We start from the raw sequence: 71430 nt of genomic DNA, 5'->3' as shown, positions 1-71430 counted from the left end.
CTGGACAGTATTTCCACTGAGGTAGAAGAGCCAGCCATGTGGGGTTCCTATGAGTATTCATCCGCATCTACACAGAGGCCCTTCGCCATCCCGGACTCAGGGATGAGGTCCTGGGCCTGCCTGGGGAGCAAATGGATCCAGACAACTCTGCAATAAGAACTTGAGGTGGGCGTCACCCACTCCCTTAGAGCAGGGGAATTTATGCCTATGACTATTTTCCAAAAAGGGATGTACACACACACACACACACACACACACACACCCTAGGCACTCATTCAGGACTAGGGGCCACACTAAGGATCATCAACTTCTAGGGCACTAACCCAGGGTCAGCTTTACCCTGGCCTAACAGATCCTTCACTGAGATGAACAGAACCACTGCCTAATTCCTAGACCTGCAAGGCACAGGCAAAGCACAGCAGCCAGCCAGCTCTGACCTGAGAAGCAACTCCCAGTAAGAGGACCTGGTTGGCAAGGAAGCCTATCTCCCACGGGAGGCCTGTCCTCTCTCCAGGACCCCGGAGCTGCTAAGGTAAGGACTGATCCCAGGCTACCTGTCCCACAACTGGCTGACCCTCCAAAGGGAGCCGCCAGGCTGTGCCACTTGGAGGCCTTAGGATCTAGGCTGGAGGCCTCATGGAGGGCCCTGGGAAAGGGAGAACTGGAAGCCTGGGCTTTTTTTTTCCCCCTATTCCAACAAGGGCAGACCTCTTCATGGGCCCTACCACAGGCTGACACTGAAGGTCAGAAGCTGCTAGTGTCCTGGGCTGCCTAAGCTCCTAGCCCACCAGGAAGGAACCTCCCAGGATCCTTCAACAGTCTCAGCCTCCTCTTGCTGGAAGCTCTCCACCGAGCATTCGCTCCTTCTAGCCAGCTGTGGAAGACCCATCTCTCCAGAACCCTCTCCCCCGCCTCCACTCTAGCTTAGCAAAGGACGCAGAGGCTCTGTGTAGTCATTATGCCTTAAGGTCTCTGGACCCACTTCCTAGTACTCCAGGTACGGTGCCAACGCTGGACAAAGAGTGGGGTGCTCATCCCAGATGGGAGCCCGTTCCCTACTTGCCTCGGTCCCTACTGGAATGCTCCCTGCAGAGTTAGAGTGTTCTGGTCAGCAGCCCTGCGCCCCTTGCCTGCCTGTTTGCCTGGTAAAGCTGCAGCCAGTCCCCCAGGACAGCTCAGGGGCTGGCATGGGCTGTACCAAGTGCAGCTGTGAGCGGGGGAGACCCTGAGATGGCCACAAGTAGGGGGCTGGGAGAGTTCAGGGGAGTTCAGAAATCCAGAGAAGGAACAGGAAGGCGTTGAGAGATGAGAACTCTAACCGGGCCGTAACCTCTTCCATGCCAGTGAGGCCACCCAGATCTGGGGTCTCAACAGGGAAAAACAAGACAAGCTAATGTGGCCAAGGCAGCCTGGCAGGGGAGGGGCCAAGTCTCCTTAAAACCACAGCCCTAGGGGACAGAAAGTGGACACAGCCTGGCTGGCCAAAGGGTAGGAGGAGAGACACAGAGGGAGACCAGAAATCCTCCAGAGCCCTGCAGCCTCAGGCCAGCTTCCTCTGCCCCACACTGTCTTCCCAGCCCTGACTATAGACTTTCCAAGAGAAAGGAGGTCTTTGCTACACAGGAGCTAGCTGGTAGTTGGACCACTGGTCTCGTGGATAGGAGCTAGTTACGGAGTTCTGTTCAGAAAGAGCACCTCGGAACATGGGAACCGCATTTGGAAGACACACAGGACTCTGCTTTTGTTTACTTGCTTGTCTTAACCTCTGGACACAGGCTATCAGTGGGTGAGAAGTGGCCTTGTCCTACCTGGCCGCAGCCCCAGGACTCACAGGGGAATGTCCTGAAAGCGGTTTATAAGGCTTAGGTTAGAGCCCTAAGCCCAAGGAACTGCAATCAGGAATTCCTGGGACCCTCTAAACACTTCCCACATAGAGAGCCTTCAGTGAAGGTGAGAGGGTCTCTGAATCCAGTGCAGGGTCGGGGCTGATAAGAGTAAAAGGGCACCGAGGAGAAAGGAACTCTGTAGGGATGATGAGGTGATGCTACTTCTCCCGTGCAAGAGAGCAGAATAGGAGGAAGAAGCAAAGATCAACACCTACTCACCCAACCCAGGGTTCAGATCCTAGGCTGGGCGGTGGTGGCACAAACCTTTAATCCCAGCACTCAGGAGGCAGAGGCAGGGGCAGGTGGATCTCTGGGAGTTCCAGGCCAGCCTGGTCTACAGAGTGAGTTCCAGGACACCTACGGCTACATGGAGAAACCCTGTCTCAAAAACTGAACAAACAAAAAGGAGCCCAGAGCTTTCTTAAGCACAGGTCCAGACCGTTGAGGGCTTTGCTTCTGTCTTGGCTTTACTGGGACCACGCCTGAGGTCTTGTGTAAGCTTGGGAAGTCCTCCTCCACTGGGCTATAGCCTCATCCTTTCCTAATTTTACTTCCAGGCAGGATCTTACTAAGTGTCTAAGCATGCCTGGAACTCATGATCCTCCTGCCTCAGCGTCCCAAATAGCTAAGTACAGGTGTTTATCACTACACCATGCCACCAATCACTCTTAAAGTCCCTGAAGGCAGACCACAGAGCTGCAGAAATGAAGACAAAGCCCTCATTGTAAACCGTTTCCTATCAGATAGCCCTGGACCTAGGCGGAAGAGCTAGGTGAGTAGGAAGGGTTCCAGCATCCAGTCATCCTCCTAGTTGGCCACATGACTGTAAAAGACTGCTAGGGACTCACCAGAGGTGTGGCGAAGGCAATAACTTCCACTCTCCCAGGCCAGGGTCCATATCTCCCAGGCCCTGCGCCAAAACTTGGCATCTACGGTACCACGTATACACACCTACAGGCAAAAGCCAAAGGAGGACCACTCCAGCTCCAGAGTCTGGTGCTTAGTCAATCATCTTGATTCAGAGCCTCTTCACTCATTATTAAGACTGCCTTACTAGGCCTTGACCCCAAATACAAGATGCTCTCCTAGTATAAGCACCTAAGGGTCTCTGGCTCAGCAACAGAGTAACCAGCTGGCCCTAGTAACAGAGCCAGCCCCAGGGCATACACCTAGAAGACATATCTGAGCACAGAGACTATCTCAGAAAGCCTAGACAGGCATATTCAGCAGTATAAGAATAGGCCAGAGGAAGCCACTCAGGATGTAAATAGAGGCAGCTATAAGGGGTTAATAACACCCAATCAATTACCAAAAGGTCTTTCTTTAGCCATTAGACTTGAGAGCTATAGACACTCACATCTCCGGAAGCACAAACTCTAGTAGCTAAGTCCTCACCAGGATGGACCACACGACTAGCTGTAAATAGTGCAGAGATGCCCTCTTAGGCCCATTAGAAAGCCAAACCAAAAGATGAAGCATACACAGCCCACCAGCCATCTCAAGGACTCCCCACTCTCCTGAAGAGACTCACAACACAGATCAGGAACAAGCAAACAGGAAAGATACTGGCAACAGAGCCCTAGCTCTGGTGTGTGTGCTAACAATGCATGACCCCATGTCAAACCCCACCACCCCCACTCACCAGGGAGGGAGTTCTAGATCTAGGGTCCTGGAAAGAATTAAGGAAAGACAAGTACAGCCTGCGTCTGCCTGGTATAGGCACAGGCACCAATCAGAGTAACCAGTCCGCAGTCAGTCGCACACCCTCCCCACTCCATTCACATACACTTCACGCGCAGTCTTAGCATCTGCACAAGGAGACACGTGTGCATATACACCTCTTCTGCACCCACATTCACACCCACTCCTTGTTACGGAGGGCAGCATCCCTGACATGGAAACCTCAGGCACCCCCTCCCACCTTCCTCCCCGCGCCACCAAGCCAGCCGCCAGTCAGCCCTGGAACCGAGGTCGAGAGGCATCATTGCAGAGAAGGTGCTGCAGAAAGGAGCCCTTCTCAGAGGCACTCAGTGGCCTGGACGGGAGGAGGGGGAGCCCATGCCAGAAGCCAAGAACTCTCACCTGGAGCGGCAGCGGAAGCTTGCAGGCTGGCCCGCTTCTTAAAGGGATATTTGGCCTTGGGCTTGCCTGGGCCAGGATAGGATGCCATGGCTGGGGCCAAGGCGACAGCGGAGGAACCTCACCGGCTGGGGCCAAGCTCTCCCACATCCAACCCCTTCCTCCGCCCCGCCCCCAGCGGGAGTGACTGATGCAGGAAGCAGCGCCCCGCAGGCGGAAGAGGCCCTGGCCACGATTTCTGTGTTGTCTAGGCAACCTCGGGGAGTGGGGCCTCCATCCTGCCCCTTATCCCTCCCTTCCCACTCCAGTCTCTAGAGTGCCGAGTCTGACGGTGGCTAGGACTGGGGTAGGGTGCAGAGAAAACAGATAGAGCTGCACCAGCTCTCAGCTCTTTAGCAAGCTCACCCCACCTCGGGAACCCTCATCGCTTGCCAAAGCTTCAAGGCAAAGAAGCCAAAGGCAAAGAAGCCAAAGTCCAGGCTAGGCTGGTCCAGCCAGCCAGAGAGAAAAATAATAGGCAAGGACAGCACCTGAGCCTCTCCAAGCTCAAAACCCATTTCCTCCAGGGACGGAGCAAGCGTACTCATGGAAACCCAGAGCCACTGGGGCAGAGCCCCCCTCTTTTCTCCATCTGACCCCAGCTCTAGGGACAGCCCAGCTCAGGGAGGAGGAGAAAGAACTGAGAATTCGAGCCCGGGAGGGAGGGCCCTGTCTTGGGAAAATTCCACTGACCGGCAGCCGCTGCCTCTAGGAAGACAGGAAGAGCAGGAGGCAGGGTCTCGTCTGAGGTCGGTGGGAAGGACCCCAGCCTAGTGTGACCTGTCGCTCTGCCTGCGCACTCACGGTCTGCTTCCCTGGACCCTTCTAGGGGTTCGCATCCCCTAGGTCTTGCAGGCATTGCCAAGACCCCCACCCTCTTATCACGCGACCAGGGCACCTCTGCCCTGGAGTCCCTTTGTCGCCCCCACACGCGCCACACACTTACCTGAGGCCATACTGCCCGAGTCCCGAGTGGCACCAGGAAGGCAGCTTACGAAAGTCTGCACCGCGAGGAAGCGCGGCTGAGGAGGGGAGAGGGCCCCCACCGGGGCGAAGTCGCGCCACTGGCCCCTGCACCCGCACCGAGAAGCGGGAAGGAAGGCAGTTTTTCAAAATGGCCAGCTGGCCGGGGGCGGACTCCCGCCGACTTCAGCGGCCAGACTGACCTCAGGAGACCCCGGAGTCGCGACCCCAAGCCCGCACTCAAGAGGAAGCAGGCCACGTGCTCCCCAGAAAACCGGACCCGGAATTCGCCTAGGGTTCTTTCACCACTTTCTGGGTATCCATTAGGGGCTCTCGGGGCCGGGCTACGGGGGAGTCACGCAACAGGTGCGACCCCGCCGAAACCTTCCGGGCTGCGCGCCAATCTCGCCTACCCCAGGCCCCGCCAAGTCCGCTGCCACGCCCCGTTCGGGCACGCCTTCGGCCTCCTGGCCACGCCCCCACCATTTTCCTGGTTCCCTTACGCCACGTGGGCAGCCTCCCGACCAGGGTTGGCCTTGGCTTGGCCCTTTGGTCTTGGGTGATTTCTGTGTGTCAGCATCCTCATCAGTAAGATGGGATGAGGTAATGAAAACACCTCACCCAAAGGAGTTACTAAGGACTGAAGGTAAATCACCCTTTGCACAATGCCTGGCAGAAAATCAGGTGGCTATTATTAGGGTCCCAGAATCCGTTTTAAGCAGAAGCCCTGCCCCTGAATTCTCCGCATTCCCACCTGAGTCAATTTCCTTCTTTGAGACATTGGTAGGCAGGGTGTGCCCTTCAAAGCTGGTTCACCATCCCACATTAGTTTCTGTGTTGAGGTTAGACTAGCCCGAATGCCTAGGTTCAAATTCAGACATCTCCACCTACTTCCTGACTGATGGTGAACTTCCCTCTGGGTTTTACAGGTTAACTTTGGCTCTTAAACCTGCTCTGATGAAGATAAATGAGATAATTATAAGTGCTTAGAATGGTGCCTGGCCTGTAAGTTAATACCCAATCAGTGTTCATGTAAGATTGCTTTGGCCTGGGATCACTATTGCCAACTCATTGATTCTCCTTGTGGGTTAAATGAAATTGGGCTGTTTGAATAGGGCCTCGGACAGCCTCTCAAACAAGCATCCCCCGTCTCCAAGGGGCAGTCGTTCCTAAGGAACCCTGTAAAGGAAAGTCTCCTCACTGAAAGTGATTGCCTTTAGGAGCAGCAGCGGTCATTTCCTATCCTCTCCCTCGGGGGAGTCTCTGCCTCCTCACCCAGCTGCTCTAAAGCTGTCTATGCAGCTGCTTGCAGGTTGCCCCCCTCTCCCTGCCAGGAGCTCGAGTCCTGATCCCCATTCTCTATCTGCATCTGATGTGGCCTCCAGGAAGTCTCCTGACTACTCTACTAAAACAAACTTCTAAAACTATTGCCTTAGGCTGGGGCTGTGGGCTCAGTGGCAGTATCCCTCTGCCTTACATGTGAAGGCAGACCCCAGAATTGGAAAAAAAAAAAGATGAAAATGCAAATTAAAAAACCTTACAAGTGGCCTCCATAAATTTGGGAACAGTGGGGTGGAAGGGATCCAACTCACAGAGAACCAGACTAAAATAGAACAAGGAGATGCCTTATTCTTAAAGCGTTGTATTTAAATATCAAAACAGGAACCACTAAAAGCATCCAATACAGGTGAGGGTGGACTGAACTGGGACTTACATTCTGTGATCGTAAATACTAATATAATTTAAGAACTGTTTAGCAAAATATAATCAAGAATCTCAATAAGTTTCACTGTTTGACCAATAATCCACTTCTAACGAGTTGGGGTTTTTTTATTTGTTTGTTTGTTTTTTGTTTTTAACTCCAAAGTAATTTTACTAGAGTTTAAATGAAAAACTATTTACTAGAGTTTAAATAAAAGTTTAAAGTGTAAAAGTTGTAATTCTCAGCTTCCTGGAAGAATTGAAGAGAGGGAAATACACGCTGAAAGAAAGAGAAAGAAAAAAGAAAAGGTTCTATCTTTCTGAATTGTCTCAGGAAGGTAGGGGGACCCAGAAAACCTCATGGTGGCCTATAGGGATCTCCTCAGGGTGTGGGAATCACAAATCTGTTCTTAATAAAAGGGTTGTCAGAAAAATGCCTACAACATTGTTCAACATTGCAATGTTTACCACAGAAAATTTGGAAACATAAAGGCCCAACAACAGGGGAATGCTAATGAATGAACGCAATGAATTACAACCATTAACACTGTTCTTGGAGAATTTCTTTAATTGTATGAAAACCTCTACAACATAAAGTTAGATGAAAGAATGGATTCGAAGAACTACACAAACAGGATGGTCCTGATCATGTGATGTGTATGATATACACGCAGAGTCATCGTAGAAACCAACAAGCATCCAGCAGAGCTCACTAATCACCTGCAGTCTCCCTCAGACTCAGAAACTGGGCTGTTCTGAATACAGCCCTTAAACCTTGTAAGATTGTTGGCTTCCAAGAATGAGCAAAATAAATCCCAAATTTAACAATCAAGTAACATGTGACCATATAGATGCTCATTTACATTCTGGTAAGATGCAGATTTCGACATAATTTTAAAGGGCCACAGCCTTATACTGGTTTGCCAGGCCTATGTGGATCCCCTAATTCAGATCTACCCAGCCAATGGGTAGCAATTCTGTTCTCCACCCAGGCCAGGCAAACCAGTTCATGAGAGCCTTCACTTTGAAGTCCCACCAGCAACACCTTCAGTCTATAACCTTCCCCACCCCGATATTTCCAGGTCACATGGCTGCCAGTGGTTTGTCACATGGCCTGCCCTGCTTCCAGCTAAGCATCAATCCCCCACCCACTCCACACAGCCAAGCCCCCTGGGGTTTCATGGTCTGTGCAGAGCCAAGCTTGGGGACTTCAGGCCTGAGCCGTCCTGTGGCGTTCGACTTCCTGGTACTGAAGCCTTAATGCTGGAGTCTTCCCTCCAAACACAGCTTCTTCCACCATCGTTTCTCAGCAGGACCTTCCTGAACCCCTCCCAAAGTCAGCACACACCTGTTTTTTCTTAAGAACAGCTTCCCTGATTTCCTGATCTTCATTTCCCTGGTGATGTCAGCCTGGCTAGGTCTATGAGCAGATACAAGACTTGGGAGAAAGCATCAAAAGCTTCCACTTGCCCAGCGCAATATCCCAAGCCCCTTCCTATTCCCAGACTGTTCTAGAATCAAGCTTGACCCAGCAGCTAACTCCTCTTAGTCCCTCACCCAGCCACTGACCACTGTCTGTGCATGTTTGCCAGTCAGGCACCCAGTGATTTTCAACCAAATCCTTTAAGCTGTCATCCAAGGCCCTTCACTAGCTGGCCTCAGTTTCCCTCCTTTCCCACACTCCCACCCTGTCATGTCTTGTCACATCAAATTTCCAGTCTCTCTAAGCCCACATTTACTTCAACCCTTTTCTTGTTCATCCCCTCCTTTCCCCAGACTCACATCCTCCATTTCTGGCTCCCTGTGGAAAGTCTGTACCCCTCACAACCACCCCGTTATTTCAAACAGTTGTGAACTCAGGATTCTGCTGCATCAACCTCCTGCAAGCTCTGTTTAGAGTATGAGCTGCTGGCTCACACACACACACACACACACACACACACACACACTTTTTAAAATCATAATAGATGTGTATATAATTGCCTCTCCTACCAGGAGATAGAAGCAAGGCTTCTGACAGTTCTGAATCCCCCATATTAGCACCAACCCTTTCATTGTTACTCCGTTTTCCCCAGCCTCCTCCTGTGGACTACAAGTTCCCAAAGGCAGCTCTTCCTGTGTCAATGTCCCACACTCCATCTGGGGCACTTCACTGAATGTAAGGCAGATCCTGAAATCTCCTTCGTTTAGGAAACATGCCCAAATTCCTCAGGAAGCAATAACTGCTTTCACTCTGTGAATCGAACACCCGAGGAGCTGGCCGCACCCCCTCATGCAGAGGGGTTCACTACTCTGTGCTTCTCTCAACTCTAGAACAGGCTCTGTACTTGCCATGCCCTGACCTCTTCACCAGAACACTGTCCCTAAATGTAATAATCAAATGTGACAACCAGAGGGAAGGCGTGCTGTACCCTCGGCAGCTAGGGAAGGGCCGAGACCCCTCAACTTGAGCGTGAGGATGGAGTGCTTACAGCAGCAGCTACAGACCAAGCTCAAAACAGCACCAGAGACTTTCGGGAAAACATGCCCCGCCCCCAGACGCCCCCGCCCCGCCCCCAGACACCCCCCGCCCCGCCCCCGCCCCTGCCCCCAATGTGAATCAAGCTAGCAGCTTCTCTGATAGCGCAGGCCCACGAGCTGTCCAGTTTCCTCATTTGCTCAGCTGTTCTCTTTCTCGCCTGTGGGATGGAGTTGGGGACAGGAAGATCACTTCTATTTACTAAGCTATGTGGCCTGAAATGAGCTGCAGAGCTACCTGCAGCAAGGACGCAGGCCCAGCAGCCCTTTGCTGCCAGGTCCCTTTTCAACAGGGCACCGTTCAGCCCCGCTCTGGCCTTGGAGTAAGCTGCCAGTGCTGTTGGCAGGGCAGGGTGGAGCTGGTGGTGAGGTATAATTACTGGAACCTCCTAGCCAAGACTCCAAACAGTCACAGTTTCAAAAAGACTCTTGTTCTCCCTTAAGTCACTAAGCACTTGCCAATCTGGGATGGGGAAAACAGGATTGCTGTGGCCGCAGCTATTTCTCATGGTCTCAAAAGCCTGGTCTCCCAGATACTCACCGAAAGCAGGACAAAGGAAGACGCTAAGCCAGGCTCCATAGTCTGGTTCGTGGGCACCTAGCTTCTCCTCCATTTCCCACCCAACTGTGACACAATTTTGGCTCTAAAAGGCGCCAGTATGTTTACCTTTAGGGTTCTTTTCCACTTTGGCTGTACCTGGGAATCGCCTGGGAAGAAATTTAAATCTGATACCTGGACTGCAGTCCAGATCAATTAAATCAACCTTTAAAAACAAACAAACAAATAAACAAAAAGGTGGTTAGTTACAGCACTTGGGAGGCAGAGGCAGGAAGATCTCTGAGTTCCAGGCCAGCCTGGTCTACAGAGTGAGGACCAGGAGAAGCTGTCTCGTACACACACGGGCATATATGGCTACAGGGCATATAACTGTAATCGCAGTACTGGAAAAGTGGAAGCAGGAGGATCAGACTTTCGAGCTCATCCTTCATTATACAAGCCCAAACCTATGCTAGGCTACTTGGACATAGCTAAAAAACAAAAACCTTTCTAGTAATTGCCAATGTATACACAGCAAATTGTATTTTTGTAGGGCAGACTTTCAAACTTGCCAGATGATAGTAATCGTTTATATTAGCCTTATTTCAGACTCCAGAATTAACACAGTGAATGAAATGTACAGATTCTAAAACATGCCCTTTACAAGTATTTTAAAGTATTAACATTGTTGAAAAGTATGTGATCTTCCAGCCATAGTTTAGGAAACAGATATAGGAAGTCGGCAAGTTTGGGGAGAAACAGTTCCTTAAGGCAGTTCTTCCCACCTTGAATGCCCTGTGGGTTAACTGAGGGATTGTTAAAATGTAGATTATTTATTGGACTTTTTGAGCTGAGGTCTGCGAGTGTGTTTCTAACAAAACTCCAGGGCATGTGAAGCAGCTGGTCCTTGCATTACATATGGGTTAGCAACATTGTAAAGCAGTGGTTTTCAACCTGTGGATGGAGACCCTGTCACAGAGGTCACATATCAGATATCCTGCCTATCACATATTTACAATAAGATTCAGAACAGTAGCAAAATAGGAGTCATCAGAACATGAGGAAATGTATTAGAGTCCAGCACCAGGAAGGTTGAGAACCCCTAAGCTAAAGTACTCTAGGTGAGGGGGCTGCCCTGGAGAGACTCATTTAAATGAAACTACAGACTCAAAGAACTGACCAATGAGGTGTGTTCAGCATCTGTGAGGCAACTCCTCCTTACTCCCACAATAAAGCCACTGAGATGAGGGTGAGGGGCAGAGCGAACCCAGCCTCTAAGTAGGCAGAGTCTAGTGTCCAGCTGCCCAAGGAAGAAGTTTTCTGTGCCCTGATGTCCACATACACAAAATGCCAGTGAAGTCCACGTTGTCCGAGTAAAGCTGGTACCGAGCGAGAAGCAGCACACACAGTCTCCACGCACACTCTGGCCTTCGCTTCTTCAATTACCAGAGATGTGATGAGGACCTACTAGTAAACCACAAATCCAGAGGTAAATCCGATGTGATGCCTGAGAGGAAGAAATGTACAGTGGAAAATGAATGAGGAAAACAACGGATCTAAGTTCGAGGTCAGCCTAGTCTGAGCAAGCCAGGGATACACAGTTAAGACCCTGTCTCAAACACACACACACACACACACACACACACACAGTGCTAAGGACAGGAGAGACATCCTGAGAGGTGAGTCAGCCAAAGGAACAGTAGTAGTTCCTGGAGCAGCTCATGTCTTTTGCCAGGACTATTGCTCTGGCCTCTTAAGGCCAAGACCTTGTCATCTGAAGACTCAACTTGGGCTGTACCCTTAACCTTCAGCTCAGGTCTCCAATGCAAGTGAGTCCACAGGACCAGAGGCTTTTAGATGAGCTTTTCGGAAGGGAGGAGGTGGCCCCTTCCTCCTGGAGCTCCAAAACCTGCATTCTTCCCTGCTGTGTCAGAACCCAGATCCTGTCCCTCATTAAAAACAAAATGAAACAAACAAACAAGTCTTTGCCCTTTATCTGACTGGCAAAGCTTTTAATTGGCTTGATCTGTCATACTGCTAGACATAAAGGGGACAATCCCTGGATTAAGAAGTAGTTCTCCAGCTGGGGTAGGGAGTCTCAAGCCAAGGTAGGCAGGGTACAGGCACCACCAGTCCCCACTCTCACCCAGCTTTTAAGGCAGCAAGGGAATGCTACTCTATCCTAACCTGCTTTTCCCTTTTCTCTATCTCACAGATAAGAAAAGTTTCAGAGCCAGAGAAAAAAGGTCCCTTCTCTGAGGAGACGGCCGAGATGGGAAGTGGCATCAGTGCTGAGGACAAGGAACTTGCCAAGAGGTCCAGGGAGCTGGAGAAGAGGCTGCAGGAGGATGCCGACAAGGAAGCCAGGACCGTCAAGCTGCTGTTGCTCGGTGAGTGACATGCGCAGATGAACCGGCGCGGCTGTGTTCCTCGCACTCGGTTCAGCCCCAAACTAAGAAACCAAGCAGAGCTTCGAGCTAGCAAAGTCACTCTGGAGCCTGCCGTCACTGCAAGGAGACCCAAAATGTCAGGGTGACCAGAACTGTTTTACTTTCCCTTGAACTATAATTAGTGCCAAGAGGAGGCTGGGCCACCCAACTGCAACAACACCTTCTCTTGGTTCAACAACTCCCAAGAAGCCCTGGTCATGCAGGCACACACCAGATCTGTAGTCAGAAACCTGTGCTGTAAGGTCAGTACATGGGACCGTCCCTCACCAATGGATTCATGAAGCACAGCTACAGAATCCCAACAGTCTCAAGGATAAGCCGACTGGCTCTTGCCAAGCAGACTGGATCCTGGCTTGCTTTCAAGATAAATGTTGGAAGCAGAGGGAACCTGGTTGGGAGGGGAGGGACATGGGGAAGGAGGAGTCTTTAACAACAGAAACTCCCCCCACCCTAGCTTTCTATTAAGTACTTGCTCTAAAGCTCCTGACATCTGGCAGCTGCGGCAGTTTGATCCCTGGCTGGTGCGGATGATTAAATCACCCCAGTGAGTTGGTCGGTCAGGGAAACTGATGGCCCATGGTTTCAAAGCGGAAAATTAGAAACTAACACCTGGCTTACAAAAAAACAAAAGGAACAAAACCAGTAATGTTCCTTCTGAAGTATGAGCCACTGGCTCTATGTAGCAGCAAGCTGGCTTCCTGGGCCGAGAACCTGGGGAACTGGAGCAGCAGAGCCCGAGGACACACTGTAGCGGCCTATGTGAGCTGGACCCAGGCTCTAAGGAATCCAAGAGTTACACACAGGGAGCGGAGACTGCAGGCAGATCTTTTAAGCCTAAGCAGATTGTCTAGGTTCAGGATAAGCAGCTTAGAGGAGACTGAGGGAGGGATCAGGTCGGTCAGTCGGTAGAGAGGCCTGGAAGACCATGAGTTCTTGATGGGCAAGGGGGCAGCCTGACTGAGGACATTAGAATGTTTTAGCCAGTAACAGATACCATCAAGATTGGAGGGGGAAAGTACTCAACGAAGAGGCCCAGCTCTTCCCAGCCCTGCCCAAGAGTCAAAAATAGGCAGTGTGAATATTTTAAAGGAATTTCTATGAGTCTGTCAGTGGTTCCCAGTGGGGAGATGATGAGTCCCAGGGGCTACTAGATATGTCTGGAGATACTTGGTTGTTACAAAGAGTAGGATCCTAGTGGCCTCTAGTGGATAGAGCCCAGGGACAGTTCTAAACATCTTACCATGGACAGCCATATTAAATATCTTACCATGGGCAGCCATATTAAACATCTTACCATGGGCAGCCATATTAAATATCTTACCATGGGCAGCCATATTAAAAAACAATCCCCATAGCTGCAGTGGTGGTGCACTCCTTTAATCATAGCGCTCAGAAAGCAGAGGCAAGCAGATCTTTGAGTTTGAGACCAGCCTGGGCTGCAGAATGAGTTGCAGAATAGCCAGGGCTACACAGAGAAACCCTGTCTCAACCTCTCCTCAACCCCGCAATAAATAAATAAATAAATACATATATACATACATACATACATAATAGCACAATGGAGATAGCACTAAAGGGAGAAACTGCTCTAAAGCCAGACTGAATGGCCTGAGCTCAGGGTGTCTCCCAGAAAGCCCTGTTTTCGCACCATCTTCTGTACCGCTGGTGGAAACTGAGAGTGTGAACATTTCCCTTATAGGTGCTGGCGAGTCAGGGAAGAGCACTATCGTCAAACAGATGAAGTGAGCAGAAACATTGCCCCAGGAGGACTGAGGTGGTGGGAGCCAGGGGCCAGTGTTGGCGCTGAACAGAAGGGTTCTTAGCTCCAAGGGACCCTGGACCAGACGACATACTTTCCAATGTCCTTTCCCTCACCCTGCACTTGGGGATGGCAGTAGGAATACAGGTGGTTTCCTATGATCCTGATATCCCCCCAATCCCCCTCCCCGGGGATGGGGGCTGGGGTCCCAACCCCTTAGCTCTGGTTCCTCGCATCCAGCAAAAAGCTTAGTGTCTGTTCCTTGAAGGATCATTCACCAGGATGGCTACTCACCCGAAGAATGCCTAGAGTTCAAGTCTGTCATCTACGGGAACGTGCTGCAGTCCATCCTGGCTATCATCAGAGCCATGTCCACCCTAGGCATTGACTATGCAGAACCAAGCTGTGCGGTACGTGGTTAGTGTTAGCTGGTTCAGGGTGAAAGCAGGAACAGTAGACCAGAGACTGACAAACCACAAGGAAAGTCAGGGAAGAAGAAGTTCTGTGTAACTCAAATGGCATCTGCAGAACTTCCAATCATCATAGTCCTAGAAGAGTAAGCAACTCCTACCTTTATAGCAAATGTTTACAGAACCAACTCCAGCATCTTTTTGCCTTTTTATCTTAATTTATCGCTAAAATATTCTCCTTGGGGTTTTGCCCATTTTGCCGGAGCTACAGGACTTTTATAAGTTAATACGCCAGCCTTTTCCTGGGTTGTGTATTTCAGGGCCAATAGCTTTAAATTTCCAGTCCCTGCAGCAAAGGATCTATATCTTCTAGAAATCTACTTTCAGGGTTATCTGAAGTCATTCTGAAGACCTGCAGGAAGCACCTAGGACTATCCTCTAGGCATCCCAGAGCCGGCTACATCTGGAGAGCTTGGAGTAAATTAGCATGCTTCCTTAAACTGCACCCTCATTGAGACAGGTCTATCTTAGGCATTTGGAGCAATGCAAAATGCTTTGCACTTAGTAAGTTCTGGCAAGTCCCCTGGAAAGCCACTTACTTCTTCCTAGCTCATTCTCAGCCAGATTTCTGGATTACACAGGATGCCGGGAGACAGCTCAACAACCTGGCTGACTCCACCGAAGAGGGGACCATGCCTCCTGAGCTGGTGGAGGTCATCAGAAAGCTGTGGAAGGACAGTGGAGTTCAAGCCTGCTTTGACAGAGCTGCAGAGTTCCAGCTCAATGACTCGGCGTCTTAGTAAGACTCTGGGGGAGACGGTGGGGTAATGCTCAGAAGAAACCTTACCCAGCCTTAAGTTCCAGGCAGTGGGAGCTGCAGCCCCACAAACTGAACTTAAGCCTATGGAGACATTTGCCAGTCCCTACTATTTTAAATTCCTTTACAATGATTCCCTTTGGCCTAAGAAGCTGAAGACACAATATTCAAACCAGGGGCTCTGTTTAGCAGCCCATGGCCCTATCTTAAGAGGCAAACCAAAGAAAGATGGTTAGACACCAAGAGACTATCAACTTTGCAAAGCTGGTTCCAAAAAAAGATAAGGGACAAGAGTTATCAACCACCAACAGTACAGTATCAGAAGTGGGCATGAGCGGTGGGACCCAGCTGCCGGGTCACCTTGTCTTGAAATAATGTTATTTAGTTCCTGGAATCCTCCCTTACTAAGTTTCTGACCCTGCTAGGTACGTGACATACACCATGTCTCAGGGCTTTTATCTGTTTGTACACTAGCCTTCAAGGTATATCAGCTCCATTTTCTAGTAGAAAACCTGCAGTCCAGGGATGTCAGTTAACTCGGCCAAGGGGCATGAGTAGCAGAGGAGTACTGGAGTCCAGGTTCGAATGACTACAGCTGAGGTTTTACAGTATGCCACAGGTTCCCTTGTTTTGGATTGTGACCATCTTACTTTGTAGCCAAAGCTAGAGTGAAACTCAGTCCTCCTGTCTCAGTCTCCCAAGTAATTCCTGTGAAGTTTTCCTGTATTTATAAAGGGGGCACATGAATCTCAAATCTTCTAACATTTGGTGAGAACGTTAATGTTTAAATGCACAGAGTACATGAGACATTGAGTTAATTTTCCTTCCCTCTCCATATAGCCATTTTATTTCACATCTGCCCTCTTTCTGCCCTTCCTAAACTTTCTTGAGTTCTTACAGAAACTTCCAAACATACAAAGGTGAGATACAGCAAACCGTCTGGTTTGCGGCTGATTCACGGCCATCTTGAGTTCACTTTACACCCCTCCCACTGGATAGTCTGCAGCTATCACTTCATCCTAAGAATTTCATTATGTACTTAAAGCATAAAGAAGAAGTCACATCATCACACCTAAATACTTAATGCCTCAGTATCTCCAACTCTCAAAATGTGCTCTCATCCCCCAGCCTGACTCGGGATAAGGTCCACATATTATTGTCTTGATGTCTCCTGTCTTCAAAGTTTCCGTAGTTCTCTTTCCTGTCTAGAAAGGCAGAGTCAGGGGGACGGAGCACTTGCCTCATCAGGGTGTGGCCCTCAACCCTCACCTTTCCTAAGCACACAAGCCTTGGCAGAATCCTAAATTCAGTGCTGTGGACTCTAGTCCTGCACCGTGTTAGCACAGTAGACTTACGGGGAGACCGCTTGCCTCCTTCAGTCTTTGGACGGTAGCATCACCGATGCCACCTTCTCTTTGACAGCTACCTGAACCAGCTGGACCGGATTACAGACCCTGACTACCTCCCTAATGAACAAGACGTGCTTCGATCCAGAGTCAAGACAACGGGCATCATCGAGACCAAGTTTTCTGTTAAAGATTTGAATTTCAGGTCAGCACTGGGCTCCCTGGGGCATCTCAGGTCTCACAGCATGTTTTCTTGGCCGTTGCTGATGCCCCATCTTAACTACTGTCCTTGCCCTCCTCCTGCCACTCTGATTTTTGACTTGCTACTAACTGGCCCCAAGTGGCCACCCCTCAGGGTAAATACCTAAGGCAACTGAGTCATGTGCTGGCCACACCCGTGAGAGCGGCTGTTTCTTCCCTTAGGATGTTTGACGTGGGAGGGCAGAGATCAGAGAGGAAAAAATGGATCCACTGCTTCGAGGGAGTCACCTGCATCATTTTCTGTGCGGCTCTCAGTGCCTACGACATGGTGCTGGTGGAGGATGACGAAGTGGTGAGTGGCCTTTAGTTTCAGTGGGATTGGTTTTCCTCAAGAGCCTCCTCTAAACTGTGTCATTCCACTGCCCCAGCTAGCGAACGCGGGCAGCCTAGTCATCTCCTAGCAGAGCGAGCGATCTGTCTCTCGCTCTTATTAGTGACCACAGAAAACCCCCTTTCTGCTGTAGGTTCTAGGTTAGTATTGCCAAGTTTCAAGTTTACTGAGCATGAGTTTGGTCTGAGATTAGAAATCTAAGTATTATAGGCTGTCACAAAGCCAGAGGAAATGATGCTAAGTGGACGGAGACGATGGACAGACAGTGCAGGGAGGACTTACACTGTCCACCTTCATGCCAGTTCCCTTTTCTTCAGTTCGAGATAAAAAGTCAAAGATGTGAAAACACTAATTGCACATAAATGTGTATTCCATGATGGCCAGCTGCCCAACAGAAAACACAGCTTCTCTCTTCCTGCACTCTAGCTTTGGTCTATCCTCCTGTCACTCCAGCTTTGGTCTATCCTCTTATCATTCCAGCTTTGGTCTATCCTCCTGTCACTCCAACTCTGGTCTATCCTCCTGCACTCCAGCTCTGGTCTATCCTTCTGCATTCCAGCTCTGGTCTATCCTTCTGCACTCCAGCTCTGGTCTATCCTTCTGCACTCCAACTCTGGTCTATCCTTCTGCACTCCAGTTCTGGTCTATCCTACTGTCATTCTAGCTTTGGTCTATCCTCCTGTCAGTCCAGTTCTGGTCTGTCCTACTGACATTCCAGCTTTGGTTGTCATTCCTTCTCTGTAACCAGTAGGGTTCACAGTAGAGTACTCTGTACCTGTTAGCCAAACTGGCCTCAATAGATTATTCACGCTACAAGATCTCTTCCATTTTACTGAGTTCACAAGGTATTGAAGTATCAACAGCAGGAGCATCACCCGTGAGGAACACCTCCCCTCACTCTCATCTACTCAGTTTTCCCTGCTTAGTTGACAGGAATGAGTTCAAGTCAGCTGGTGACACCCTCAGCACCCACAGGCCTATCCCGCACTGGCTGACTCTGGATGCTGCAGACATGTAGCAGGTCTCTCTTCCTCTGTCACAGCAGTTAGGAGAGGAGAATAAGAAGAGTTGGTGGTATGGCGCTGGGAAATCCTCCAGCCCTTACCTGTGGCACAGGGGCCAAAGAATCCATGTCACAGTCTTCCCTCTGCTGAAACTTGGGATCTCCTGACAGGAGCCCAGCAAAATCATCTTGGAGATGCAGGTAACAAAGAGCTAATGTGGACCTGGCTACAGCCTAGCAGTGGCACTAGACAGCTAACCAACTCCACATTTAGGTATCCCTGTGGCCAGCTACAGGTCCTCACGTAGCTTTCCTACCTCTTGAAGGAAACTGAGACTCCGAGATGTTCATAATCTCACCCAAATCAGAGCTATCGAAATGACAGACAGGAAATTCCAGTGAAAACCGAATGTTTGGTTCTACCTCACCACACTAAAAACACGGTCTGTTCCCTTGACGTCTGAGCAATGCTCTGTTTGGTCGGAACAGGAATAAATAGGTGTTCACCCCACAAGTTGATCTGATATTTCCCACAATGCCTCCTTTCCAGAATCGCATGCATGAGTCTTTGCATCTATTCAACAGCATCTGTAACCACAAGTTCTTCGCGGCTACGTCCATCGTTCTCTTTCTCAATAAGAAGGACCTCTTTGAGGAAAAAATTAAGAAAGTCCACCTCAGTATCTGTTTTCCGGAGTATGACGGTAAGCACCAGCAAGAGTAACATAGTGATGGGCAAGTCCACAGGCCAAGTCCACAGGCCAAGACACACAAAGGAGCTTGCCTGAAGACATGGATGGTTACAAGGTTCAAGTCCTGGTGTGTCTGGAAAAGAGCAGACAGATACGCCAGAGCCACTGACTGTTCCAAGGGCACCTACCAGAAAGTCTAACCCAGTAGTTCTCAACCTTTCTAATGCTGCAATCCTTTAATACAGTTCCTCATGTTGTGGTGACCCCCCCAACCAAAATATTATTTCACTGCTACTTCATAATTATAATTTTCTACTGGATCAGAAAGTAAATATTTGGTACACTGCATTCCCTGTGAAGGGATCAGGACCCACAGGTTGAGAAACACTGGCCTAACACACTACTCAAAGGATCAAATCAGTCACCTAAAAACTGAACATTTATATGTTAATTTATTCTACATTACCTTTTTTTTTTTTTTAACTAGGAAACAATTCCTATGAGGATGCTGGGAATTATATCAAGAGTCAGTTCCTTGACCTCAACATGAGAAAAGATGTCAAAGAAATCTACAGTCACATGACCTGTGCTACGGACACACAGAACGTCAAGTTTGTGTTCGATGCAGTTACAGACATTATCATCAAAGAAAACCTCAAGGACTGTGGGCTCTTTTAATGCTCAGTCCCTCGAATACACATTCTATAAGCAAGCTTAGAATGTGAGGCTTCATGTAGAAAATTAGTCAACACGTACCAGAACCTGTCAAATAGGAATAGGCCCATTCTGTTGGTGCTGGAGAAGGCACGTGTTAGCAGTATGGCCAGTACACTTTAAAGAAGGCACGGCCAACGATCCTAAAGCCCAGGTGCTTAGCACAAGAACAGAAATGCTTCATTTCTCTGATGCAAGTCCCTGTCTGTATCATTCTGAAGAGCAGACTTAAGTGAAGGGAAGCGCAGGACAGCTGCTGTGTTTGCCACAGAAAGCAGCCATGACAGCTGCAGTTGATGGGCTGCCATACTTGGTAGTCAGAAGGAACTAGCCCAGAGCCGAACAGCAAACCTTCCTTACACGATAGAGTAAATCGTGTAAGGAAGATAAAGTATCTCGTGTAGAGCGATAAAGTATTAAAAATTAAACCTGCCCGTGTTTTTACTGGCGTATGTATATGCCTCAGCTCAGAGACCCAGATTACGTGAGAAAAGACGTGAGCCTGCTTATTTCTAAGGCTCTGGGATAAAAATGATCGTTATTAAAAAATGATCTTTATTAAACACATTTTCCCTTTCCTGCATCCTGGGTTCCCAAACAATTTCCTTTGTCTGTGTAAACAACTGCTTAGCGTTCAAGAGTGTCTGACTGAACTTGAGGACAATACCCTCCCACTTAGGCCTTTCCGGCTGCCACTTGTGCATCACAGGATTTGAACAAGTGAGCAATCTGAATTCTCATTCCAATTGCTCCATGTTTCACAGGAACAAAGATGATTGCTGAGCGTGCCTAAGGCACTGGAAATGTTTGCAGCTGGGTCCACGTGAAGCAGGCTGCAGACATCTTCCCAAACAAACCAGGGATAAATTATTCCTTTGAACTCCCCAGAGGGGGAAATGAACCTTGCATTTATCTTGACAGGAGGTGGTGAAGCCATGTATAGATTTAGCATTTACAATCACTAGTGAGGAACACACTTGGCATCCATGGTTTAGGAAATAAAAGAAAGTGTCAATTAAAATGAAAGTCTGCTCCTTGCCAGAAACACCCATTCACACTTAGCTGCTTCCAGCAATATTACGAGAGCCAGCCAGCCTCATGAGCCTGAAATGCAAGAACCTGGGACCACGGAAATGGGATTCACCTAAGTCTGAACATACACACATGCACATACACGTGAGTACACACATGCATACACACAAGTACATATATATATATACACCCCCCCACACACACACACCATCTCGCCAGAATCGCCACAGGAACTGCTCTAGAGACGACCATTAACAATTAAAAAAAAAAAAAAACTAAATACAAAACCAAATAAAAAAACAAACCCCACCTGGGCAAAGCATCTTTCAAAGGGGAAGTGACGACAACGACTATTACTACTACTACGTTGAACAGCACGCCCCAGCCACCACCACTCTAGCTCAGCATTTTATGACTCGGACTGTTGTAAATCACGAACCCTCCCGCAGGATGAAGGCTATGATCTCTTTTCAGATTAATGCTGTTTGGTTTTCTGTTTTTATGAGATGAGGTCTCAATGTATTGTCAAAACTATTTTAAAAAAAAAGATTTATTTATTATATGTGGGTACACTGTAGCTGTCTTCAGATACTCCAGAAGAGGGTGTCAGATCTATTTATGGATGGTTGTGAGCCACCATGTGGTTGCTGAGATTTGAACTTAGGACCTTCAGAAGAGCAGTCAGTGCTCTTAACCACTGAGCCATCTCTCCAGCCCCCAGCCAAAACTGTTCTTGAACAGTTCATGAGATCCATCTGTCCAGTCTGATGAACAGCCAGGACTACAGATGTGCACCAGCAACCCATCTCAGAATGTGCTTCTTAAAAATGATCCATTTTTTATAGGTGTTTTGCCTTCATGTATGTCTGTGCACCCTGTGCATGCCAGGTGCCAGCTGAGGTCAGAGGAGGGTATCAGACCCCTGGAGTTAGAGTTACCATAGTTGTGAGCTACCATGTGGGTGCTTGAGAATAGAACCCAGGTCCTCTGGAAGAGCAGCCGGAGTTTCTAAACCACTGGGCCAGCACTCTGCTCCTTCAGAATGCATTAAAATGTGTAAGATAAAATCCAGTGTCACAAAGGAAACAATTTTATCTGTAGACTCTGGAGCTTAAGACTGAGAAATAGCCAAGAGCACTGCCACACAGTTTTAATTCCAGAACTGTGCTCAGGAGGCAGAGGCGGGTTCTAGGCCAGTTCAGGTAATATAATGAGATCTCAAAGAAACAGAAACCCAAGTATGCTCATCTCCTTGGGCCCCTCGTTCACCCCACTTGCTCCACACAGAGCCTCCCTCCTGTACTGTACTAGATCACTAACATTCACATAAAACTTGCCCTTCAGTGTAAGAGCCAATCCAACTTGACTTCTGGCAGAACCATAAAATTCTCACCAAAATCAGAGCTGCATTTCAGTCCTCTCCAGTTTTCTGAGTGATGTTTTAATGTTTGACTGGCTTGCAAATTCTCATAATCTACCTTGCATGCACAAAATTATTTTCCTAGAAATCAGAGAACAGCTACTCCTTAAAGGACCATATCCCCAGCTGTTTTTCAATTGATGTTTGGATGTGGTTATATACATAGAACATTTTCAAGTTAAAGTGCCCCGCTACAGAGCCTAACACCTTGGGCCTTGGTTACCCAGACATCTGTACCTTAGAACAAAGTCAAAATGACTTTCTAAAATTCAGTCTGGGCTTACCTCAAAGAAAAGGAACAGTTACTGTTGCCTTTCTTTAATGCACTCCAGCTTAATCCGGCAGGCTGAGACAGGCCCTGCCTGCACTCCACCGTCAGAGCTACAAAGTCAATTTGGACTTCTGCATAAACAGCCTGTTTTGGCTTTTTGCATGTGTATTTATTTGCTTGCTTGCTTGCTTTGTTGAACATGTCTCATTGTGTAGACCATGCTGGCTCAATATCACAGAAACCCACCGTCTCTGCCTCCCTATTGCTGGGCTTAAAGGCATGTGCAACCTCGCCAGGCTAAATGGCCTATTTTTATCTCAGACACTTTGATTATGTACATGGAAAGCTTTTTGGGTAGAAAATAAAAAGGCTTAACACCAAATCTACACCATATATTCTGCTATATTTTGCTTCCTCTGCCTTATTAGAAATTTACATTAGTCATTACTACTAAAGGAAATATTCTCTTTAAGTTGAAATTCTTTTCACTAATAAGAACAAATACCCCAGGCTATTTTCTTCTACTGTAAACTTATTTCTTAGAATTCTGAATTCAAAAGGAGCCCGTTGGTTGACAGCATCACCTTAGGCTGGTCTTACACGGCAGTGAGAGACTGCCATGCACTTCCCTTCCACAGCAGATTAAAGAATGCTGGTGACAGCCTGCATAGACTGCTATTTCACATAAATCTGATGGGTAGCTTTTAAAAATACTATGATCACATGATAGGCCAAATGTTGTATAGATCCACTTATCTGAACTATTTAGAACCATAAAAACATTACAAATGACGGTTACCAGGCCCCAGAAGGAAGAGGGAATAGGAAATTACTGTTTAGGAGGTAGAGCTTCCAATTAAGAGAGGAAATCGATTTTGGGGATGGATGGGGTGATGGATGCACAATTCATCCAACAGTGGGAATGTACCTGATGCTATTCAACTGGATACTTGCTCTAAAAGTTGGGACTTCTTGTTATGTACTGAGGGTAAAGGAGTGATGCACCACAGCAGCACCAGCCATTTGGCTTAAGCACATTATGAAAGACACACATACACTTTAACAGCTCCTACTTTGACCATAACACACCATCGGAATCAGCATTCCCTGTCACTCTCAAGGTGCGACAATAGCATTCCAGTCTCTCTCTCTGCCAGAGATAGCCTCAGACCAGAGTGTGCTGGCAATGCTGGGAAGTGCAGGGGGTCAAGGGTGAAGAGCGCTTTCCTCCCATTGCCCTCTGCCCAGCATAGCCCCAGCACAGATGCTAGCACGACTTCCCAGCTGGCCAGGGTGTGGTGGTGCAGCTTGGTGATGTGATGTTTCTGTGAGGTAAGATAGGCATCCTGAGTTAGAAGGGAGCGAGCACACCAGTGTGGGGGGAACATAAGGGAGGCTGACAGTAAAACCAAGACCTTTACCCTGCTTCACAGGGAAACAAACTCAGGATCGACTCCAATTCAGGTCCTCGGGATAGATGTGGGGGGGAGCGATGCTGTGCGCCAGCTACTGTGTTTTATACGGCATTACGTTGTTTATGTAGAGTAGTAAAATCCTGATTATCATAAAGCACATTCCATCTCCAAATGTTATTTCTGGCCCAAGTTCTAGAATCTCACACCCAGAAAGAGCAATTTAGTGCAGCCCATCTTTGGACAACACAAGAGGAAGGTAAGACAGAAAGCGACCTGCTCAAAAAGTTCATAGTATAAGTCAAGGAAAGGGCAGAACTCAACACTCCAAGTAATTCTCGGGCTCCTAAGGTTTCTAAGAGGTCTCAGGACTTTGTCCTACATGAGTGAAGATAAGAAAGAAAAAATTTCTTGTGTATTCATCCACCTTTGGGAAATCTCAACTAATCTGTCCATGAAAATGTCTGAGCAGACCAACAGAGGTGGGCCTGGGGACAAGTAAGTCACCTAAGCCAGATCACAAGAGTCAATTTAGCCAACGCTAATACACTGCAATAGTGTGTTAGGAATTATTTATCACTTCTGCTACCCTGTGACCTGCAAGTGCATACTCATCCATTATTAGTCACTTGTCACAAGACGTTTAAACCTGTCACTGCATATATAAATGCTATAAACAAATGAAGTAGATAGAAATAAATGTTTGGGTGTCCAAGTCTCTTTCAAAATTCAGAAAAGAACTAACTACTCCGTACCAGCAGCACTGGCCATTCTGTTAAGAGCGTTAGGAAAGACAAGACTTAGAGATCAGTCCTCACATCAATTGTTTGTACAAAACCCACTTTGCAGACATGTGTACGATAATTTTTTAACAAAGGACTTTTTTATTTTCTATGTAGCAGTGTTCTGCCTGCATAGCTGTACATGTGCCACTTTTACCTGGTGTCCAGAGGGTGTCAGGGTCTCAGGTTTGAATGGTTGTGAGCTGCCATGTGGGTACTGGGAACTGAAACCAGGTCCCCCGAAGAGAAGAGTGCTCTTAACTACTGAGCCGTCTTCCTAGCACCCAGAAGTAATTCCAAATCACTGATAAAAATAAAAACTCCATCATTCACTAGTGACTTTGAAATTATGCATATTCTTTAATGAATAAATGTATTCTCCTTAATATTAGATTCTGTTCTGTTGCCCTCAACTACTGGTACAAGTTGCTTAAAGAATTTGGTAAAAAAGACATTTCTCCAGGATGCCTTTGTGAGTTTTAATTTAGTTCACCTTAGCTGGAGGATTTATGTGAGTCAGCTTGGCCCTGGGGTGCTGTCTCTTATTCCTGAGGAGATCTGAGCCTCGGCAGGCCCAGCATTGTATTAAAGGGAAAAAAATGTACTGCCCTGACTCATCCTAAAGTATGTTGTTCTCCATCACAAAAATAACTCTAAAACAGTGTGTGTGTGTGTGTGTGTGTGTGTGTGTGTGTGTGAGAGAGAGAGAGAGAGAGAGAGAGAGAGAGAGAGAGAGAGAGAGAGAGAGAGAGAGAATTTAAATGAATTTAAAACAGTGTGTGTGTGTGTGTGTGTGTGTGTGTGTGTGTGAGAGAGAGAGAGAGAGAGAGAGAGAGAGAGAGAGAGAGAGAGAGAGAGAATTTAAATGAATTTAGATCTTGACCATTCTGGAAATCAGTTTCCTAGCATTTAGAAAAACCTTTATTTTCATTTCCTAATAGTTCATATAAAATTCAAATTTCCACAGCAAGCCTGTCGATGTTCTGTATTTTCTCTTGTGCATACTGGGAACAATATAATAATGTATGACATCATAGAGTCCCATGGAGAACTGTGTCTGATCTGGGTCAGGTCTCTGGTTTGTACTATGGAGCTGGAGGAACAGCACAATAGTTACCTGGCAGCAGAGGCAAATTAAAATAACATTTTCCTTACAGTCAGTAGTACATAAGAAATGTAAGATTTCCAGGTGCTAACACTCCCCACCCCAAGTACTAGTTTAGACTAGAGGATTGTGGTCAGCGCCCTTACCATCTGGAAGAGGGAAAGGAAGGTTTTTAATGAGAATGAGACTTTCTATGTGCCTTCAATCCACCAAGGAACCTGCAACAAGTGCTAAATGAATGGACAAAGGTAACAAGTCAGGCCAAAGAAGCACTGCCTGAGGCCACAAGTGGAAAGAGCAGCAGGGGCCAGGGAGGTGGCAGACACCGAGTGAATGAATCAGAGAAGTCAGAAGTTAGTTTTGGTTAAAGAGCCTAAAATATGAGCACAATGAGATATATGAGAATTTGGACTTTTAAAAATGGTCCACTGATAGTATGATTTCAGTACGTTGTAAACAGCAACAACCCATTGTTAAATGATACAGTGAGCGAGACCTGTACCATTTAGAATTTAAACTACCCAAGGTGAAAATATTGGGTCCAGATCCCCACAGCAACTCTAATAGTTTCTGGAATTTCATGGCAGAAAGCTTGGGGGTAGGGAGTCCATTGGGAGACCTCCTATGTGTCACGCTTTCACTCGGGACAAAGTGTGGCTGTCAACAACACAGGCTATGGCTGCCGTTCTCCCAACTAAGGTCTATTTGCTGGTTTTTTTTTATTAATCAAACGCTAATTTTCTTAGTTGACTTCTAGGTGATCCAAAGGTCTGGCATCTCAATGTGAATGATATCCATCATAAAACATCAGCATTTTTCAGAGGAAACACCTAACTTTTGGCTTCTTTAATTTTAAGTATCAATCTTTTTTTCCTCTAGGCTAATAGGATGTTTTACTCCCACATTCTGATTTTGCCTAAGAAACGTTCTTCACAATACACAGTAGTGATGTGGAAGCCTGGCTGAAGAGAAAAACGGTTCAGACCTTACAGGGTCAAAGCCCACCAGCCAGGAAACAGTCTCTTCACATGGCTTTCTGGGATTGTTCCTCAGGTCATATCTGAAAACTCCCAACTGCCGCCCTGTTCTAAAGGAAGGAACCTGGATGGTAAGGTCAGAAGGATTTCATGTAAACACAGGCAAATAAAAGTGGTATGCAGAGGCAAAGAAGTGAAGAACTTCTATTTTTAATTAACAGAAGGTTTAAAAAATAGATCCAAATGAAAATACAAAATGCATTCTAAAGTAAAATTAAATTTGGATTATCTATTATTTTAGATTATCAACACCATTTTATTAAACCCAAAGTATAGAAAAAATATGAAAACAATGTTTCACTAGTTCGCATTCCCAGATGTTCTTATATTACAGAATACAACAAAGGAAAGATAAATTCAGAGTAAGACTTATTAACCCCTACATTGTGGGAATTGAGTCATTTGCTGATTAAAATCAATACTTTTCTTTCTTTCAAGTGACATTTTCTTAGCCCTAATGGAATATTTGTAAGATAACAGTTCTACTGTCTGCATAATAATGATTTTGCAAAACATGTAGTAATTAAAAATTGTAAAAGCTGCCAACAAAGGCACTGATGACCGTGGCTTGCTTTCCAAAGCGGTTCTGACCACCAACCTTCTTTCAAATGAGTAGGAGGTAACATCAAAAGATGAACAGATCCAATCCACAAAGACTGGACCTCAAAAGGCACTGATCAAACTACTGATCTAAAATGCTGAAAATGCATTCTGTCTGCTGTCCCTCAGTGGTCCACTCAGTGTTTAATGACATTTGATATATATTGTACAAAAGGACTGAGTAGCTCTCAGCACAAGCAAACTGTACATATATAGTGGGAAGCTGGATTATGACTGTATCACTTGTACACAGGCTGGACATAAAGCCCTCAGGCCCAGATGCGATAATACTATTACATCAAGGAACTAGACTTTCAAAGACACCTTTCTACCTAAACCCACTCTCAAAGATCAAAGACCACTCAGCAGGGGCAAAAATCAACAGAAGCCAGGGTTCCCAGAAAGGACTGGTTACAGACAGCAGTCCTGGGTTCTTTACTCACCACTGTAACACTGCTGCCAGCTGTAACATTCAAATCTGTACATGACAAAGTGGAAAAAGTCCCCAAATGCAAGTTTTAGAAAAAGAACACAGTAAGGACTACTACAGTTAACATCGCTACAGTAAACACGATGGCAAACAGGGATTTGGCACCACATTTACAAAGGAAAAGCATGCACTGTTAATACACTTTTAGATGTCTCCTAACAAAAAAGGCCACAAAGATGGAAAATGAGGAGCACCTTATACAAAACCTCCCCATGACTGACAGAAACAGGCAAGAATCAATGTGGTCAACTTAGTAAACCTGTAGCAGCAAGTTGCTGGTTCTCAATTTAGCAGTCTGCATCTCTAATTGACAGCTATCCTGTGTGTATCTGTATCCAAGCAGTTTATCATAGTACATCAGTATTCATCTAGTAATTTGGTAATCAGCACAAACAAGGTTAACTTCCAACCATAAGAGTAAGGAAATGAGAGCTGGAATCTTACTGTAGAACTCTCCAAAGTGAATGCTGTGTAGAAACCATTGTGGTACTTTAAACATGACAGTAACATAAATTTCATTCCAAAAAGCTCTATTATAGTCCCAATAACCAGGAAGAGTTTTAATTATGGAAATACTACTCCTGACCATTCCAAGAGTTAAAAACAAACAGTTCCTACTAAGAGGAATATTTTCAAGATGTCTGGTTACATTGTGTGCATAGTTAAGACTGAGTCCTCAGAAGATTCTCTTGCAAACAAGTAAGAGTTTTTAAGTATTCTTCTCTTGAGAAAAACCTTAGAAATTAACAACTGGTGATTTGTTAAAAAGACAGGGGATGAGGGGGAGAGCAGTAAGCTACATGTTAAAGTTCTGAAATTAAAGCAGCACCTCGGCTTCAACATGCCTCAGCATTAGAGTACAGAGTCCAAGGGATGCCCTGACGATCCAGTCAGACCTTACAGTCGTCCAATTCCATGTCTGACTTGAACATCTCATGCCAATTAAACATTCCCTAATACAGAAGACCGTGCTAAAGAGTGCTAAGATTCTGCATGTTGCTGCCATTCCTTGGTCCTGTCATGCTTAGAGCTGACCCAAGAAGACAGTAGATGATGTCTGGTCTCAACACTCCTCCCTGTAGTAGCTAAAAAAGAAAAAACATTGTTAATTAGAAAAACATTTACACAGCCATCCCCCACCCCAGTGGCAACCAACAGTCTGAAATTTTACCTTTTACTACGTCATCCTCTCAGTAAAGCCCACATTCCTTTAAGTTGTTTTTAATGATGACATCTGTAACAGCATCAAAAACAAACTGCACATTTTTGGTATCTGTGGCACAGGTGAAGTGAGTGTAGACCTCCTTGGTATCTTTTCTTCGGTTCAGATCTTCAAACTGGCACTGTATGTAAGCAGCCGCCTCTTCGTATGTATTGGAACCTGAACCAGACAACCAACATTGTCAGCTCAAGTTGTAGCAGCTGCCTACGCCCAGCTAAGTTAGGTCATCAGCATGCACTTAAGGCAAGCAACACCACACAACTGAATACAAACAGAATTCTGCCTGTTTCTATTATCATTAGGATTTTCTGTAGTCATTAGATTTTTCATTAGAAAGACTCACACTGAAACTAAAATAAAACCATCACACACAAGGAATGAGGAAAACAAGTTTCACTTCCTCTGAAATCTAGAAAGTATACAAAAGAACTAGGAAAGTAGGCAGGTATGTTTCTAGAGAATACAACCGTTTAAAATCTCAGTCTGCTCTTTGGAGTGATCCTAAAATAAGGGTTTTAAAAAAGGTAAAGCATTTATTTAGAAATCATTCCAATCTTAAAGAGGCACTAGCTAGGCAAACTAACAGCTGGAAACAAGTGGAACCCTAGTTAGACTTTGACACACCCTCTCCTCACCCAGCACTGGCTTTTTTTTTTTTTTTTTTTCTTTTTCTGGATTTGGTTTTTCCGAGACAGGGTTTCTGTGTAGCCCTGGCTGTTCTGGAGCTCACTCTGTAGACCAGGCTGGCCTCAAACTCAGAAATCCACCTGCCTTTGCCTCCCAGAGTGCTGGGATTACATGCGTGCACCACCACCGCCCAGCTAGCACTGGCTTCAAACTCATGACTTCCTACCTCATTCTCCGGAATGCTGGGATGCAGGCATGGTCCTCACCCACATCTAGTAACACACTTTAAAGGATAATTCGGTCTCAATAGAGCTGATGCTTTTTACAGAGTAGCAGCACAAGGAGAGCAACAGTAAGCCTTCTCTTTAATATATATAATTAACACTCTGTCATCCACCTTCTACACAAGCTTAGAAACTGCCTGTGGCGTCAGGGACAGTATCAAAACAATGTACACTTGTTTTCATAAACCAGAGACTATTTTTGGTGAGATCAAGCATGACAGGAAATATCAAGTAAGTACATAAAGAAGACTGGGAAAGAGAGGAGCTCACAAAATAAAGAACTAAAGAAAGACTACTTTGTTAGGGCCTAGAGGCCCCACCTCCCATCCCATCTTGGGTTTTCAAAACAGGGTTTCTCTGTGTAGTCTTCACTGTCCTGGAACTCACTCTACACCAGGCTGACTTCCAATTCAGAGATCTACCTGCCTCTGCATCCCAAGTGCTGGGATTGATTCAAGGCATGCGCCATCACTGCCCAGCTAAGCACATCTCTTGAAATCTGAACTAAAAAGGGTACAGAAGGAAAAGCGAATTTTATCCAGTAAGAACAGACTGATACCTAGTAAACAGGGCTGCAGGAATCCTCAAGTCCCAGAACAAAGTCAATGGGAAGCAGTCTCGAGGGTCACAACAAAATGGCATGACACTGAAGGATCTTTACTTTGTGTGAGCTGTTCAACATCAACGTCAATTTTTGTAGTCAAGATCTCTTTCCCCATCCTCAACTTGTTCACTTTCTATAAACACACCTAATTCTCACCTCCTCCAGTTCCTTACTCTGAACAGACGTTTCTAGCATTCTCAAAGCTAAATGTTTTGAACTACCCCCCAACAGTTTAGAACTCCTGCATCCCCACTATGGTCTAAGCGATGTCTTCTATGCTGCTAAGAAAGCCAATGGCTGCAGAGGTGCAGCCTGTGCTGCTTCCTCAGAAATGGGGCAGCGGGTGGGAGAAACCACTGTCCTATATGAACATTCTCAAAATTGTAGAGTTTTCTTGTTCTAAGTGTCAGTACATGCACTGTGTATGAGGTAGGTGCCCATGGAGCCCAGAGGAGGGCCCTGGATCCCCTGGAACTAGAGTTCCAGGTGGTTGTAGCCCACCATGTGCGTACTGGGAAGCAAACCTGAGTCCTCTGCAAAAGCTGCAAGTGCTCTTTAGCACTGAGCCTTTCAGTGCCCCTTAAGTACAAGGAAGCCTCACTGAACATACACTTAATCATTTCTCAGTATGTTACTCTAGAACATTCGATATATTCATATTATACAAACACTACCAACCTAGTTTCAAAATATCATTCTTATTCAAGGAAAATACTCGTTATTATTAAGTAATATGACGACCTACACTATCTAAAATGTTTTCTTTTACTAAGGAAAAATTTGCCTATTTTAGATATATTATATAAAAGGAGCAATACAGTAGTGACTTTTGTGTTTAGATTCTCTTACTTAGTATAGCTGCTTGAGGTTTAGCCTCCTCCTATTTAGTTCTTTTTATGACTAAGTTATTACTCTAGACTCACACTGCAATTGCTTACTTCTTTATGCTAACTTGAATTGAAATTCCTTCTTTTCCCACCTGCTTATAAATATTATTCCATAAACTACCTCTGTTTCTCTTCCTTTTTTGTGTTAAAGACTTATTTATTTATGTTTATGAGTACACTGTAGCTGTAGAGATAGGTGTGAGCCATCAAGTGGTTGCTGGGAATTAAACTCAGGACCTCTGCTTGCTCCAGCCCAAAGATTTATTTATTTATTATATGTAAGTACACTGTAGCTGTCTTCAGACACACCAGAAGAGGGCATCAGATCTCATTATGTATGGTTGTGAGCCACCATGTGGTTGCTGGGATTTGAACTCAAGACCTTTGGAAGAGCAGTCAGTGCTCTTAATGATGAACCGTCTCTCCAGCCCCCTGTTTCTCTCTCTTGTTTTAAGTCTTGACCACTTTACCTAGGATCATTTTATCTCCCTCCTTCCCTTTAATCCACACTGCTCACAGGGAGCCCAGGCTTACCCCCAGTCACCTAGTACACCCAGTTCTACTCTTACTACTCTTTAAGAACAGTCAGCTTGGGCCAGACAGGTGGCACGTGCCTTTAATCCCAGCATTTAGGAGGCAGAGACAGGCAGATTGATGTGAATTAGAGGCCAGCCTGGTCTACAAATGGAGGCAGAACAGGCAGAACTCTTGTTACATAAAGACACCCTGTCTCGAAAAGCCAAAACAAAGACCAGTCAGCTCCAAAGGCCATTTTCCAGTGACATTGTTTTGATCCGCACATGATACCGCTGATTAGTCCTTACTACTAACTTTATAAACATGTCCCTTTCTTTCTAAAAACAAAACCTAAGCATTGCATATATGTATTTGTAAGAGTTATAGGTATGTGTGTGTGTGTGTGTGTGAGCGAGCATGTGCGCTCACACACGCCACAGTGTGCATGTGGCAGTTACAGGGCACATTCAGGAGTCAGTTCCCTCCTGTAATCTAGGTCATCAAGCCTGGAAGCAAGCACCTCACCTGATGAGCCCTGTCACGAGTCCACTCCCCTTACTTTTTAAGGTATTCTGGTTCTTTTCTTTTATATCCTTTATAAACCTTTATTTCTCTCCTATTGGTCACTAGTATTTGTCTCATTTTATCTTTTTTCTCTCCTCATTTTATAGTCATTTCTCTGGTAACTTCATTTATCTCCCAATAATTCACTACTGCTGTTCTCAAATTTATATATCTAACCTAACCTCTCCCTATATTCCTAGTATAAGTACCGCTACCTAATAGACATCTCTGTCTGGTTATTCTACAGATACTTATAAAACAACATTCCTAAATATAAATTCAGATCATAGCAAAGCACCCAACTGAGAGACTTAAGTGAAGGCACCTTTGACTTCCTCATGTTTGCTGAACCTTTCACTTTATTATAAAGAAAAAAGTCCAGAGTCTCAGATAGTGAGAGTCTCCTTCCATGGAAACAGCTCACTCTGATCATTTGTTCACAGCTTTCATTGTGTACAGTTCTGCTGTCATTGTTTGTGATCCCTAATTTCAAACAGCTGACTGGCCTACAGTGTTTTACCCGTAACCAGAATCTTTTCCAGAAAAACTTGACCTGGAAGTTAAGCAAACCCAGGACAACTTCATTGTTTTAATGGAAAAGACACAGAAATGGTGACAATCCTATCTTTCATCTTATAAACTGAATAGTAAAGAACGTTGCTGGGTGGACAGAAAAGAATAAATATGGAGCTGAGGAAAGAGACAGATTGACATGACCTCCTTTAGAGACGCCTCATACTGACATCACAGTCTGACTCTCATTCCTAGCCCCACCTGTATCCTTGTCCTTGGCTTCTAAGATGCCATCCTGGCTCTCACTGCAAGGCTGTATTTGCCTCCCAAGGCAGACCTTAGTGCCATCGTCACTACACTGCTGCTAGACTGCTGTTCATACACCATGTGCCCAATGCTGCTCATCACTAGCTCGACACAGGCCAGCCTCTTCCGCTGGCACGTTAAAACCCACAGCGGCCACATGCCCTTCTCCATCTCAGAGTATGTCAGGACACTGCTCTGCCCCATACTGTCTTACATGCAACCCCTTCTCTAAGTGCTTCTATTCTGCCTAATGACTTCCATTAAAAAGTCTAGTTTTGTCCCTTTGGACATATGCCAAAATTTCATGTTTGTATTTCACTTTCCTCCAAAATGAGGACACTGATCTCTGAAGCAACCCTGTAACCTTAAGGGGTTTCTTCCGATGCTTACTGCTGGGCCCACTGCTAGCGAGTGCAGGAGTCTAAGGAAGCACTGACCACATCCACGCCTCCAACAGCACCTCGTGCCCTTACCCGTGTATTCTGGATAACAGATTGTTAATGGACTCCTCTTTATTTTTTCCTCAAAAAGGTCTTTCTTATTAAGGAAGAGAATGATTGAAGTGTCTGTGAACCATTTGTTGTTACAAATGCTGTCAAACAATTTCATGCTTTCATGCATTCGGTTCTGAAAAACAAACACAGTTATGACAGGTTAGCAGCAAAAATAAAAAGCAGATTAATTTACACACCAAGAAGTTTTAAAACAGCAAAGTGAATTCAAAGTAGGTACTAATGTGACCTGAAGCCAACTCAGTCCTGATTTGCATAATTCTTGGGGTCAGGATACAAAGAAGTGGCTGACAAGATGCAATCTGGCGCACACAACATGGCCACCAAGATCAAATGGTTTGGGAACTCTAACCCCACTGACAAGAGAAAAAAGGGCATCAAATTTTGGTTCTGTGAGCAACTGTCAACTCCTCAGAGCCATGCTCACGCCCTGGCTGTCAGATGGACTTCCTACCCAAACGTACCATTTCCTCATCCTCGGCCAGAACAAGGTCGTAATCACTGAGAGCCACACAGAAGATAATTGCTGTCACTCCCTCAAAACAGTGAATCCACTTTTTTCGTTCGGATCTTTGGCCACCTACATCAAACATTCTGAGTAAGTAGAGAAAAGCAGAGATTTAGTAATGCTACATTAAAAATTATTTCTCTTGAGACTGTTGTGGTTAGAACCTCCCCATTATCACACACTGAAACGCCATTTGTAACAGAAAAGACAAGAAGCAAATCAATGTTTCTAAACAATTGTCAGTGGCTAAAAGTACAGGCCACAGCTGAACCCGCTCCTTTCAACACAGGTCCCGAGGTGACAAAAGGCAGCAGACTTAGGAACTGAAATGGATTAAGAGACGAGCAGCTTAACACTGTGGCTTAAGATGACAGCAGTCATAGCAGCTGGCATCTGCTCGGTGTTTACCATGGTGCCAGGCACTACCCAGACCATCTGGCACTCTAAGACCTGTCTCTATATACTTTCCTCAGCCCTACTCTGATTCTCAAACTGGCTTGTTTCTAAATACCCAGCTAACATTCTGAGCCCAAAGGTTATCTGCCTTGTTAATGAAAAACATATGAAGAGAATTATGGAAACATTTTTAATTTGATATTAGGCTTTAAGAATTTGAGATCTTGTGCTAGGTTTAGGAAGGGTGACTATAATCTTTGCATTTAGGAGGCTGAGAACGAAGAATGGCAAGTTCGAGGTCAGCCTGCACTACATAGCAACTGTCTTAAAAGTAAATAAATAACCAAGCATTCCCCAACACCAAAGCTCGCTGGAACCTAATCATCAGCAGCAGGAAAAAAAAGCCATTCACATGCTGTGCTCGCACGCTGTGCTCTAGCCTGGACCTGTTTAGTCCCGAGCACTAGGTCTGCACCAACTGTGTCCATCCTTACTACCTACAGCGATGGAACAGCTAAGACTGTACCAATCGTGTCCATCCTTACTACCTACGGCGACAGAACAGCTGTCCTACTTTGTCTTTTAGTCAATACCTGAGTCTGGATGGCGTCAGTACTCAGCTCACACACTCTCAAGATCTGTATCTGATAGCAATGATAAAGTTTTTAAAGGCTAACATCTGCTACACTGCTCTAGTGAGTGAACTCTTCAGTAGCTTGGGGTCTAAAATTCCAGAGGTTTTTCACCCCTACAGATTAGGAGACGTAAAGTACATGTGACTTCCCTACAGACCAGAAGTCAAGCGCACGTGCTCTCCCTGATGACGCGAGCATGCACCCTATCTCTTCCTGACCCAACCCTTCCTTTCTGGGATCTTGCTGTTCTTTGTAACCTTTGCTCTTGCATGATAGCTAACGATGTAATCACAGACTGGTCTTAATCCAGGGTCGTGTTGTAGGTTTTAGAAAGGCTAACATTTTACCATACAAATCTTTCAAAGACAGGCACATTAGTACACCAATAATTCCTTCCGGTTTACATCCTCATTTTCTATAAAGTCCATAAAACTAAGAGAATGCTATGAAGTCTCAAGGCGGGCTTTTAGTACCTGGTACCACAGTATTATTCACTAACAGATCAATATTTTATAAACATTACCTCATAACTGAGAGGCAAGTAAGCAATTACACAATGCCTTGCAATACAGTAGATACTCAATAAATGTTTGAATAAATGGATAGCAGTTTTGCCTAGAGAAGAGGAAAAGGAAGAGGTGACAGTGCTTCATAATAAGACATCTATCTACATGCCAATACAGAGGACATGTGGCATTTAATCTTGGCATAGAAAGACAGTTACCTAGCTAAAGATCAACCTACAATGTCAATGAAAAATGGTTTTGGTGTTTAATTAGAACTGAATTACTAATTTTACAGTATACAGAGACATTTCTTTCCTATGGCTTCACAGGGTAATCCATATAGTTTCTGCAGACTTTGTTAAGTAACCTCATCAGTATTTAAGATAAGCAGCCAGTTTACTTGAAATCATTCATCAGGTTTCAAATCTACTTTAGGTTGTTAAGATCGCAATATTTCGACTGGTACTAGTATTTAAGTCCTGTGTAGACTTCACCAATTCTGCTCCTCACTCAGGATCTGAGGTGGTGGTTCCCTTCATATGCAATAATGCTGACTTTCATATATTGCACATAAACATAAGCTGAGCAACTTCTTACAAACCAATCGCGAACTGAAGGGAAAAAGGTTACTGTCGACCTCAAAGGCTACACACACAGAAAAAAAGAACCAAAACCAGTTTTAGTATTTTTTTAAAAGACCACTAACAAAAGAGAAGAGCAGAGGCTTGTTCTTGGAATTCCTGGTGCTATGAGAAAATTCTTTGCCAACACCAGAATGTCCTCTATAAGAGCCACTGTCTACAGTCACCACACTGCTCTGCAGCACCTCAATCCCAGGCCTGCTGTGCATGGCACTCCAGACTTGAGTGAGCACGAGGCAGTGCATGCTCAAACCCACAGGCCCAGCCACTTAGCTCTGCCCCATTAACCTTAATGGGAAGGGCCACGTCTCAGAGAGGAGCAGTGCTGCTAGAAAAACATTTCGCCAAACTATATCGCCATGTCAGAACAAGCCATTCAAGAGTTATGTCCTGACTAGTTAGTACTGCTCTGATCCTTCTAATGATAGTCAATACCTATTTAGCAACTAAAAAAATGTTCTGAAAATGTAAACAAACACAAAATGGTAATTGTATAATGAATTCTAATGGTAGGTAAACTATTATTTAATTTTACATTCAATTTCCTCTAAGTGGCTATAAATAATGATGCTATCTGTAGGAGAAAAAAAATAAATATATTGGGTGTAATCAGATAAGACATTAAGCTAATGCCTTAAAATATTAAGGTTCTAAACCAAGGAACACTGCTTACAAAGACCTTCCCCCCAGACAGAGAGGCTAACTCAGGGGTCAGTAAGGCAGGCACATGGTGCACGCCTGTAATCCCAGCACTCAGCAGGCAGAGGTGGAAGATGCAGACTTGAGGCCAACCTGGTCTACACTGCAAGAACTAGGTCAGCCAGGTCTGCATCGTGAGACCTTGACTCAAAAACAAAACCCTGCTGGCTCCCTGTGCAGACCCAGGCAGGAACAGGCTGAGACTTACTTGAAGTAGAGTTCCTTGAAGGTGAAGTGGGTCTCCACAATGCCTGTGGTCTTCACTCTCGTCCGAAGAACATCTTGTTGAGTTGGGATGTAGTTGGTCTGGGATATTCTATCCAAATCATTTAGGTAGCTGATAAACAAAATCATATTGCTTTTTACTTGGTAAAGCCGACCATGGCCACAACAGATCAACAGATTAAACTAGCTGCTTGGCCAAAGTCAATCCGGACGAGCTGAGTACTGGCATGTGAGGCCTTAGGTTCAATCCTGAGTGCCAACAAACAACAAGCAAAGGAGACCCTGAAACTCACTGAAGGGCAGAAATATATTAAATCTTCAGATCATAGAATGAGAGAAAAAGTGAATCTAGTATAGGGAAATAATAGGTTCTACACACAGTAATAAGAATGGTTTTAGACATAATGCAAATTTTAAAAACATGGCAATTGCATTATTGCTAAAAAAAATTATGAAATCTAATATGAAATGAGCTATGTACTATATACAGCAGAAAAAACAAACCAAACTAGGATTGTGGCAAAGACCTGTAACCCTGGACTCAAGAATTCCAGGAAAGTCTGGGCTACACAACAAGACCCATATGAAAATAAAATAACAAAAAGTTAAAAATTCTTGGCTATTTAAATTTATGTCAGCTGCATACATGACTATTTGACAGCTCCTTAAAGAATGATATTTGATAAGGATGAGAAGAACGACATTCAGAGAGAATACAGGTGGATATGCTATATAAGCTTATAAACCCAGCCCTTGAGGATGCAGAGGCAAGAGGCCACAATTTTGAGACCAACCTGGATGATACAAACAAAGTTTCAGGCCAGCCTGGGCTACGTAATAAGACCCTGTCTCAAAAAAGGGAGAAGAGAGCAGGGGACAGACAGAGGCTAAATCTTCACTGATTCCAGACAACAAGAATGAAGAGCAGACAAACTAAGTGTGCCATCTGGATCGTCTACAAACCAAATACCACCATTAACACAGAGGTGAGCGTGTATGAACAGTGATAGAGGGACCCAACTCTATAAACAACATGTAGTTGGGAGAGTCAGAGCTTACTCAATGTATGACAGAAGAAACGATTAAAAATCTACCTTTGATGACCAGTGACACACATAACAGTTTGAAGACACTGTCATAGAATGGAATGAATCCTTTCCTTGTCAAGGAAGTTCACTTTAGTATTAGTTTTATAAAATTGGTAACTAGTACTTTTATTTTATTTACTGTTACATTTGATCCCATTTTGACCCCTGACACATTTATATATTCATGCTGTATTTTTAAAATTTACTTTTTGGAGGACCTGACTGTTAAACTATCAGTATACACACATGAAGACAATCTTAGTTTTAAAAAGTGGGCAAGAATCCTTTTACTGTTTGTCAAATTACTTCCACTGAAAGAGTAAAAGTAAGCTTTATAAATAGCATTTATGTATACCATTTCTTTTAACATTTTGTGACAGAATGAGAAAATACTTTAACAACCAAAAGTCCTTTATCTTGATCAGAGGGGATACAGATGCCAAGTACTCATCAGGTCCTCCAAAAAGTACTAGTTACCAATTCTCTAAAACTAACACTCAAGTCAACTTCCTTGACAAGGAAAGGATTCATTCCATTCCATGACAATGTCTTCATCCCACAGAAGCCACCCCTCCAGTCTGACAGAGAGGGACAACGTGCTGGGTTTTGTGGTACTGGCTTGTAATCTCAGCTATTCAGAAAGCAGAAGCAGAGGGATCACAAGTTCAGGCCTGCCAGGGCTCTAGAAAGTTCACTGGCAACATGAGTGGGCCTGTGTCTCAAGTACACAAGAGGCTGAGGTGAAACACGGTGCTGGAGCCTCTGCCCAACATGCATGCGGCAAGGGTTCAATCCCTAGCACAACACACATTCACAAAAGATCAAGTGGTCATGACTACAGCCAGAAGAACTCACAGTACAGCCAGTACAGGGAGTATCTGTGCATCTTATCCTAGCATGTAAGGCAGAGGCAGGAGGATCGCTGTGTGTTCTAGGCCAGCCAGAGTTACACAGGGAGATCCAGTCTCAAATACAATAACAAACCAGGGGGTGGGGCAGCTATGTGTGTAGGTGGTGGTGATGGGGTGCCCTCCAGCTGGCTATCAGTGCCTTGTCCTATACGGAGGGCACCTAGATGTTTTGACTTCACTTGATTATAAATAGATCACTGAGATATATTATAAATATAAAAGATTATAAATAGATCACTTAAAATAAGACAACTGTAGTAAAGGATCCTACAGACTTCTGTCTAGTACTTAAACATTTCCTGAAGGATAGGCACTGAACATTCTCTAGTGTCACCAAATTATTTTCTATTACAGTTTCAAAGGAAAAAAAAATCACTTACTATGAAGCAGAATCATTGAGCTGATATTCCCTGGACCTGCTGAAGCATGCTTGCACCCCGCCATCTCGCCATAAACGTTTAATCACGCCTGCTAGTTCTGAAGTCATGACTCCTTCTTCAGCACTGCCAGCTAAAACAAATAACTGTCGAGCATCATCCTGAGAAAAACAGTTAAGAAGGACAGGTGACTATCACTTCTTTAGACTACATGAGTCTCATTTTTCACATACTTATGCTGGGGCGTGCGTGCACACACACACACACAAGCGCACACACACTAATAGTTTAGAAGAGGTGTTACAGAGACCTTTTCTGACAAGGTAGCATGAGAAATCTTGCAACTAAATCCCCAGCCCACCCTCCCACTACAATTCTAAATACAGATAGCTGAATAATGATCTGCCCTCCTCTTAACTCTCCATGTCATGCCACCATCCTCAGAAAAGGTCTCTTCTGATGGATTCATAAGCCTCTACCCCGATGACTTAGGATTTATGGCAGGGGTGGGGAGTGGAGATTCTGGTCTGAGACAAGTATAAGTAATAATGTTAAGGTAAGCCCTTAATGAGGACTGGGAGGATGGCTCAGTGGATAAACCTCATACTGTGCCAGCATGAAGACCTGAGTTCATATCATGTATGAACTGGACACCAAGGGGCACGCCTGTTCCCTCGGTGCTGGGGAGCAGACACAAGGATCCTGGAGCTCCCTGGCCTGCCAGTCTGGCCAAAAGGACACTCTCCAAACACCAGGGGATAAATGGTAGAGGGAAACACTTGAAGCCAACCCCCACCTTCCACAGGCTCAAATGCCCCCCACACATGACAGCCAAGGCTACACAGAGAAAGCATGCCTGCATTTTTGTTCCACAGACCTGCTGAGGGTGCAGCTCAGTGGTAGAGCACTTACCTACTACTACACAGAAATGCAAAGATTTGTACATAAGAAGTAAAGTCTAACCACGGCGCAGGGACTAAGCATTAATGCAGTTTACGGCCCAGGCTGCTCTTCCTTTCCCTTCACTGGAGACAGCAGAAATGGAAGAGGCGATGAAGGTGTGGGAGAAGGAGAAAGCCTAGTAACAGGAATCAACCCCTCAGGGAAACTTTTTAGTCTCTAGATTTCCCCAAAGCAAGACCAACAATGTTCTGTTGCAACAGGAGAAAGAGGCAGCTGGAGAGGGAACGGGCGGCCGAGGGACAGCATCAGAGGGTCATGACTTTCAGGCAGCAACTGTATTAGTCTGTAAGCCTTTAAAAAGGTGATATGAGAACTTTGGTGGTTTTTCTTTATTTTATCCATTCCTACGTGCCGTATTTAAGCCGGGAGACAGCAGGGCAGTGGAGGCGCACACACTTGTTCCCAGCACTCAGGAGGGCAGAGGCAGGTAGATCTCTGAGTTTAAGGCCAGCCTGGTCTATAGAATGAGTCCTGGATAGCCAGGGCTACACAGAGAAATCCTGTCTCAAATCATTGACCAAAGTAAATAGTGAGCTCAAAGAGTTTGTTATATAAATCTAATATTTGCAACCTTAAAAATTCCAATAACTATAAAGACGAAGTTTTTTTAAAATCACATAAATAAAAAGTAAAGGGAGAAGTGATCATTTATATCATTAGTCATGAAGACAATGACCACTAGCGAGCAAATGGTGCTGTGGAACAGATGCTGACACCTACAACGTGTACATCTACCTGCCCATAATCAATCACCACGCTGCACTCACATTACTCTGCCCGACTCTGGCACCAAGCTCCTGCCCATACTCTCTAGCATCGCTGTGGCTGTCTTTGTAGCAGACTGCAGCATGATCCATATTTCCTTGCCCTCTTGATTCTTTCTCATGTGGTGTGGGAGGAGTGAGAGTTGGATATACATGCGCACGTATACACACTCGGGTGTGTACACACAAGAGAGCCAGAGAAAGATGGCTGACATCTTCTAACACTCTTTGCCTTTATTCCCTTGAGTTTCTCACTGGACCCAAGGCTTGTCATTTATGCGGACTGTGTAGCCAATGAGCTCCCAGGATTTGCCGACTCCATCCTCTAGTACTGGGGCTGCAGCGCATACACGACTCTCTGTTAATGAGGGTACTTAGGGTTTTAACTCAATCCTCACGCTTATGTAACAAGCACTCTTAGCCACTAAACCACTTTCCAGCCCCTCCTCTCTTCATCATCACCATCATTTTAAATAAAAAAAGCGCATGATTAAGAAATGGTTAAACATTATACAAATTGCCAAAACCACTAGATGACAAGTAAGGCTTTTTCTACACATGGTATACTGCTTTATCTACCATTTAAAACTACACAGGTCCTGAAATTGACCTATACTTAAGCAGGCATACAAATAATTAAATACTTGTATTTTTTTTAATACCATGTTACTCAAATTTTAGAAACTTAAAAATCCAGGGACTATTAGCACACACTGAGCCATTCTGACTAGTGCTCTGAGGGAAGCACTGTCCCCTTGCTACCTCACTGCTCACTGGCCTGCTCCAGCTTCCTCATGATAAACCTGCTCTATAGACTCAGGGACCCCTCTTCACAACAGACTCCACACTTCTACCTTAAGCAGAGATGAAAGGAAACTGCCTCCTACTCGGCTCCTCTTCTTTTCCTTCTCTTAGCAACCACTAAAAACTAGAGGAACAGAATGATAACTACAAAGGTAAACCCTTACCTAGGAGAGGAAAAGAGTTTAAAACTTTACACGTTCCTCTTCAGAGTCAGATGAGTGGATGCTGTAAAGCCAGATGACTCAGGAGCCCTGAGAGGGACTGACTGAGTGTCCGGGCCATCGGGTGACAAGCTATGGTGACAAGGAGGACTAATGATACCAGCTGTGTCTGTGCGTGTGCATGAGCACGTGAGTGGAGCAAAGGACAGTCTCACGCGCGGCTGCTAAGGAGCCATCTGCCTCTCTGTTTGCTTATGTGAGACAGTCTCTCTTTGGCCTGTGGCTCAATGACTCAGCTGTCAAGAAAACTCCAAGGATCCCATCCCCATCTCCCCAGCACACCTGAGCACCTGGCCTTTCGTGAGATCTGGAGATCAAACTCAGGTTATTACACCAAGCGAGCGCGCGCTCTCCTGCTGCTCTAACTCTCCAGCACCTGATGACATCTGAAGGAAGGAAATGAGTTGGAGAGAACGGTCGACAAACAGGTGAACGGAGGACTGGAACGAAGTAAGGGACAAAGGACAACAGCTGAGAAACTAAGAGGAATAAATAATAGGAGAAAAAGTCAACAGAGAAGAAAAATAAATAAATACAGTATAATTAACCGATTATGAAATACAACCAATATTACAGAGTAGTTAGGCGACATGAAGGAAAAGCCACTGAAGAACTTTATACAAAGAAGAGACGTCAGCCAGACTCAAAGGGGAAGAAGCTAAGATTTGGATAAAAACTAGACTTTACTTCAACTACCAAATTTCCCTAAGAATAAAAAAACTAGCCTGTGCAGCAAGACTACTGTGAGTTCAAGTCCTGCCTGGACTCCTGTGCAAGGCAGTCTCTAAAAAACAAAAGCAGGCTATGAAGAGCTGGCTTGGTCAAGAGCTGCTCTGCTCACGTGGGGGACCAGAGTCTGATTTTCAGCACCCACAGAGCGTATAACTCCCTGTAATTCCAGCTCTGGAAAAATCAAACACCTCTGACCTCCAAGGGATCCACACATATGCAATAACCGTATGTGGACACAGACATACACATTATTAAAAACAAAATTTAAAAACGAGAAAAAGAAAAAGGGTAGAAAACAGCCTGTGGACTAAATGTTGCACACGTCATCCTCACCCAGCGCAGCCGAGGCCGAGTACAGTTCCTAGGAGGAAGAGGAGGCCCTGTGCTCTGTCACAAGACAGTAAAAGTCGCTCCCATAGTCTTCTCTTCTTACTATTCCTTTCTCCCACAACCCTTAACTCGGTCCTGTTCCCTTACTTCACCTCCAAGATATATCTTACTCCGCACGGCAAAGCCACAGTGGCTCCCTGAATATTTTCCTTTTCACTTCCCTCTTATCACCCTGACTTGCAGCTGATGGCCATCCCTAGCTGCTCACAAGCACACAGGTTCTGTCTTTCCAGGCACGGTCCCAGCCCCTGCCCCTCCCTTCCATTTAGTTCCCATGGCACTTAAGTACTGCGCCACAGCCGGCTGCTCCATGGCCCACGGCCCACATCCTTTGCCGCACTGACTCTATACTTCTCTAGCACGTTCTTGAAATTGAGTTAGTAATAACATAAGACCCCCCATCTTCATTTTGGTCCTTTCTCCACTGACTTCAAACATCCTACTTCACAAATGGCCCCAAAGTGTACTAAATATTATTATTAACTGACTTTTAAATTCTGATATATGTAAAGCATTAAAGAGTTATATTAGAGTAACAACCCAATTATAATTAAACCCAGAATTCAATGAAAAACAGTGATAAGATATTTTTGAACACCCAAAATCACCTCTACAATTGGGATGGTAGTGTTTATGTCCTTACAGAATTTATTCTGGGATTTTTTTTTCCCTTTGACCCCCACAGCCCTGAGAGCAAGACTAAATATACAACATGTCTTTTAGAGTATACATTTACTACCATCAACTGCTGTTAAATATATGTCAATGGTGCTGCAAAGGAAGCCACTGAGCACAGCCATCGCAGGGCCTATCCACAGAGCCCCATGTCACGGCTCTGCTTGCAGAGGTAACCTACTGTCTACTGAGTCAGATCCAGCACTTCAAAAACAAACACACAGCATTCGGTACCAACTTATCTTCTTGTTCCCTAAAACATGACGCAAATTTGGCTTAACTGTGTCTACTGAAGAGCAGTAAGAGAAGAGGAAATGAGAAATACTTACTGCTCTGGCCGCTTCCCCAAAATCAATCTTCAGGCGTCCCATGGCTCTTATGATTGCAATGATGGACTGAATAGTATTGCTGTAGACAACTACTTTATACTGCTTACATTCGTCCTCAGAATAGCCGTCCTCATGAATGATTCTTCAAAAAGGAGAAAACCGCAGGTCAATACCATGAATGGAAATGAAAACATTATGAACTTTTTATGACGAGAAAGAAATTCAGTCTTAGAAGGCCCTGTGCGAACTTACTTCATCTGTTTCACGATGGTACTTTTACCAGATTCTCCAGCACCTAAAAAAAAAAAACCAACAACAAAATAGAATTTGAATTTCTTTGAAATCAAACAGATATGGAGTAATGTGACTATTAAGTCTAGATTAAGGGAAAGTCCAGGTCCTAATGGAATTCTGGTAAGTTTTCTTTTAGGAAAACTGTTTTTCAATTAGAGCATTTTTTTTTAATGTTGGTATCATTTGTGCAAAACAGACATTACTCAACGATAGCAACACAAATATTTTTAGTAACATCATAAAACATGATATACTCAATGAACTCAGGCAACAAATAGGCCTATGGCTTACTCATAGTTATTAATTCTGTAACCTGCACATGGACCTGAAGAATGTTCCATAAGCAATACTCTTAATCATAGAGCTAGAAAGGTTCCAAGCATCAGCAGAACTCAGAGTGCCTTTACCTTTCATGTTACAGTTCCTCTGGGGGCAGGGGGAAGGGGTTTACACAGCCTCCTTTGATGTCTGAAATCATACTTTTTTTTAAAAAGATTTATTCATTTTATGTATATGAGTAGACTATTGCTCTTTTCAGACATACCAGAAGAGGGTATCAGATCCCATTACAGATGGTTGTGAGCCACCACATGGTTGCTGGGAATTGAACTCAGGAGCTTTGGGAGAGCAGTCAGTGCTCTTAACTGCTGAGCCATCTCTCCATCTCTAGCCCCTAAAATCATACTTAAACTAAAGATCAAAGGTCAAATAAACTTTCAGATCTTGACAGTCTGCCTGCTGGCTAAGTCTTCCCTGATTAACAGTTCTTCCATCGGCAGGCAGTGATGGTACATGCCTTTAATCCCAGCACTTGGGAGGCAAAAGCGGGTGGATTTCTGAGTTCGAGGCCAGCCTGGTCTACAGAGTGAGTTCCAGGACAGCCAGGGCTACACAGAGAAACCCTGTCTAAAAAAAAAAAGGAAAAAGAAAAATTCTTCCATTTTCCAAAATGCCTCTTGTAATGTTACCACTCTCCCCAGCATCAAATGATACTTCTGACTCATGAAGGACAGTCCCGCTCCTCCTTTTTAGAGAAAGCAGAAGGCAATCAGAGCACTACCCCATTTCCCATAACCAAATCCACGAGTCTACCTGAACCTCCATTAACATTCTCTATGTTCATCAATGTCTCGATGCCCTTACCACTGATTATAACTTAACTCCTCCATTGCAGCTTGATTTGCAGTTGTTACAATTTCCAGTGTCACCGAAGTATCACTATTTTTCTCTTCTTACTTGGATAGTCTTAGCCCACAAACTGTTGTTCTACCATCTTTATATACACCCTACCAGTACCATTCCTTGACACCCCCCAAACGCACTCATCTTCTTCTACTATTCTGTTTTCCCTGAGCCTTCTGTTTAGAAGATCTATTATGTTTATTTACTTATGGGGCTGGGGAAGTTGACAACTCACATGAACATGTGTGGAGGTCAGAGGGCAACCACAGGAGTTGGTTTTCTCCTTCCAGATGAGGGTCCCAGGGATCAACTGAGGTTTCAGACTAAAAAGCAAGCTACCTACTGAGCTGTCTTTGCTGCCCCTGTGTTCCTTTATAGCAAAATTTCCCCAGCCTGTCATCCATACTTAAAATCTTTCATTAAGAACCTCCAATTCATCCCCACCACTCTACTGAAACCACTTTTAAATCACCAACTCAGTGACCAACTCAGTGGTTATTTATAGGCCTTCCTTCCCCCGTCTTTCAAGACAGCTTTTTCAAAGTTGATCTGTCTTTTTCTCTGTCTATACTTATTTTTTTCAAGTTTATTTATGTATGTGTATGAGTATTCTGTCTCCCTGTATGTACGCATGACAAAAAAGGGCCTCAGACTCCATTATAGAAGGCTGTGAACCACCATGTCGCTGCTGGGACTTGAACTTGGGATGTCTGGAAGAGATCCACTAAGCCATCTCTCTGTACTCTATACTTTTTTCTAGCTTGCCTAACTTGATGCTTTAAGGCACGCTTCATGAGTAAAAGTTAACCAACAATGAGTAACGTGTATCAGGAATGTCAAGGGATGGTGGTGATATGAACTCATTCAACCCTCACATCTCTCTGAGGTAGACCCTATTACCCTATTCTTTATTTTATAAAGAATAAAGCAGAAAGGTCAAGTGATTTGTCCAGTTATACAGCAGGTGGCAAAATTGAAATTTCACTTTCACTTCCAAGCTGGCATGTGCTAGAATCCCAAACTGAGCTCTTCAATCTTGATTTTCAGTGCTGACTACAAACTCATCTCCTACCTTCTTTACCACAGCAGATGTCCAGGAAACACCTTGAACTTAATGCCCAACACTGACAGTTATTCATTCCCACTTTCACCTCAAACAAACCTGCTTTTACCTCAGTTTCTCATCCCAGTAAATGGGACTAACATTTACCTAACTTGCTGAGGTCAAAACTAGCAAGTGACATAAAAGGAGCACAGAGATGGAATGGGGACACCAGCATTAATACATGCTAAAGATGAGTAAAATTTAGTCTTAAAAACATAGACATAATCTTAGCAGCTTGGTCCTTGTACACTGGAAACCACAGTCTACCTAATACATGCAAAGCTTCCATAATTTTTTTTTTAATTTTTAAATATGGGGGATGGGGCTGGAGAGATGCCTCAGCGGTTAGAAGCACTGACTGCTCTTCGAAAGGTCCTGAGTTCAAATCCAAACAATCACATAGTGGCTTACAACCATCCATAATGAGATCTGATGCCCTCTTCTGGTGTGTCTGAAGACAGCTACAGTGTTCTTACATATAATAAATAAATAAATATTTAAAAAGAAAATAAATATAGGGTCTAGCTATGTAACCTTGGAAGTCTAAGAATTCTATGGACCAGGCTGGCCTTGAACTTATAAGGATCCTCCTCTTCTTTCTGCCACCCAATAGTCCAATGGCTAGAATCGCATATATACAACACGCCTGTCTAGATCACGTCACAGCACTGACTGGAGCTGTTTCCTGGTCTCCATTTATACCCAAATTATAACCTATGGCTAATGGCGTCCAGTACACTCTGGTCCCTACCTCCCTCCTCAGCCTCACCTCTCGCTGGTCTTAGTGTTCTTGTCAGACCAGCTTTCTTGTGTTTCCTCTAACATACAAAACTGGTTCTTGCCGGGCCGGACTCTGCTTTGACTGAAATAACGACTGCTAGATGTTCTTCTTCGCTCACCGTCCTGCCCTCGGAACACCCCTGATGAAGTTACCGGCGCGTTTCCCTTCCGCGCTGCCCACTCTCCCGCAGCACAGATCTTCACTGCACTCACTTTTCTGTCTCTTCACTCAAACAAAAGTTCTGCTAAGCTCTTCTTCTGTATTCCGGGGTCCTCAGCTGGACCACATCAATTAGTCAACTAACGAGTCAAATAACTATTGAACACATGAATAAGCATGATAATGCACTAAATTATTTCTCAACTTTATCAACAAAAAACTAGTTAAAGTAACATCTGAATATAAAATCCAAGATAAGTACATTCTTGTAGAATCAAGAAGTGTATCTATATGACTTTATCCCTGTTCTTACTACAGAGTTGGTAACTGGGCAGACTACATAGTTAATATTCAAGCAGCTCAGGGTTTTCTAACAGTGTCAGAAATGTAATCCCACTACTCATACCTAGAAAAACATTTAGTTCTGGGGAAGAAAACAGAAATGTATTCTGACTTTTTTTTACTGTTAAATTCTGATTTTCCAAACCATTCCATATGAGCAATAAATAGTGTAATGAAGTACTGGATGTTCTCCTTTAAGTATTGAAAATGATATTCCTACTGCTCATGCCAGACTGTTTTTAAAAGAAATTATAAGTAATCTCTTAATCTCGCCACAAAATTTCTACCCATCTCATTAAATTCTATTCTTTGAACATGCTACCTCTCTCTCTCTCCCTCCGTCCTCCCTCTCCCTCTCCCTCTCTCTCTCTCTCACACACACACACACACACACACCTACCTCTATGCTATTCTCTCTTATATTTCTCAAAGATTCCCTAGATAATGTCATTCTGGAAGGGAGCTGGGACTACCGCTCAGTGGTAGAATACTTCCCTAGCATGTGCAAGACCCCAGTTCTACCCATTTTGCAAAAAGAAGAAAAAGAAAATGTCTGTTTGCCCCCCCCCTTTTATTACTACTCTGTGTCCTTCTCCCCTAGCTTTTATTAGGCATTCAATCTATCTCATAAAGGAAGGCACCTCTTATTGCCACAGGATTTGTTTTCAGCATATGTTACTAGGCATTTGCTATTTATAAAGAGTGAAGCACATTTTATATCAAAAGGCTTTGGCCCATTCAATTTTCAGACTCTCCTGAAAAGTGCCACCACCATTTTACCCATCTTTCAAGTACATTCTGAAATCTAACGGTCATTTGGATCTGTAATCCATTCATCCATTCATTATTCTAGATATCTTAGTTGTAATAAAGCATCATGACTAAAATCAACTTAAGAAGGAAGGGCTTTATCTTTTTGTTTGTTTGTTTTTTGGATTTGGTTTTTTCGAGACAGGGTTTCTCTGTGTAGCCCTGGCTGTCCTCAAACTCAGAAATCCGCCTGCCTCTGCCTCCCAAGTGCTGGGATTACAATCAATCGCCACCATGGCACGGCTCGGCTTTATTTTATCTTACAACTCCCAGGTCACATTCCATCACTGAGGAATGATGGGATAGGGATTCAAACAAGGCAGAAAGCTGGAGGCAGGAGCTGATGCTGGAGGATGCTGTTGACTTCTGCTCTTTACGGCTTGCTGAGCCTGTTTTCTCGTAGAATCCAGGACCACCAGCCCAGGGGCGGTACCACCCACAATGGAGTGGGCCCTCCCCATGATCACTAATTAAGAAAGTGGACTACAGACTTGCCTACAGCTGGATGATGGAGGCATTTTCTTAATTGAGAGTTCCTTCCCAATGACTCTAGCTTGTGTTAAGCAGGCATAAAACTAGCCAGCAGGTTAAGCTTACCAAGCTGGAACATAATTCTCTTTCCTTAAATATTTCACACATTACATAACCTCTTCAACTCTTCACACATCTGACTGAGCCTACAATGCGCCTGTTATATTACTGCTGTAATTTTCTTAAAACGTCCAGTTCAAAGCTCCTGCTCCTTCACCATTTCCAAAAAGCACCACTGTACAAATCATCAGCTTATGACTCTCTGAAGCCTCCAAGCACCTTCTCCACCTCGTTCCTCATGAGGCCGGCTCCGGTCTGCCGTCTGAGATACTCAAGCAGTGGCTCTCTTCCATACACGTGGCTGGCTCGGAGGTTTTGCCGGCCCTCTCTCTCCAACTACATATTGGACTAAACTTCCTAACTTCACCTACACTTTTTTCTACATTATTTCAAAAAGCAGTAAGTTAAAAGAAACATTTACTTGCCTATCTTCAATCTACCAAGGATAACAGGCTATATAAGAACTGCAACAGCTGGAGACCATGGCAGAGGGAACCTACAGCTCAGAGGAACTGAAGACGACCCTGCAGACCGCAAGAATGGCGGCCCTGGGGAGGGGAGGCTGTAAGGGAGAGGCTGGGAAGGTCACCACGTGCTTTCTCTTTTACCTTTCATCTAACTAAAGTCAGTCCGAAGAAGGTCTTACTTTTACTGTGCTTTGTATACTTGTACGCCATGAAGCAAGATGGAGTTCCACAATATGAAACGGGGTCACCAGAAAATGTCTTGGGCAGTACCTGGTCTGCAGTAACTTAGGGACTGTTACAAAATGTCCTCGCTGCTGAGAACGTTACCCAGTGATGTTAGGGCTTCAAAGGATTTTATTTCCTAAAATGATTTTTATATTGATGTTGGTGCAAATTCCTACAGAAATGGCAATCGTTTTCAGAAGTTGTTTCAAAGTAATAAAACTCTAGATAGAGCTGGACTCACATACATTTAAAACAAAACAAAACAAACAAAACAAAAAGAAACTTGTAAACTTCAAACTACCATTAATGCATCCATTAGTCACTGTCTCCACCCCACCCTAGGAACAAAAACCTCTCTCCCGTCGTATATCTGCACCCTGCCTGCTATCTCTGCTCTCACATGTCACATCACCTGTCTTGGCCTTAGAGTTTTTCCTCCAAATGTCCCCACAGGTCTATCCTGTGTCAGCAGGCATTCCAGAGGCACTGGAGACCCCCCTTTCCTCTTAAATACTTGCTTCTATAAAGAAATCTTAACATTTCTAGTAAATCCTGGGCAGCTGAGTCCTAAAATGACATCATGAATAACCTAGCAGACCAGACCAGGGTTCTCTTTCCAGATCTAGTGGTACATATATGAGCAAAGACAGCCCCTGCCCCAAACACCAAAATGAAAGCTTGATCAACAAATAAATTTGATTTCTTGAGCTTAATCTTTCAGCTGTTAAAACTATATTGTAGCCGGGCGGTGGTGGCGCACACCTGTAATCCCAGCACTCTGGGAGGCAGAGGCAGGCACATTTCTGAGTTCGAGGCCAGCCTGGTCTACCAAGTGAGTTCCAGGATAGCCAGGGCTATACAGAGAAACCCTGTCTCAAAAAAACCAAATCCAACCCCCCCCCCAAAAAAACAACTATATAGTAATAAACTCAATGTTACAGTAAATTTTAGTGCTACTATGTCATGTCTAGCTATATGGTCTTGGGTAAGTCGCCTGACTGCAATGTCTGCCTCCTTATCTGTAGAACAGGAAGAGCTTTGGCTTAGCTGTGCTCTACTGTTACTCACAAAGCTAACTAATTTCTTATTCTAATACAGGACTCTTAGCAAACCACAAATCCATATCATCCTAACAACTAAACAATTCAAAACAGCCCGTACCACAGGTCTCTGATCAGGCAGTGGAAAGCACTAATAGAAGGAAGGGAGAGATGCCTGACGTGCCAGCTCCTCCCTCCTTGCCTGGAAGCACCCTATCTAGCAGAGTGTTCGAGTCTACATACCTCTGTTAGGATGGAATGGGGACAATGGAAGCACAGAGGGGGGGATGAAGGAGAAGATAGACTACAAAGCCCCACAACTAAAGATCAAAATGCTCTTCAACAGGGACACCTACTGCTGCCACAGATTCCAACTATGAGGGTCATGGAAATCAAACTTGGGTTATCAGGTGGGCAACAGGCACCATCCTGTTGGCCCCATGATTCGTTTGTTTAAAATTTATGCATGTGAATATATGTTTGTCCAGGGTATGTTATATGTACATGCACATAGGTGCCTTGAGGCCAGAAGAGGACTTAAGGCCCCTTAGAGCTACAGTTACAGGCGGTTGTGAGTCACTTGGCACGAGTGCTGAGAAGCAGACTCTAGTCCTCTATAAGAATCAGTAAAGAGAGTTGGGTGAGAGGGGTGCACCCCTTTAATCTCAGCAGGTGGGTCCCTGTGAGTTCCAGGACACCCTGGTCTACAGAGTAAGTTCCAGGACAGCCACATCTACACAGAGAAATCCTGTCTTGAAAAATGGGAAGAAAACAAAAAAGCCATAAATGCCAAGTAATGCCAAGTAATCTCTCAGGCCTCCCACCCTCCACACCCCAACCTCTCCTCATGATTTCTTTTTCATTAACATGTAGCTGATAGTAAAAATTTAGATCAAGTTGAAAATATTTCACATAAAATGTTTTTCTATACATTATACTTATTACAAAATCCAGTTGGTGTTTCCTTTTTATTTTTCTCTCTTTTTTTGATACAGGATCTTACCACGTAGCTCAGACTTCAATTCATGATCCTCCTATCTCAGGAGCTCAAGAGCTGGAATTGCTTCTTAACCTACCCAAAGGTTAGAAGACGGGGCTGGAAAGACTGCTCAGTGGTTATGAGCTCTCGCTGCCCCTGCAAAGAACCCATATTCGGTTCCCAACACCTCTATCGGGTGGATCATAATGCCACCTGTAACTCCAGCTCCAAAGGATCCAATGTCCACTTCTGGCCTCCAAAGGTACCTGTACACATACATACCCTCAAATACACACACATACACATAATATAAAATAATCTTTTTCAGAAGACAGAGGAGGGCTCAGCGAGTTAAGGCTCTGATCACCAAGCTGCATCCTGGTTCAATCTCCAGACTCCACGTGATGGAAGCAGAGAGCCAGCTCCTACCACCTGTCCTCTAACTTCTAGATGCGCACTGGAGCATACGCACACACAACAGTTAATACATGATAGAAACTGGGCTTGGAGCGATGGCTCAATGCTTAAGAGCACAGGCTGCTCTTCCAGAGAAGCCAGGTTCACTTAGAGGTACCACATAATCCAGTCCCAGAGGATCTGGCCCCTCTTCTGGCCTTCAGGCTTTGTGTGAGCATGGTACACCTATGCAAGCAAAGCATCCACACACATACAATAATGTGCAAACTGAGAAAGAAGTAAGCAAAAGAGCAGATGAATTACTGAAGAAAAAACATCTCTGCACAAACTGAGATTATTCTTCTTTCCACTTAATTATTCTTTATTTCCACTTAATAATGGATGTTTCCTGCATGCCTGGAACTCCTGGACATTGAAGCTTCACATTCAGGTCGGCTCAGGAATTTTGGTCCCGTAGGAGCCATCAGAGGGTAAGAGTGAAATTAGAAGTTTCCTTGGTCTAAAGCATAAGAATGGTTCTTCACCCAGCCTACTTGCCCTCTAAGCATGCTAAGTCTCTGTGTGCACAAACACCTCAACACCCACTGAAGGCACTCTGCAGTCCTCAGTGAGGACTTGGTTCCTTGGTTTCTTCCAGGCACAGCGGTCACTGCCTGGTGGCCAGCAAAGGTTCCTCACTGTCGGCTAATGTCTGAAATGCACTCGGATTGCTCCCTCTCCACTCAGATCAGCACCTCTGGCGGGGCCTGCGGCTCTAAAGTACTATGTGACCACCTTCCTCAATCCTCATCTGGCCTGTCATATTCTGTTAACTGGGTTTCTTGGTTTGATTAGAAAGTACAAAACCCTTTCCAGCAGAATCTGAAAACCTTCCATGCTCGTGTACTTCTCCCTTAAAACCGTCCTAACCAGGCTTAGCTGTGCCCTGTAGGACAGTTAAACCTGTAACACCAGAGCGTAGTGAAATTCTTCTACGTTTTTGAGTTTGTGATTGTTTAGAACTCTACCAGCCCTAAACTCAAAAGCAAGTGCAAACAGTGCCTTCTTTCTGTGGCCCACTCCTCCAACCCCAGAGCATAATCTAGGGCAGAGGAGCACTTAGCAATTAGCTGTGGGGTGAGTGACTTGAGCAGCTATGATATTCAGCAGTTGCCCAATCACATTTGGTAAAAGCTACTTGTGTTGGCTGGAATTTCAATGTGGGCAATTAACAGAGAAATCCCCACTCCCCTGCTATCTGCTGTCTTTACTTGGGTGCACACCCACTCCTGACTGCTCCCAGCTCTCAGTCTATGACCAAATGACGGAAGTTTGGACTCAGTGCTTGCCTCAGTTCTCTCTAACCTTCTCTCCTGGCTCTTCTGGCACACAGCTATTGTGCTTTAATGGAATAAATTGTTGTCAATCTGTCCATTCATTGCAACACATGAGGATGTGAAACAGTGAACACTCACAAGTATCTGTCCAGTGGATCAATGAATAAGCGTAAAACAGGGCAGTGAATTTGTAATTAAAATCATGGGTGTCTGCTTTTTGAAAAAGTTACCTATCACCAAAAAGGCTTAAAGGGTATTGAAGAAAGTTTTTATAAGACATTTATTGGGCATCCAATTTTTGACCAAAGTCTCAAAAGTGCACAATGGAAAAGATGACCTTTCCAACAAATGGTACTTAGAAAGCTGAACATCCACATGTAGACAACTCCAACTGGATCACACTCTCACCCTGGATAAACCCAGTTAGAAATGGACCAAAGCCTCCATGTAAGACCTGAAACTTCAAGACTGCTACACAAAAGCATAAAAAAAATGCTTCAACACACAGACACAAAGAACTCGGAAGTCCAATAGCTCAGGACTGTAAAAATGAAAAATAGGAGAATATCTGCCCCCTGTATACCTAACTAGATATTAATATTCACAATCTTTAAAGAACCCACAAAATTAAATGCCCAAAATCTGATCTGTGAATATGCAAATGAACACGCAAATGAATTGAACAAACAGTTCTCAAAAGAAATAAATAGCCAATAAGTGTGTATGTATATATATACAGTATATATATACACACACACATATATATATAAATAAAATGTCTCCCTAGTTATCACGAACGTGAAAATTCATACTATGTTGAGATTGACAGCTCACTAAAGTCAGAAGGGCTATCTATCATCAAGAAACAAACAACATCAAAGCTGGTAAGGACGTGGGGAAAGAGGAACCCTTATATAATGCAGTGAGAATGTAAACTGGTATGACTACTATGGAAATCAGTGTGGCAGTTTCTCAAACAACTAAAAATAGAAGGGCCACAGTCCAGCCACACCACTCTTGTGTATATAACCAAAGGAACCTATGTCAGCACATCACAGAGACACCTACATATCAGTGTTTACTGCTGCACCATTCACAGAACCAAGGCATGGAACCAGCATTATGCCCTTCAACAGATGACTGGATAAAGAAAACTGTATAAATTGTGTATAGTAAAACAGGAGAGAAAACATTTTCTTTCATACTTGGAATCTAGACTTAAATATATATTTATATATTTCATGTGAATCCTGCTTTTACACTGCATGTGTGTGTGTATATTTGTGCATGCATGCATACATGGATATACAAGTAGGCCACTACCCACTAAGAGGGGAAGGGGGTGGGATTTAGGGCAAGGCAGCTATTCTCAAATTCGTGTGTGTGTGTGTGTGTGTGTGTGTGTGTGTGTATGTGTGTGCACGCGCGCGCAGATGCACATGTGAATGGTTTACAAAAGCTGTAAAACACCACTCAAAGCTCATCTGTAAAGCACTTGCCTAGCACATGCAGGGTCTTAGGTTTGTTCACTAGCACCATAAAATAAAACCAACCAAATAAATAAATACCACAAAGGGCACGGGGATGTAGCTGGTCAACGCAGTGCTTGCCTAGCAGGCAGGCCTTGGCATAATAATCACTGTTACCATATAAACTGCATATAGTTGCACACATTTGTAATCCCAATGCTTGACAGGTCAAGTATCAGGAGTTCAAGGTCATCTTCAGCTACATAGAAAATTCAAGGCCAGCCTGGGATATACACAGATACACACACACACACACACACACACACACACACACACACACAAAATAAAGTAGATTTAAAAAAACAAAACAGGAAGACTTATGGTTTGGTTACCATAAAGGGGGTTGGGGGGAGTTGCTAGATTGTGTGGCATATTCCTTTAATTCCTTTAATCTCCACACTTAGGAGGCCAAGGCAGGCAGGCAGATCTCTGTGAGTTCAAGGTCAGCCTGGTATACAGAGTTTCTGTATAGCCAAGGCACAGAAAAACCTTGTCTCAAAAAATAAAAATAAAAAAATAAAGGAAGGAAGGAAGGAAGGAAGGAAGGAAGGAAGGAAGGAAGGAAGGAAGGAAGGAAGCTCACTCGGCTCCCCAAATGTTAGTTAGCACTTTTGAGCATGCTCTGACCAGCGTGCTGATGACAGGCCAGTGGAAGGACAGACTGCAGCATCATTCCTCACCTTTCAGAATGTAATCATGCTTGGGAAGCAGTCACTTGTGACCTGGAACCAGATCATGCTCTGACTGCCTCGAGTTCTAATTCTGGCCTATGGTGAGTAAGTTTCCTTTTTCTTTGAAAGCAAAGCAACAAAACCCCATTTTGATGCTAAATTATATGGTATTTATGCCATGGCTTAAAACTATTTTTCATTTGGAATAAAAGGAAAAAGAAATGCCACCAACTGTGATGCATCAGCAGTTCAAAGATCTCATTTTAATTCATAAAATAATTATTATAGTGGGAAATGTTCTTCAAAGCTAATAGCAATGCTAAATGCACCCATTATAACCCATATATTTTAAAATGTTAGAATCATATCCCAACTCAAATCTTCAAATGATGGGCACAGAGCACTTCTACATGCTTATTTAATCAAATGCAAACAGCACGCTTTAGAGTCGTTTATAGTAAAGCATTAAAACACGAGTAAGGGCCTACAGAATGAGCGAGCGTTTGATTTCGATTTCCTTTACCATATAAATGCTCAGCCACAAAGAAGTCTGGGTTTCCTACATGCATTCATTACTCTTTTGTTAAGTGTGGTGGCTTCTCCAGAAAAAAGTTGGTACAATGCAAGTCTCCAGACTCTAGAGACATGCACACTTGTGTGTATAATGAAGCACAGCTTGAGATAGCTACTAAAATTTTCAATACAGGACCAGAAAAAATGGCTCAGCAGGTGAAGAACACCCACTGTCTGAGTGAGGTCTGGAGAGCCCAGGCAGGAGGAGAACCAACTCCTGGAAGTTGCCCTCTGACTCCACAAGTGCACTATGCCACCTGCATTCAAATTCCCCATTACTCACGCCAACACTGTAATAAATTTTATATGTTTCCATGTCTCAGATATGGGCTGGAACGCTGGTTCTGAGCGGCAGAGCGCTTGCTGTTCTTGAAGGTGAGTTTGGGTCTCAACATCCGTGTCCCAGCAGCGGAGAACTGCCTGTGACACCTGCACGTGGTGTAATGCCCAACAGACATACCCATAATTTAAAAAATACATCTTACAATGTTTCAAATGAAGTAAGGTATGGTGGTACAGAGCTGTGATCCCAGCACTGGGAAGGCAAAGCCGGGAGGATCATGTCCTGAATCCTTTTCTCCACCAGTGGTACAGTGGGATCCACGGGCCGTCGTGCTCTGAGGCTTTGCGCACACTTAGAGATGGCAGGCAGTTCAAGGGTAGAACTTGTCCCCAGTATGGATTCCATCTCCAGCACCACAAACCTCATCAAAAGGAGTTTCTATCTCTTTAAGGAATGTCTCAAATGCCACGTTCCTTTCAAAACTGATTCCTATAATCAATCACATTCCACATAAATGACCACTGGGAAGCTGAAGCAGGAGGATCACAAGTTCAAGGCCACCCTGGCTATATATATAAACTGGCTCAAAAAAGTTTAAGGCATAAGGGGAAGGAGAAAACCTGTCTACGAAAGACAATCAGAAATGCATATTCATAAATAATACATAAGCATCCTGCTAGAGTACAATACTGGAAACCAGAAAGCTCATAAAACCTTAATTAAATACAATGCGGCATCCTAGATTGACTTAGACCTTAAAAAGAACACTAATGGGAAAACTGATAAAATTTAATACTATGTCAAAGTGAACATTTATATAGCAGCATTAATTTCTTGAGATGATAAATGTAACATTATTTAGAAAACTAGCAGAAGCGTAAAGTTAATCCAAAATAAAAAGCTTATTAAAATATTGTATCCTATATTTTCTTTTTCTTTACTTATTCTATGCGTATGGGTATTTGTCTGCATGCACATCTGTGTACTGCAGTGTGTCTGTCTAGTATTCAGAGAGTTCACAACAAGGCCTTAGATTCCCTGAACTGGAGTTACAGATGTAATCAGCTGCCATGTGGGTGCTGGGACTCAAACCTAGCTCCTCTCAAAGAAAAGCTTTTACCTGCTAAGCCATCTCTCCAGTCCATCATAAACACCCTTTAGATAGAGAAGCATTTTGCTGCGTCTCACTTATTACTTTTGTAACTGTTTTGGGACAACTCTGTTATGTGGCTCTGGCTGTCCTAGAACTTACTATATGTAGACCAGACCTAGGCCTGGAACTCCCGGTGGTCGGTCTGCCTTTGCCTGCAGAGTGCTGGGGTTATAGGCATATGCCACTATGCCTTCCTTTGCTTTAGTGACTTTTAAATCCTTTTTATCTAATGATTCCAAAGCCATATTGGTAAGTCTAGTCATACCATAATATACTTACTTGTTTTTAAAAATAAATATACCAGGGAAGCTGATGACATGGCTTAGTAAAAGCCTTTGCCACATCATTCTGATGACCTTAGTTCAGGTCTTGAATCCACACAGAAGCTGGACACACCATCACACATGCACCTTACTCCCAGCATTCCTAGGAGGAGAATCATGGAAGCCCGCAGGCCAAAGAAGCCTGGAGTATGTAGCACAATGGTAGAACAACACATCGTGTTTCAACCATGGTAGAAAGCAAAACTTGGCTCCTGAAGCAGTCCTCCACGTGTGCACCTTAGCACACGTAAGGGCCACACACACAGCCCCTGACATCAGTACATGACTAAAACAAATCAAAATGCAGCACAGGGTGCCACTGCCACGGTTCTTGGGATTTAGGAGGATACTATTTAAAATCAAATTGAGAAACAGATGATTTTGTTGTTGTTATTCGGCCCACTATAAACAGGCTATGCAATCAGTAGAGGATGATTAATTACAAGATGACAGCAACCTCGCTGTTTAAATAGTCCTGATTTACATGGTCCCGATATGTGACCAGTGTAGTGCTAACAACAAACCAGATGAATAAAAGATGTGAGCACAGCTTAAGCATGCAAATGTAGTGAAACATGCAGGATTCGTATGAGCAAGTAGGAAAAAAATTTCAAGGACCAGAGGCTTAGGCTCTTGCATGAGTTCCATCTTTGGCACTATAGAAGGAGAAAACCAACTCCCACAAGACTTCCACATGTGTGCTGTGGTGTACACACCCATCCACACACACACACACTCATACCACACACAAAAATCAATCAACCAATCAAAACGAAGGGGGGTGGTCAGAAAGCTAAGCCCCACCCCCTTTTGAGACCGGGTTTCTCTTTGTAATTTTGGCTGACCAGGAATTCACAAGACCAAGCTGGCCTTGAACTCAAGAGATCTCCCTTCCTATGCCTCCCAAGTGTTGGGATGGGGCTCAAGCGTGCACCATCACACCAGGCACAGAACTGCTTTTAAGTTAACAAGAATTTTCTAAGACGTAAAATACTACCTTCCTTCAAAAATCTTTTATATGAGTATTAAAACTGTCTACCTGAAAATAGGACTTAGTAATAAAATGTCCCTCGTGTGTAAGAGTGGCGTATGGAACAGGACTTCTGGGGAATTCCAAACAAGCTTGTCTACCTTCTGGTCAATGTGGAAGCCAGGGGAAGTTCCGGGCTGAGAACCAGCTCCTCGACGGGTTCTAAGCTAACCAGGTTCCTACACATTCAGTTGTCAACTTTCAAGCATCCTCCTCCTTTGCTTAATTCACATCAAATATATTAATTTCTGTTACAGCCAAAGGACAAAAGAAGACTCACTCACAAGGAGCACTATATCCAACTAGAACAACTGAACCCTGTTCCCAGCCGTGTTGTTCAGTTCAAACAGTTTAAATTACAGCAATGATACAGCTGATCACTAATCCGGTAACAGGATAACCTGGATAGATAAAAGCTTAAAGATAACACCAACTTCGAGAGCCTGCAAAAGAGCATCGGAAAATGAAGAGCACACAGAAGATCCAACACTGAAGTAACTACTCTCTCTCTGTGCCCCAGTGAACCTTTGCACCGTGGGAGTTTTTGATGCACATCTTTAGTTTTTAACTGTCTTCCTGAGCAGCCACGTGATGTTCAACTAATTTCAACCAAACTGACTAAGAAAAATAACACAAAAATAGTCCTCTTTATAACTTGTTAAGTTATATAAATTTCACCACCAAGGGACTCCCAAGACCTAATTCAAATGCCTCACGGTTCTGAGGAAGGAAACTAAAGCTTCGAGAGTAGACCCAATCTCACCCTGCTCAGTCTCTACGCCCTTCATTATATGGTGTCTCCATGTCTGAACTAAGTTACTAGTTCTGAGAGATTTACAAATACTAGTATATTAAACTCTGCTAGAAAACAATTAATAATCAGGACAAATTTAGCGCCCATGGCTCTAGATATGGCTCTAGATACTTCACAGCGTGAGGCCCCATCTTAAAGTAGTCTTCACTATTATTATGTTAACTCCCGAGTAGTAGAAGCTCTCTTTGTCCTCACTTCCCTTGAAGTTAGTCATGAGGAAAAAACTACGCCAAACTAGTTAGAAAAGGACAACACAGAAAGCTAACTCATCTATATACTTAAATTTACATTACCAAATGTTTTTACTTACCCCTTAACAAATCCTGTAAGCAAAGTTTTAGTGACAAACTAATGTGTTGTTGTACCTCTTTCCTTAGTTTTAGATGGCCCCACCCCCAGAACTCTTTCTTAAAAACAGTAGACAGGTTGGCTAGGGAGAAACCAGAAGTGATGAAGTAAGGTGTGTGTGTGGGGGGGGGGGGGGGGGGGACCGAGGTTGTTTGTATTTTCTGTTTAATCTAAATGAAAGGTAATTAAATCCAGGTGACATTGACTACTCTGTGTTAGATGTGCTGAGAACTGGCCATCCACCTCCAGGTGGATTTAAACCTATCTGCCAACTACACAAAATGACAGTTTAACACTGAGAATGATCAGACTCGAATAAGGAAGAAACGGAAGCAGTGATGTGCTTGGTTCTCCAGTGTTTTGACTTCATTCCACTACTACATCAAGTTAGATGACATGAATGTCTAGTAGGCAAGGACACTGTCGGTCATTAATCATTATTTCTCCAGCCATGCCTTTTTACTAGAGAACCTGGCCTACCTTGACACTTGACAGGGTCAGTCTTATAGAACTCGGGATACTCCATCAACTCTATCACACACCCACCACAAACAACTGGATCATGGTAGACCAATCTGATGCTTTTCCAGGAATCTGGATTAGGGTTCCTTGGAACCCTGTGCTACATAACAAGATTTAAGTACCAGGTATGTTAGAATGTGAACCAGCAAAGGTACCAGAGTAAGCCAAAGTTAAAGACTGGTATGTGGTGGGAGATGAGTATTTCAATGGAGAAGAGAAAGAGGACATGAAGATGTGACTTAGCTAGCAAGGCAGTGTAGGCAGACAATCTGCTCTAGAAGTAAGGAGGGCATTTCAGTTCCTGAGCATGCAACCTGCTCCTACTTCACTGCTTCCCTACCCGTGGACGCCAACGATGCCAACTGCCCGTGAAGCTGCCTAGTTGGTTATCTTGTCTATAAACCTCTCCTTTACTTGTACTAGTATGACCATTTCCTGTTCCCTACGGACCCTTAGATTATGTCCTACAACAAAAGATAGAGAGAAATCCCTAGCACTCTTACCTAAAGGACCATACAGTTAGAAGCACTGTGTGTGTGTGTGTGTGTGTGTGTGTGTGTGTGTGTGTGTATTCATTAAGGGTGATATAAAAACAGGTCAAGGTTTCAAAGAGGTCCAGAATACTAGTAGAAACAGAACTTCAGTTTCACTAACCTCTGAAACTGATATCTCCATCAAAAAACATTCTGAACAGAAACAATTGTCCCCAAACGAAAGACCATTTTATAATGGCCCAAGTGTAATCAGCTGAAATTATTTTTAAAAGAGGTACAGTTGTACTCTCATTTCAGAAGTTACATGCCTTGAAAACGGGGTGCCTACTCCATATTTATCATTGTCTACAACTGCAACCACAGAAAATCATGACAGGATATGGAAAGATGCTGTATTTTCATGCTGCAAAAGTGAGGAATCCACTCACATAAAAGGCTCAAAGAGTGGGCTGACTAATGGCTCAGCAGTTAAGAGCATCTGTTGCTCTGGCAGACGACTCAGCACCCACTCACTAGTTCATAACCATCCTTACCTCTGAAACCCTCTTCTGACCTCTGCGGCATGAGGCCACATGCAGTTCACCTACAAATCTGCAGGTAAAACACTAGCACATAAAACTATGAATCTAAACATTTTTGATGTTGTTGCTTGTTCTTTTTCAACACAGGGTTCCTCTCTGCAGCCGTGGTTGTCCTGGAACTCATCCTGCAGGCCAGGCTGGCCTCGAACGCACAGAGATACACTGGCTTCTGCTTCCTGAATTCTGGGATTAAAGGTATGCACCACCACCATTTGGCTTCTAAAAAATGTTTTTAAGGCACAAAAAATAAGGTTATTAAAAAGAATCTTTCATTTTCAATGCTTATTTCTACTTTTTATTCCAGTTTCTTTTTTTCCAAGTATGATAGATAAATCCTTACTAGAAATTTAGGTCCTACAAACCTTATCCTAAAGAGGTAGCAAAAACTATGACTGCCACCCTACATGGGGACCAAAGGAGATGCTTATTTTCAATAATGTCTCATCAGCAATTTGCAAGTTCAATATGAATAACCAACTGTATAATATAAAATTAAAATGCAATATTCCAATTCTTTGCATGCAACTTGGGTTTGGTTTGGCCTTAAAACACAAATTTTTATCGGTACAGGATTACACATTGAAGATCTTTGCATATTAACATGAAGAACGTCAAGTGTCTGAGACACCCCTCAAAACTAGAAACTGATATGCCTCACAAGCATTCTGACAGAGGTTGCCATTTACTGATTGTCATCTTCTAGACACTACCCTAAGCATTCTACATAAGTTATGTCACCTTATATTATGAAACAGGAAGCATGTCCCTACTTACATATGTGAATAGAATCCATATGGTTAAGAGACTTGGTCTGGGTTTCACAAGCAGTAGGTGGAGGTGGGAACTTAATTTGGTTTTGTCTGAATCCAAAAGCAGTGTCACTATGAATTACATTAGCACCTCCCAACATCTGTGACATCATAACACATACTGGAGAGGATTTTAGTCAAAGAGATTTTTCTTTACAAGATTATGCCATGAAAACAAAATGGAAAGTAACACTGAACTGCTATAATCCTTGTAAATAATTTTTCTCTTCAAATTATCAAATTGAAGAAGTTTGCAGAGAAAAATCACACCAAAAAACTGTCCAAATACTATTTCAGCTGCTGTAAAGTCTGAAGCTATACAATCATTTCAGAGATAGGTATGGGTGCCACACACTTATAATCCTATAGGCTGGAAATCTGAGGCAGGTTGAGAATTCCAGGTTAATGGAGCTACATATACAATAAGCCCCTGTCTTAAAACAAGACTTGAAATTTGAACATAGAATTCCAAGTAGCACAGCTACACACTACCCTATATGCACTAGTTGGGAATATTTATATGATACAGTGGTAAACTGTGGTTAAACAGTAATTTGACATAACAAGATCTTGCCAATAATAGCTAGAGGAAATTCAAACTAAGGGAGGAATTATAATACTAAAGTCTTCCTTAGAAATTTAGCCTATACTAACTTATTCATTTGAATTTCTATGGTTATTTTAATCCAGAACGATGACTTTCGACAATAATAAACAGTGAATATTCACTGAATATGTTGTTTTGTTTTATGTTATTACCACATTTACCTCCCCCCCCCAGCAATTCTGATGGATCTCTATTTTCTCTACCTTAGAAGAGGCAAATGGAAATGACTTTCCCAAGTTATAGCTGGCAAACATGAATTAGAATTTGAAGCCTTCTGACTTCAAAGCCCATGCTGCATATCACTATATGAAATTATAGTCATAAAAAGAAAGACACGAACCAGCAGAGACAAGAGAGGTAGAGTTCAATGTAAACTAAATTGGACAGTCTCATAGTGCAGAAGGAAAATGGCTTACATGCACCAAGGGAAACTTTCTGCAGCCAAAAAAAAAGGGGAAGGGCATAATTAGAATATTGTATAGGGTGTTTTTTATATACCACATCGGTAAATTTTACTTAAAGAAATATCATTTTAAAAGGTTTTTAGAACTATTAATCTTACGTGTCTGGATGCTCGATCTTTGTGTACATTTATGTACCTGGCTCCAGTTGACTGGGAGCCGTGTGGGTACTGAGACCCTAACGCAGGTCCTCTGCAAGAACAGCAAGTGGTCGTGACTGTTGAGGCATGTCCCCAGCCCGTGAAAGATTGTTTCACCTTCGCATATGCATCATGGCACAGCTCAGCTAAGACCAGCTGTTTCTGCAACCTACTTCAACTTACTAATGTAACTTGCTCAAAATACGGTCATAAAAATCCTGACAGGGGGAAAAAAGTTTCCTGGTGTGCTACACACCTATGATATCAGCTACAGGATCTCGTGAATTTTGAGGCCAAGACTATCTCAAAACAAAACAAAACAAAAAAAAAAAAAAACTTTTTAAAAAAAAAAAGCTGGTGAATATTAAAAACAAATGTTTCAGCCAGGCAGTAGTGGCACATGCCTGTAAATCCCAGTACTCTGGGAAGCAGAGGCAGGCAGATTTCTGAGTTCGAGGCCAGCCTGGTCTACAGAGTGAGTTCTGGGACAGCTAGAGCTATACAGAGAAACCGTCTGGGGGGGGGGGGGGGGAACCAAAAAAAAAAAAAAAACAAAAAACCCCACACCAACAACAATAAAACAAATGTTTCAGTACTTTGACTTTCACTTAAAACTTTTCAAATTCTGTAAGCGATTATGCATTTAATTTTTTTTTTATTTAAGACCCCCGAATAAAGATTTTTCTTTATTCAGATATTTCTGGTTTCAGATACTTGGATAGTTCTGCTTGTCCAAGTTTTTCCAATATAGATCAAATCCCAGAACATGAGGCTGCATCTTTGATTTCACATTTAATTATTACAAAAACTGTTAATGTCACTGGTGTGCTGACAGATGCTTGCAATCCCAGCACCAGGGAAGCCAACTGCAGGAGGACAGAGACTCAAAGGCCAGCCAGCCTAGGCTATGGAATGACACTGTCTCTAAACACAGCAATTAGGGCAGGGGGGAAACTGACAAGAGTTGTGTTTTACATCAGACTCTCAAAGGTCCCTGTGAATCAACATTCAGCACAAGAGGTTGAGTACACTAGTTGGTTAATAGTAAATACTAAAGTCCCTGCTAAGTACCGGAAACCACACTCATCCATAGAAGATACCTGTTATACAGGCACTGGCAATTCAGAGCTTTGATTTGAATTCATATCTTCTGGAAGCTCAAACTTTACTGCATAACTTTTTCTTTATATTCAAGCTGCTGTTCAGAGCTTCCAAAATATATACAAAAGCAGCCAGCCCATCTTAATGCACAAAGTCAGTCTGAGATTACGGCAGTTGTGTCCGTCCTCTGGAGCCCCACAAAGAGAAATTGGTACTCTACGGTGACCTTTCGGAACTGTAGTTATCTAAAAAGGTCTGCTGCCTACAGAACCCGTGACTCGTACTTAGTCTCATCTAACAGATTCCTCAAATATATGAATAATGAACACAGCTGGATTTACTGGTAAGCTAATACCACAGAAGTTTATATGACTTACTGGGCCTACCAAAGTTTAGAACTAAATTATCCTGACTAAAACATGTCTGACTAGATATTAAAAAGCCACTTGAGTATAAAACAGCACACTGTTTGTAGTTGAGAGCCAATACTTTTATTTTGAAAAAAAAAAAAACAATGAAAATCAACTCCTCTCAAATGTGTCACAATCTTTACAATAAATCTGCCCCAGTCCATATGTTATCCTATACTATCCCCAAACACACGGTGCTACTGTTATCTACTGTCCTCTACCACAAACCTCAAAAATGGCATTCTTTCCATTTCCCCAGCTCACACCCAACCCTTTAATTTAAAAAAAAAAAAAAAGATTAAAAAAAAAGTTACAGAACTTCAAGAGAATCTTTAAAAAAATAAAAAAGATTAGAAAAGTTGAAAAAGTTTTGGCGGCCTCTGCACCCAAGTTTTCTTTTATACCTAAGAACCTGTCATTTACTTCACCCGCCTCCTGGGTGTTCCTGGACAATCCACCTCACTACCTTGCGAGCAGGTTCTTTATGAGACCCCTCTGTCCTAGCTTCACTATTTAACCATTCAATCCTTCTAGCTTTATCCTGACATCAAGTATCAAACTCACACAAACCCCAGACAGGCCCACCAGGCACCATACACTATCCTCCTCAACACGTTCCAGTCCAATGTGAAACCTCCCTGATTTCGGTTCCTCCCTCTAAGAGCCTTTCCGGGATTCGCAACACAGTCCCAGGGCTCCAAACTCCCCAACTCTGCTAAGCACCATCCCAGCCGGGTTACACCCTCTCCAACCTGAAATCCCCACGCCTTCCGGGACCTCAATCACCAAGCCCGCAGCACCCGCCCCACGCTGGGCATTCCCTCCCTGCCCCTTTGGGGTCCTCTCCGCCCGCCTGGCCGGACCCCTAGCAGCTCGGGGCCGGGCTCTCCGGCTCAGCGCTCCAGCTCCGCCCCCAGCCCCTCACCGAGCAGCAGCAGCTTCACTTCTTTGGCCGCTTTCTCCCCGTCCTCCCGCAAGTTGCGGTCGATCATCTTGCTCCGCTCCACCGCCGCCTTGTCCTCGGCGCTCAGCGTGCAGCCCATGGCGGCGGCGGGAGAGGGGACCGGACCCGGGCTCACTCACACACCGCGGGAACCGCGACACACCGTCTGAGACGCGTCTTCTGCTGGGCGGTGGCCTTCTCCGTCAGCTCCCCTAGCGCCCGGAAGAACCGGATATCTGCTGTTTACGACACTTCCGGCGACGCCCAGCGGCCGTTACTACTAGAGTGCGGTGGCGGTGGGAGGCGGAGGAGATCCGGAAAGCGGAAGTCCCCGGGAAACCTGACTGTCGCCGGGGAGTGGTGGCGATCCGTCGCTACGCACCTTCCAGCCTTAATACCCTTTTACTTCTCGGGCTCCTGGACTTGGATTCCAAGTGTAGAAAAAGCGGGACTTCCAGCACGAGGTGTGCTCTTGAGGACGCACTGGAGCTTTGGCGGTGAGGATCAGATTCCCAAACCAAATAAGAGCTCACAGCCCTCTGGGAATTTCTCCTGGGAAAAGTCTCCCTCGCCAGAAAAAAAAACAAAACAAAACAAAAAACAACAACAACAACAAAAAAAAACCTTTTCATCTTTGTTTGTGGAGCCCGGGTCTCTACCCAAGGCCGAGGGTCAGACACTTCAACCGAAGTTCCCTCTGTCTGATCTTTGAGATGCCCAGCCTGGGTGTTCATCCATTCCTCAGGCTACACCCATGATGCCAAGTATATCTTACTTAGTCCTGCTACAACGTGTGAATTTCTGTGAGCTGTACATTTGCCTGGCACTCCTGTGTTGGCAACGGACCACTCGACCGCAGCAAGTAGTAGAACGTGAAAAATAGGTAGTATTAGACCATAAAAAGAGGTGTAATTCATTTATAAAATTTCCACGCTTCCCTTTCTCCCATATAAACCAGTGGCTCTACACTGGGGATTTAGATCCATACCCAGAAGTAAACCAGCGAATCCTTCTCTAATCTAACAAGAGTTCCTATGTGATAACCATAGAAAAGGGGAAGTTCAGTAAAAGTCGTCTTTCCTGAATCTTGGTGAATCATAGCCCTGTGAAGACTATCCTAGGGTACCTTTACTGCTAAACAGCCACCCAGTAACTCTCAACACCTGTTTTAGGAAGGGGCACTTTTTGCAGCCATTGAAACCTTTCCCTGGAATTCAAAACATTTCTCTAGTAGGAGGTAAACTACAAATTCCCAAGAGAAAGGCCTCTAGTGAAAATGAGTTCATTAGAACCATTTAATTAGATTAACCTCTTCCATGTCACCCATAATGCTTGTCAATTCCAAGTCTGGAAAGTCCCCCACTCATTTCCAAAAGACCATTAAAAAGAAACGGGCTGCTTTTGCTTTCTTATCACTTCTGAGGGAAAAGGTTCAAAAGGAAAGGGGGAAAGCACAACGTTGTTGAGAACGTTTTTTTTGCCAGGTAGGCGCTTGTATATCTCATCTCTTTAATCCTCACAACAATCCTGTGAGGTAGGTACTATTGATCCCCATTGTCACCGATAAAAAATAGGCTCAGAGAAATTAAGTAGCTTTCCCACGGCCACACAATAAGTACATCTGCCTAGTTTCAACTTCTTTCTACCAGACCTCTAGAAGGTGTCTCTCGGACACACCTGACAACAGGAAGTCTAAAGTTTTTGAATGGCAGTCACCTCAATACCAAGTTATTGGCCAAGCTAACTGACGGGATGATTGTCTCGCCCTGTTGCTTCCTCAGCATATAAGAAAGATTGTGTCCTGGAACAGTTTCCAAGAGGTAAGGATTATAGATTGAATTTTACCAGTCTGATTCAGTGACTAGAAAATTCCTGGTCGGTGGCTATAGCAAGAGTTGTGGAGAAACATCTCTTCATAATACAAGGACAGTTTTACTTCCTTTAGATCTGTTCCTACAGCCAGGGGGAAAAAGGTAACTTGCTAGTTCATGGCGGCAAGATCTCAGTGACAGGTTATTTCAATATCACTTAGAAATATCCTTGCTCTTAAAACTTCCTTTTAAGTGAAGCAAGGGTTGAAGGGCAAAGTTAAAAAAGAAAAATTACCAAAATGGCTGCCAAGCAATGTTTAACACACACACACACACACACACACACACACACACCCTTCCTGTGTACAGTTCCTGTTTCTACTAGACTCACACTGCCACCTACTGGCAGTTTCTGAGTCTACTACCTAATTGGTAGATTAACAGTATGTGAAAGTTTTTCCCTTATGATGTACTAAGATTTCTCAGCATGAGTTTTATCTCAAAGAAAGGGAAATGGTTGTAAAGTTGGAAGGACTCTGATTTGCTGTGTGTTACTTTCTAAAGGATTTCCTCAGTTTAATAGGCACTAGACTAGAAGAACACATAAATGGTAGAAAGACAGAAACCTGCAAATGTACCTAAGCCAAAAAGGGAAAAAGCTGTTTGCCCAGTTTTATTTAGTAGATTATTTTCTTCACTGGAGAGTTCTGCCTACGCTCCCCCACGCTCTCTACACCTGCATGGAGTCTCTTACGTATCTTCAATAAATTCTCAAAAGTCAGAACCATAGATATAGTCTCCTTACTGTAGAACTTTATCAGACCTAAATGCTCTACAAGAATACAAATATCTGTTTGCGTTAGCCTGTGAGGTCCTTGAAGGAAGAGACGACACATCATGTGTGTGTGCCCCAGGGATTGGGGGTGCTCAAATAGTCATGCTTTGAATAGAACCGAAGGAGTCAGTGTTGATATTAATAGAACTTTTTATCATAAAATTTATTGGTTGTTCAAAGGGAAAACTACTCCACCCCAACCCACTTTCCCCCTTTCGTGTTCCGTGAACCAGAGCTTTGTTGAGATATAGACCACATCACCCTCTGGCCCTGCCTTGACCCTTTAGTATTCAGTTGCAGGAAGTGGAATAAACAGGACCCACAGGGGAAACCTGTCCAGCTTGGAATTAATCCCTCTCCATGGACAATGTCATTGCTGTTCCTAACCAACACGGTTCCTACAGTCTTAATCAATAGATGGCAAAGCCCAATTCTCTGCTCTCTCCAACCTCGGGCTGCAGGTAGGAGACAGATTTAAGCCTTTGTCACAGAAGCTAATTTTGAGAGCAATGAATGAGAACAGGGAGGCATTTCTTGGACTATGGAAACCCCACCCTTCCCATGCCCGACCTGAGTCTCTTGTACCCGAGTGTCCAGGGGGCTGGAAGTGGGTCACTGCCATGAGGAGATAGGTCGGGGAGGCCAGTCCTGGAAAGAAAAGATTGGCAGTGTTATTGATCAGAGTCATTTACCTGGCCTTTCTGTATCCAGCCACGTTACCAATTCAAAGGCTAACACCCACCCTCAGCTCTCTGACCCCACGAATCATTCTAGTTACTCAAAAGACAGCGAGGAAAGGGGCTTCCTGTCTTCTGCTCATCTCTGCTGAGCTCAGGACCCACACTTGATCTCCTACATGCAGGAAGGTGAATGGAGAGAGCCGCAGAGTTTTCCTGTCTTCTCCTCCACTACCCTAACTGCAATTGTTCCTTGCTGCTGGCCAAATTCAGGAAAGAGTTCACCTCTACAGGACTTCTCACTTTAGTCATTAACTTTTAGGAAGGGATCTATTAACTCATGGAAACACTTGGCTAGTTCTTTTTTAACCTAGTTAGCAAATGAGAAGATGTGGGCCGTTTTCTTACCTTGTCTCAATGTAAGTATTAGTCTGGACTATTACACTGGAAAGAAATAAACCTCAAAGGTCCCCAAAATAACTGCTCCTAGCCTGATGCGCCAATGCCTACACCTAGGAAGGTTCCCTGTCTCCTGAGGCATGAAGAGTTCACTGGTAGAAAGGCTTCCCCTCACCTTTGTCACCCGTTTCTCTCATCACCGTCTCACCATACCCAGGTTCCCTCCCCCAATAGTCAAAGATCACAGCCAAGTCCAAGCCTTTTTGCCACATGTTCATCCTGTTGACTCTGGTCCTGACCCAGGAAACACCAAGGAAAAGCTAAGTCCAGAGACCCTAGCCCAAACCCCAGCCAGCCAGAAAAGCAGTCCTTGAGATCATAAACCAGCCCCAAGCCTTATTTCCCTCCTGGTGTCCATCATGACTCCAGCCTTGGTGAGGGGGCGGGACGGAGGTAGCTGTCCGACATGATGATGTCGCTGGTGAGTTGCTGCTCTAGGGACTCTGAGGTCTCCTCGGCAATCTGGCCTGGGATTCGAAAGTCAACAGCAGGGGGTGGCTCCCGTTTAGGGCTGGGTAGGGGCCGAGAAACCCAGTTCTCAGAGGTCCCCTGGAGGAACTGCAGGAAATTCTCCTCAATGGAGCCCTCACGACT

The 71430-nt window shown here is 44.3% G+C and overlaps 4 protein-coding genes and 1 pseudogene across 5 annotated transcripts in view; 2 read left to right on the top strand and 3 right to left on the bottom strand.

The window, feature by feature from the left end:
* The window catches only part of Ampd2 (adenosine monophosphate deaminase 2), an 11150-nt gene extending 7020 nt beyond the window's left edge, over positions 1-4130 (bottom strand). The window contains exon 1 of one of the 2 annotated variants that reach the window (XM_052179462.1): positions 3969-4130. In XM_052179462.1, the coding sequence (XP_052035422.1) occupies positions 3969-4115 (147 nt within the window). In that variant the 5' untranslated portion in view covers positions 4116-4130. The remainder of the gene's footprint in view (positions 1-3968) is intronic. The other variant, XM_052179461.1, reaches the window with a different exon arrangement.
* Positions 4131-4155: 25 nt separating this feature from the next.
* Positions 4156-5569, top strand: LOC127683575 (uncharacterized; annotated as a pseudogene).
* A 6426-nt stretch (positions 5570-11995) lies between these two features.
* Positions 11996-19470, top strand: Gnat2 (G protein subunit alpha transducin 2). The gene is made up of 8 exons (XM_052178528.1): positions 11996-12113; positions 13873-13915; positions 14201-14342; positions 14984-15141; positions 16582-16710; positions 16929-17058; positions 18651-18804; positions 19280-19470. The coding sequence occupies exons 1-8, from the start codon at positions 11996-11998 to the stop codon at positions 19468-19470; spliced, it is 1065 nt and encodes a 354-aa protein (XP_052034488.1).
* A 7229-nt stretch (positions 19471-26699) lies between these two features.
* On the bottom strand, positions 26700-67289 carry Gnai3 (G protein subunit alpha i3). The gene is made up of 9 exons (XM_052179460.1): positions 67037-67289; positions 44807-44849; positions 44555-44696; positions 39680-39837; positions 37284-37412; positions 34155-34284; positions 33652-33805; positions 28827-29036; positions 26700-28740 (listed from the first exon to the last, which is right to left on the bottom strand). Exons 1-8 carry the CDS (start codon positions 67152-67154, stop codon positions 28846-28848), a joined length of 1065 nt encoding a protein of 354 aa, XP_052035420.1. The 5' UTR covers positions 67155-67289; the 3' UTR covers positions 26700-28740; positions 28827-28845.
* Positions 67290-71193: 3904 nt separating this feature from the next.
* Positions 71194-71430, bottom strand: part of Gpr61 (G protein-coupled receptor 61) — a 1365-nt gene continuing 1128 nt past the window's right edge. Inside the window, exon 1 of the mRNA XM_052178527.1 lies at positions 71194-71430. This exon is cut by the window's right edge and continues 1128 nt beyond it. Coding sequence (XP_052034487.1) covers positions 71194-71430 — 237 coding nt within the window.

The sequence above is a fragment of the Apodemus sylvaticus genome, chromosome 4 (genome assembly GCF_947179515.1).
Source record: "Apodemus sylvaticus chromosome 4, mApoSyl1.1, whole genome shotgun sequence".
Classification (NCBI taxonomy): domain Eukaryota; kingdom Metazoa; phylum Chordata; class Mammalia; order Rodentia; family Muridae; genus Apodemus; species Apodemus sylvaticus.
Note: the sequence above shows the minus strand (reverse complement) of the source record. Positions and strands in the feature narration are given on the sequence as shown.

Excerpts from the sequence above, each read along its gene's own strand:
- Gnat2 (XM_052178528.1), top strand. The coding sequence starts at position 11,996 with ATGGGAAGTGGCATCAGTGCTGAGGACAAGGAACTTGCCAAGAGGTCC. Across the intron at positions 13,916-14,200 it reads ACTATCGTCAAACAGATGAA|GATCATTCACCAGGATGGCT; the intron begins GTGAGCAGAAAC and ends TGTTCCTTGAAG. Across the intron at positions 17,059-18,650 it reads TGGTGGAGGATGACGAAGTG|AATCGCATGCATGAGTCTTT; the intron begins GTGAGTGGCCTT and ends CCTCCTTTCCAG.
- Gnai3 (XM_052179460.1), bottom strand. The coding sequence starts at position 67,154 with ATGGGCTGCACGCTGAGCGCCGAGGACAAGGCGGCGGTGGAGCGGAGC. Across the intron at positions 39,838-44,554 it reads TTGGGGAAGCGGCCAGAGCA|GATGATGCTCGACAGTTATT; the intron begins GTAAGTATTTCT and ends TGTTTTTCTCAG. Across the intron at positions 29,037-33,651 it reads CTGTTATCCAGAATACACGG|GTTCCAATACATACGAAGAG; the intron begins GTAAGGGCACGA and ends TGTCTGGTTCAG.